The 70243-nt window shown below is 52.1% G+C and overlaps 1 protein-coding gene across 1 annotated transcript; it reads left to right on the top strand.

Moving 5' to 3' along the window:
* The first annotated feature begins 32943 nt into the window (after positions 1-32943).
* Positions 32944-65463, top strand: LRFN1 (leucine rich repeat and fibronectin type III domain containing 1). Its single transcript, XM_081962818.1, has 3 exons — positions 32944-33214; positions 59430-60836; positions 63557-65463. The coding sequence occupies exons 2-3, from the start codon at positions 59461-59463 to the stop codon at positions 64440-64442; spliced, it is 2262 nt and encodes a 753-aa protein (XP_081818944.1). The 5' UTR covers positions 32944-33214; positions 59430-59460; the 3' UTR covers positions 64443-65463.
* The last annotated feature ends 4780 nt before the right edge of the window (positions 65464-70243 follow it).

Below are 70243 nucleotides of genomic sequence, written 5' to 3'. Positions count from 1 at the left end.
CGGGTTTGGTTGAGTTCTCAGATGCCATGTGGGGAGTGGGTAAAGGCCTTAATCCCATCCCCCTGGAGCTGGAGGGGAGAACTTTTTCTTATGTCAAGGGGACTGGCTTGGCCTTCTTAAGGGCCCATTGACAAAGGGGGTGGAGGCAGGAAGCTACAGGGAGCTATTCTCAATTTAATACGTGTTTCTTCCTTTTCACATCCAGGGAAATATAATATTCTGCCCTTTCAATATTTCCTAGGATATTTCATTTTTCTGGGAGAGCGGCTGGCTGATAACTTTCCACACCTTCAAAATGCAGAGGACGGAGGTGGAATCAAAGAGCAGCAGAGAAGGAAAACAATAGCACAACCTCCCTCTCCCCACACCTTTCCATAGGTACCGCAACTCCCCATCATCCCCCTCCCTGCCTTGAACTCCTGCCAGATGCTGATGGGATGTGGAACCAAACCAGAGCCTCGCTAGGCTGGAGAAACCGGAGATATTCGGAGCAAAAATCACACAGATGCCGGCTGTGGAGTTGTGGGGGGAAGGGGGAGATTGTGTTATGATCCTACAAAGGAAGGAAGGAAGGAAGGGGGGGGGAGCGAAAAGAGCCAGGAATGTCAGCTTGTGGCCTTCTCCCTCTCACCTTGGAGGGGGAAGAAAAATCAGCCTTGCCCATGTTTTCCTTCTGCTGCGTTCAGTGGGCTTTGATGCAGAGAGATATTTGTTCAGCGAGAGCATCCATCATATTTTATGAATGATTTCAAGGCCACTTCCCAACAAACAAAGCAAGCCGCAATAAATAATAAACAACTGGCAATTAAAAGATACAAGGGAAAGAGAAGAAAGCGGGGGAATCTGAGATTTTTTTTTCTAGATCAGAGCGAAGAATTCAGAGGCCGAGTGAATTAAAAACCAGCCACGAATTAACTTCCTGCTTCCTTTGGACCTGGGAAGGCTGACCGATGAACTTTGACAATCACCCTGATATGCCCTGAAAATTGGTAGTTGTTCCTTTCTGACACCGGCCCAAAGACACAGAACCTCTGGGGGGAGCAACTCACGCCTGTTTTGGAAATCCTCCCTTCCTTGGTCTTCACAAGGCTAACTCAGGGATCGTGCTGTGCGGGGACTTACCTTGCTCTCCCTACCAAGGGGTAGGGGCAAAGGGGGCTTGAGTAGGTCAGTTCCCTTGTGGATTGGTACCCAAGCCACCAGGAAGCCCCCCAAACAAGAAACCTGGACGCCTAGGTCCTGTGGTCTTCCTGCCTTCCGCCCACCAGAAGGTTGAGGCTGGCAGCTGCAGAGCTTTAGCTTCCAAAGAGATGCCCAGTTTCAGGTCAGAAGAAAGGACCCCTTCACCACCAACCTGAAGGAGAAGGAGAAGGAGGAGGAGGAGGAGGAGGAGGAGAAGGAGAAGAAGAAGAAGAAGAAGAAGAAGAAGAAGAAGAAGAAGAAGAAGAAGAAGAAGAAGAAGAAGAAGAAGAAGAAGAAGAAGAAGAAGAAGAAGAAGAAAGAAGAAGAAGAAGAAGAAGAAGAAGAGGTACCGGTTCACAAATGTGAGAGGGCGCATGGGCACATTCACTTCGCTTGCATGCACCACTTCCGCACATGCGCAAGATGTTGCGCACATGCATAAAGTGTCAAAAATGGGACGTGATGACATCTGGGCAGATGGGCGGAGCCTGCTACTGAGCACGCCTGCAAGGGTAAATAGAACAGCGAGGGGGGAAACCGCTGTGCCCTGCGATTTAGATTAGCTAGAAAGCAGGAAATTCGACGATTCTAGCTAATATAAATTGTGGGTCACGGCTGATCGTGAGAAATAGCCTTTCACCCCTCAGGCAGAGCTGTGGGAGGCGGGATTAAGCATGCCGTCAGTTTAGAGTCATTGGGTTCCCACAAGTGCTCCGAGTCCATCCCCTCCCAAGTTCCCTTGGCCCTTAACTGATGCCGATTGAGTGCTAAGCTTAAGTTGACCAAGTTGATGTCAGCCGCAAAGAATCAGAATCCTTCCTAAGATTTATTCGAGCCTAGGCACGAGAATCTGGTCAGCTGATCAGTTGGACTCTAAACTGATAAGGATCAACAGCAAAATCGCAAAACTACCTCTCACTTATTTTGGACGCTTCGTGCAGGAGAATTCCATGGAGAAAGCAATGATTTTGGGAAGAGTTTGCAGTAAAGGGAAACCAGGACACCAGAGACCCCGGTGGCTGCACACTCTCTGAGCTGACTTCAGCCAGAGCACAGAAAAAAAGCTCGAAGGAGGAATGCAGGATGGGAAGAGGCCCAGAAAATTGTCAGGGATCAAACTCGACTGAATGGATTACTTCGTCATCTTCATCATCATCATCATGGGGGAACAGAATTCAGGAGCAGTTGGAATTGAAGCGTTTGTGGTCAACATAGGGATTCTAAACTGATGACTTGCTTAACTCCACCCTTAGTTCTACCTGCTCTTCTCCTCCACAAACATTACTGAGATGAGTTTGGGGGGGCTTTCGGTGCCCTTCCCATATGGAAGGACTCCTGGGACTGTGTAGCAAACAGGGCCATCTCCAGCAGTGGTGGTGGGAAGCAGGAGCCTCAGAGGAGTGGGCCAAGCTTGCTCAGGATGGCGGAGGCCTTTGCAAAATTGAAACACCCGGGAAAACCTTGGCCACGGCCATTAGGGCTCCTTGGCGTTTTCCCTGGATGAATCCCTGGCCTTTTAGCCAATTAATTTATCTATTAAATATAAATACTCTTTCCTCTTACCCAGACCTCCATCCGAGTGCTTCTGGAATGTCCTGGAAGGAGACCCCCTGACTGTCAGCTAAGTCATCAAACAAAAGCTAAACTACTCCAGGCTGCAAGAAGAGAATTCACGTTCCGCTTGTACTTCATTTGTGAGAAGGGCAACACACCTGAACTCAATTAAAAAAAACTAGCCACAATTAATTAATCAACAGAAGCTTTAGCGGATTAATCTATGAATTAATCCAATTAAAATTTGCAACCGTTCTAATAATAGCTATATACCCGGAGCCTAAAGGAATTGACTGGCGTTTGAATTCGCAAGCCACTTACTATTTAATCACCCAAAGCTTGCTTAATCGTTCAGAGTCTTGCAAGTATTGAACGTGGTTGTGAGTGGCACAGGGGCGGTGGGCTTAAGGCCTTTGAGGAGCCGCATCCCAATCTTTGGCGGGCCTCCTGCTCACGGAGGAGCCCCCAGGCCTTCCCACAACCATGCAGAGATTCAGCCAAAGGAAGGAGCGCCTGGTGCTCTCTCTCAGCCTGCGTGCTTTCTTGCAGACATTTCAAGATCCAACTAGGTAACCTCATCAGTGCTAGAAGGGAGTGAGGTTTAACCTAGCACTGATGACGTGAAATGTCTGCAAGAAAACTACCAAGCTCAGCCCCCGTTTTCCTCCTCCTCCTCCCTTCTAGCACTGATGATGTTACCTAGTTGGGTCATGAAACATCTGCAAGAAAACAACCTTTGCTTCATATTTGCACTGGCTGAGGAACAGAGACCCCTCCCCAAGCCCCCCCCCCCTCCCTCCTATAAACAAAAGAATGCCCAATTCTGAAGGTTTTTACGCGGAATGCCTGCAGACTCCAATTTAGTGTGCAAATAGATTTAATGAGCACCTTTGGTTGCTGTAAGCATAAATACGTGCCCCCCTCCCCCCCAGCCACTTTCCCAGTAATGAATGGACCCCGAATGTCAGCCCTGCCCTCCCCCCCCCTGAGTGTTTAGGAAAGAAAGAGCCTTGGGTCCAATTGTAGAGAAAAGGTATGCTTATACTAAGGCCCAGTGGTTAGAGCGTAAGGAGAGCCAGATCTGAATGTTCCCGTGTACATTCGGTGCATTTTCCTTCTCCCTCCCCCCCCCCTTTGGCCATCTGGTCAGTGTCCAATCATATTCAGATGTGTTGTTTTGGTAGCAGTTCTGGCTTTGCCGTCTCTTTGGTAAATGTTTGCATTCCATTCTCACGGTTGTGTCCTTGGATCTCTCAACCGTTATCTCCAATGGGCGCCTCTGGTTCCTGTCATTCCCCCCCCCCTCCAGCATCCCCTTGCCTGTTCCCCCTCCCCCTTTCATGGCAGGATGCCATCCGTGCAAAGGGAAGCGGCAGTGATGGCAGGTCTGACACCGGCATAGACAATACGGGAAAACTGGAGGGCTGCTTCTCTTCTAGCACCTGTTAAGATGTTGCCCACCATTCGGTATGCAGAGCCACGTCTAGGTGGGCTGTTTTCCCCCCCTCCCCCCTTTTAAAATAAAACAAATCACACAGGCAAGTGGAATGCCTCAAAATAGCCCAAACTGGGGTGAGGGTCCACGAACTCCGGGACAGACGACACAAAAAGGGCAATTGTGGGCTTGCACAGCCCAGGTGGGTTGTGTAAAAAGGAGTGTGTGGGCTTGGTGTGCAAGCAGCAGCTACCCTGCTCTTTAAACCCCTGCGCTCACAGCCCATTTCACCCGGCGGACTGCTGTCAAAATTATAGCTCAGCTTTCTCTAACTGCCCAGAATGGAGACAGACGGAAAATCAGAGCCAGTTTGCGCCAATATATCAAGGACCGATCAGGTTAAGGCCGGAAGAGCAAATTGGTCTGGAGTCTTTACCATTTCTGGCGATGATTATCCTGTTTCCCTTGGCAGCCTCCGCGGGCTCCGAGCCAGGGCTGGGGGTTTTCCCGATTCCCTCCTCTGACCCTGCCAACCGCCCCCCAAATGCCCCCTGCAAAGGACCCCTCCCTTGGAACGAGCAGGCTCCCCCCTGCCCTCCCAAGAGAGAGGCCTGCCATGGAGACCGAGGAGGGGAGGGTTCTCTGACCAAGCATCCGTCCAGGTCAGCCCCCAAACCTGTTGCAAATATCCCAGCTCTCTGGAGAACGGAGACGGAGGACGAGCTGCACCGTTGCCTAGCAACTCCGAAAGCAGGAAGGCTGGAGCGGGCTGAGGGCGAGCATCCCGTCTTCCCTGGCCTGAGCCCCAGGATGGGGTCATTGGCAGCCGCTGGGTGGGGAGAAGGCCTCAGTTGTGCCTTCCCTGGTTGCACAAAGCAGGCCCTGGGGATAAACCAGGATCGGATGGCCCTGGTTGGCCCCAGGCATCGTGTGAACAGGACGGCTCCGTTTTGTGCTGTTGGAAGACACGTCCTTCGGCTCCAAGTGGGGGAAAAGACACTGGAGACACGGAGGCTGCTTGGAAAGATGGTTTTAATGGTGGACAGGACCACGTGGCCTGAGGCCTTGGGAAAAAGGCGATCCCCTGCTTCTTCCAGATGTTGGCTGAAGAAGAAAAGAGACGGAGATGCTAAGAGTCCCTGGTTTTATGCCCTCTCTGGCCTTTGATCTTGAGCTTGCATTCTGATTGGTTGTCAGACTCCCATGGGGCCAAGGGAGTCTAGGCTGTGTTTTGAGTCCAGGTTTGGCCGAGCCTGGCTTCTTCCCAGGTGCCCTGTGGTGAGATGGGTAAAGGGCTAATACTATCATGCCTTAATCCCATTACCCTAGAGCTGAAGCGGGGAGATCTTTGTTATGTAGAATAGACTGGCCCAGGCCTTTTAATGGCCCATGGACAAAGGTGGGGGCTATTAAGAGTGAGTCTGCTTCCTGCCTAAAAATACATTTCCCCATTTCTGATCCAGGGAAATATAATATTCTGCCCTTTCAATATTTCCCAGGATATTCCATTTTTCTAGGAGAGGGAGGGGTGGGTGTTAACTTCCTACAGTGCTATCAGGGGTGGGCAGCTGGGCTCCCCACCCTCCCATACAGCAGCCCCGTCTTCCGTTCTCTCACCAAGCCCTTCTGGAGAGATCGAGCTCTTTCACCGGGAATCTCAATTCTGCCAGTCCCAAAGAGGCCGGTTGCTGCACAAGCCTGTCTCCTCTGCCTTGCCACTTGCGCCCCACTTCGGCCCACGGAGACATCCTAAAGTGACCGCCTTGGTGGTGGAGACCAGGCTGGAAGATGTGCCAAGCACCAAGTGTGACCTTGAGGGCGACCCCTGAGGAGCAAGTGAAGGTCGCTTGGCACTGGAGATTGGAAACGGCCTCTGGGGTCCTTGATGCTCGTTGAGCTGGGTGGTTTTCTTGCAGACGTTTCATGGCCTGACTAGGTAACGTCATCAGTGCTGGAAGGGAGGAGGAGGAAGAGGAGGACTGTTGGGTTCTTGGCATCCTCTAAGCTTGTTTTCTTGGAAACTTTTCATGACCCAGCTAGGGAGTCACTGCAAGCCTTCTCTCTTCCAATACTGATGATGTTACCTAGTTGGGTCATGAAATGTCTGCAAGAAAACAAGCGAGCTCAGAGGGCACCAGGGAGGCCCCCGTTCAACGTTGAGCTACAACAATTCTCTTCTATCCGATTTCTCTTCCTGCCCAGTTTTTGCCAGGATACAAACTGACCACTTGTGGGAGGCCCCCCCCACCGCCATAAATCCCATCTTCCCATTAGCCCAAGTTCACTCCACATCCTCTTCTATTCCCCCTCCCCTCCCCCTCCCCCTCCTCTTGTTAAAACCAAAACCTCTTTAATTAGCTTTTGAGCTATTTAATCATTACAGGCAGCCAACGCAAGATTTGTTTAGCTGCAGGCGTTTTCTCCCCCCCCCTCCCCCCCGGAAATGGAACTGAGCCACGACTAAAACAATGACTCCACTCGGGGCGGGGCGGGGGGGGGAGCCTGCCCAACGCTGAACCCGGATTGTTTGCCGGGGGGTGGGGAGCTTGGTTGCAAATGGTTTGGGGTCTTGTTTGGGCCCCCCTTTTTCTTTGCATTGTCAACGCCTCCTCTGTGCTTTGCCTCCGTCCTTTTTCGTTCCTGAAATGCAGGCAGTCCTCAACTTACGACCACAGCCGAGCCCAGAATTTCTGTTACTAAGCAAAATGATCGTTGAGTTAGTTTTGCCCCATTTTATGACTTTCCCTGCTGCAATTGTTGAAGTTTCTAACCCGGTTGTTAAGTGAGTCTGCCTTCCCCCGGACTTTGCTGGTCAGAAGGTTGCAAAAGGGGATCACGGCAGAGGTGGGTTGCTACTGGTTCGCACTGGTTTGGGTGAACCGGTAGTGGAAATTGGGACTGGGGTGCTGAGCTGGGAGGGGCGGCAGGCTGGCCACGGCCCCAAACCGGTTCCCCAGCCCCTCCCAGCTCAGCAGCCCAGTCCCAATTTCCGTTGCGGGCTTGGTTTTTCATCCTTTTCCTTACACTCAACTGTATAAACGCTGGGAGCAACCTGCCCCTGGATCACGGGTCCCCGGAGACACGGCAGCCGTCGTAAATCCGAACCACTTCACAAGCCTTTGAATTTGGACCACGTGACCGTGGGGATGTGGCAACCAAAAACGGCATGAAAAATGGTTCCTGAGTCACTTTTTTCAGTGCTGTCGTAACTTTGAACTCATGGAAGGTTGTAAGTCGAGGTCTCTCTGTACGTGGAAGAGCTAAGAAGGACAAGGCCTCCAGAGGACACCCCCCCCCCCCCAGCAGAGGAATTATTTCCTCCCCAACGCAGGGATCCAGCACTTTAAGACTTGTGGGCTTCAACTCCCAGAATTCCCCAGCCAGCTTACGAAGGTTGTCATTGACTTACAGCCATTCATTTAGGGACGGTTGTCCCATCTCCTCCAATCAGAGACAGAGACCAAGCTCTCTGGGGAAGGGGGGCACTCAGTTTTTAGGGATGTTTTTTCTTTAAAAAAATGAAAAATGCATCTTTATGGAAGCAGAGCGAGGGGCACATCGGGCCTCCCTCCAGCTCCTGAGGTGGCCGGGGGGGAGGGAGGGCAGGTGTAGCCCCTGGGCAGGGGGTGGGCCAGCAGGCCTGGCACTGCCCTTGGCCTCCTCTCCTTCCCTCCCTGCCTGCCTGCCTGCATCCCCCACCCCACTCCGTGGGCTGAGTCCCACCCAGGTCCATTTATCTCGCTTAGGTGGGAAGGAAGGAGGATTTCTTCTGGCAGCCGATTCCTGACTTCCACTCCTCCGTCTCGCGGGGACTCCAGAGGCAGATGGCTGAGCACACACCATCGCTCTCCCCCTAATGGGCCTTCCACCTCAAGCCCATCAGGTGACTATTATGGGCTGGAGAGGATGAGTCGGCTTGTCAGGTTGCCTGGCTGGGAGGCCGCCTTGCTTTTGCATCGGCTTCCCTGGCTCCTAGCAAGCAGCGTTGCCCCCTCCCAAGCCACAAATGGCCACCCTGGAACGGGGCACAGGAGCGGACCCGGACGGACCCAATGGAGGAGCCAGCACTGGCCCTGGCAAAAGCTGGGCAGTATGGAGATCTTTGAATAGGCTGCGCCCGGGTACCACAAGATCCAGAGACTCTTAAACCAGTGGTGGAATTCAATGGTTTTTTTACTACCGGTTCTGTGGGCGTGGCAGGGGAAGGACACTGCAAAATCCCCATTCCCTCTCCACTCTGGGGCATATGCCGGTTCTCCGAACTATTCAAAATGCCTGTGACGGGTTCTCCAGAACCTGTCAGAACCTACTGGATTTCACCCCTGGCTTAAACCCTGGCTTAAGGTCTGGAAAGCGCCTCTGCGCCCCTGTTCACATGTTCCCAGACCCCAAATGTCCGCAATCATTCCCAAAGAAGGGGTGCAACAGTCCAAGCCAAGCTGTGACCCCAGTTTGGTGCCTCCAACATTCACCCTCCTGATCAGCCGCTCTCTGACCTTCAGCCTCCCTCCCTCCCTTCCTCCCTCCTTGGTTCCCCCCCCCCCCCCAGTTAATATTTCTTCTGCCCTCCCAATGAGCTCCCAGGACTTCGTGCAGGAAAGGCCAAGAACAGCCCTTGAAATGTGATTTATGCCTACAAAAATATCATTCTCAGAGCTTGCCCAACACGGCTGCTTGTTTTGCAAGAAGGAATTGGCTAACTCCAGGAAGGGGGGCCAGTGGGATGCTGGCCACTAATTGGGGGGGGGGTGCCGAAAGAGAGAGGACTGAATGACGCCTCCCCCTCCCCCTGGCAGTCCCTGGTCTCCCTCCTCCACCCACCCAACCTTCGCCTTGAGATAGGATGAACCGTGGAAAACTGACAGCCGAAAGAATTATGGTTCGATAGTGGTCATTGTAAAATGAGAAAAAGAGGTTTGCTGTACTAGATCATATAAGCCAAAAAAAAACCTTGCATAATTGCAGAGGAATTTCCACAAGCATTTTTTGTAGAAGTGGGTGTGGTGTCACTGGGAGTTGCATAACAGCCGATGCTCATTTTATAACGCAATTTCTCCCCCCCCTTCTAAAGCCACGCCCTTCCCCAATTCCCATTGGCTCTCCGCGTAATCTAGCCAAATTTAATCAGCTTCCGCCTATTGTATTCTGCTTTAAAAATTGGGGAGGCTCGTTCCAGGGAGGCATCCTTATAACCAAGCAGGCTTAAGCTTATTAATCAATTAACTTCCCTGCCTTTTGAAGAAGGGATCAGAGAGCCAAGATCTCACACCCAAAGTAGAGTTTTCTAACATTATTTAAAAAAAAAAAATTCCCCCAGCTGTCGGACAGCTTAATGCTTTGGATGCCAGGAAAAGCAGAGAGTATTGTTTTAAATGATAAATTCCCTGCAACTGGATCCTGCAATTTTATCTCACTTTAGATTTAGACAATCTGGGGGGGGGGGGGCTGGGAAGAGAAGGGGATCGCATCAAGCTCACCTATGACACTAGATCGGCAAGAAGGGGCCAACACCGCCCCCCTCCTCTCAGAAGACAAGCTGAGGATCCAAAAAGATCTTGACAGATTTGAAAAATGGGCTCTATCCAACACCATGAAATTTTGTGTGGAGAAAAGCAAGGTTTTATACCTAGGCAGGAAAAACCAAAGATACCAGTACAGATTAGGTGGAACCAGGCTCAAAAACAGGAATTGTGAGAGGGATCCTGGAGTCCTAGTGGACGATCATTTAAACAGGAGCCAGCCGTGTGCAGCAGGACAAGAAACAATGGATGGAAACTAATCCAGGAGAGAAGCAATCTAGAACTAAGGAGAAACTTCCTAACAGGGATGACATTCAAGCCATGGAACAGCTTCCCTCCAGAGGTTGCGGGGCTCCATCACGGGGGGGCTTTCAAGAAGAGACCGGACGGCCCCTTGTCTGGAATGGGAGAGGGACTCCTGCTTGAGCAGGGGTTGGACTAGAGCAGGGATCCCCATCCTCCAGTTCATGGACTGGGACCAGTTCGCTGCATGCCAGAACTGGGCCACATGAACAAGCAAAGCCTCATCGGTGGGAACTACGCCTCCTGCAGCCTGTGGAAATACCCCTCCCCACGGAACTGGTCCCTGGTGCCCAAGGGCTTGGGGGCCATTGGACTAGAAGACCTCCAAGCCCCCTTCCAGCTCTCTTCTGATTGATTGACAGAGAAGAACCAAGGTGTTCCTCAAGTACAGCCTGGGTGTGTTTGCACGCTGCCCTGATCTCTGATTAACTTGAACCACAGTTTCAAAGTTGGAATTAGCGGAATTAACCTTTGCAGAACTATAAACTAACAATCCACTTTGGCAGCGTTTGCACACAGCATCCCGAGTCATAAACCGAGCCACCGATTGTTGCCTAACGTGTTGTGTGATCTCAGCCGTGGGAGCCATTGCAGAGGAGCCTTGGACGAGAGCTCGGGATACGGCTTGCCTGTGGCCAGAAGCCATAGCTGGGTTATTGATGGGAGTGAACCTGGGGCAGCCACCAATGCCTACAAACTGACAACAGTGGCCACTTGGCAGCCACACGGCACAGCTTCCGAAATGGATTGCAGGCTGGAGCGCAGGAGGTGTGTGCATGAGATGGAGGTGTGCCCAGGCCCATTAACCTGCCACAAAGATTGAGCAAAAGCAGCATTTGGCAACGGAGGAGCATGGAAAGGAGGCTTCATCAGATCTATGGCCCACTTGGCGATGCAGTTTGGCGTGGAAGGCCCGAGAAGGGGGCTCTGGGTGTCTTTCTTGATCTGGGTTGGGGTCTTTTGTGAAACCAGGGCTCCTGGGAAGCAAAATAACCCGCCGTGTGGGGCAGGGAAGGGGGCAGAGTTAGGGGAACCTCGCGATCAAGTTTTACATGGTGCCAAGTCGGGGTTTTTGCAGCTGGACTGTTCCTTTCTTCTTTCTTTCTTTATCCATCCAATTTCTTAAGCTGCCCATCTCGGTCAATGAGTCTGGGCAGCTTACAATTCAAAAAACATATTGCAGTCAAAGACGTTCCAAAACAACTGCAACAACCCAAATAAATGAATGTGCATGGCAGCTGAGAGACGTGGCAGTTAGCAATGCAGCCGGAAGAGGTTGGACTGGGGGGGTCTCCTGCACCCCACATTTTCCTCCTCTGGGACGCCGGGAAGAACGGGGAGAGGTTCTCGGCGATGCTCTTGCTGAAGTTGCCTTCCTGGCCAGGCCCAGCCGAGGGACGGAGTGCCAGGTGCCATTTCAGGCGAGGGCAGAGCTTGTCCCGGCTCAGACCATCTGTGCCACTCGCTGCAGTGCCAGGCGCGTGCTGTGCCGGACGGGATGCCGCGCCTTTGTGCCCGTCTGCTCTTGGCACACACAGCCAACTGTGCCTCATGCGTGTGTGTTTGTGTGCAAGAAAAAGGGGGGGGGGCGGCAGGGGGCCAGGGCAGCAGATGGAGAAGGAGCAGCTGGCTGGAGTTTCTCCACCTGCTTCGCATCCTCGTCTCAGTGAGGCTGAAGCCCCCCAGCCCCAGTCCTGGTGGATGGGGAGGAGGGCATCCCAGGGAAAGAGAGAGAGAGAGATACTGCTTGCATTGGAGGCCTGGGTCTGCTCACCTATCACGGCTGGCAGTCAGCCCTGGCTTACAAACCAGCATTAAGCCACAAGGCAGCTAGTTTGGGTGCAGCCAAGCAACGATCATTGATTAAATCAACCGTGTTTCGGTAGCTTCAAGCCAGCAAATTGCAACGGCTCCTGAACATTTTGGGGACGGTTTCTCCCCGTCTTTGCACAGAGAGGCCAAGCAGGGTCAGTGCTGAGCAATGCAGCCACAGGAGGGCGCTCTCACGAGGGACACCCAGCAGCTGCAATGGGTCCCACCTCTCCCATGGCAGCAGCTGCCATCTTGACTTGGTTGGCATTTATCCCACTTGTATCTTTTTTGTAAATGACGCACAGCGGTGGCCTTACCCGGTTTTCTTTTCTCCTCTTATTTTCTGCACAACAACCCTGTGAGGTGGGTTGGGCTGAGAAAGGCTGAGTGGCCCAAAAGAATCAAGCTGCTTTCATGCCTAAGGTGGGACTAGAACTCACCGTCTCCTGGTGATTGGCCAAAAGTCACCCAGGTGGCTTTCATACTTAAGTCAGAACTAGAACTCACTGATTCCTGGTCATTGGTTCAAAGTCATCCAGCCGCTCTTCATGCCTAAGGTGGGAATAGAACCCACTGTCCCCTGGGGACTGGCCCAAAGTCACCCTGATAGCTTTCATGCCTGTGGAGGGACTAGAACTCACAGCCTCCTATTCTCACCCCTGGTCCTGAGACTTTCTCTGAACCAAGGTAGTGAGCTACCTCTTCCACCTGGGCTCACCGTGATCGCTTCTTCCTCCAGGACTGGACTCGAGAGACAGGCCGAGAGGCATTTCAGCCTCCTTTCAAAAATCTTCTCCCTCCCTTGGGGGGCGGGGGGGGGGGAAGAGCCAGATGCAGCTCACAGATCAGACCTTTTTGGAGCTCCTTGAATTCTGAGGACTTTGGATCCGGGATTTCAAACGCCTCAGCAAGAACCCGGGACTCCTGGCCATCTAGCCGTTCTCGCTTTCAGCCTTGAGATGGGGGTGCTCCAAGGAGGGGGGGGGGGCTTGGTGGGAAAAGAGACAGCCGGTGTGCCTGGCAGCTGTCGTTTTATGAATGGAGCCCCTTCTGGAGATCTCCATAGCAACAGACCCGAGTTTTCTTCCACTATTTCTTAAGGAGGAACAACTGACAAGAACTTGTAAAGTGCTCCCTCCCCCTCCCTCTTTTCCTGGTCAGAGATGAATCCCCCTCCCCCGCCCAAATTCTCTTCTCCAATGGTTTTTGCTGGGTTCTGTGCTTTTTGAATGTGGCAGATTTTAACAGGCACTTTGTCAGCAGGTTTCCCATCGCAAAAAGCAGCTGTGCATTTTCAGATAATGACGAAGGCGTCTTCACACAAACACTTCTGGGTTCAGCAGAGAAGTCCGGGGTTAGAGCGTTTTCTTGTGGTCATTCTTATTCCTCCTTCTGCCTCTGGAATCTGCAGCCCCTTTTAGGTAGCCACGGATTCACACTTTGTGGTTCGGCTGTGCATTAAACCAGGATTTTTATCAGGGTTTGTTGAACACAGGAGCTCCCAGGTAACCGATGTTGATGGCTCCAGCTGGTTATTCTTATCCCAGGATTCACCCAGTTTGTAACTGTTTTTTTTAAAATAACGTTCATGTTTTAAAAGTGATTTTTACATCTTTTGTATTGTTTTCCTGCAGGTAATCCTCGACTTACGACCACAACTGAGCTAAAATTGTGCTGTCTCCTCTGGAGAGCCGGAGATGTGCTTAAGTTCGGACGATCTGCGTTGGGGATGCGCTTCTCTTCTCTTGAGAAACGGGGGAAAGGATCAATCCGGATTGAAAGCGCAGCGCGAAGCGCAAAAGAAGCGCAGCGCAGCCACCGCACCTGTCCGAAGCAAGACCTCCGCCCCTCCCCGCGTCCAATCGCCTTCCGCTCCGCCTGCCTCATTTGCATAGTCAAACCGATCTCATGAATATTCCGCAGGCGAGCGGCTGGCGGTTAATTGCGGAGCGCGAGTCTCCCGCGGAACTTTACACGGCACGTGGCGGGGCTGATTAAAGCGCCGGCTGAGGAATTTGGGTCCTTAAGGCGGTCGCTGAAGGGGCGGGAGAAGAGGGAGGAGGGCGCGCGGGAAGATCCCTGCATTTTGGTTGAAGAAGACGAGAAAGAGGGATTTGGCTGGGGAAAGCCGGTGGATCCCCTGTGGTTAATTCCGGGACTCTTTCCCACCAAAACGGGGCCCTTCAGTGGACCGACGCTAAGCCACTTAAAAGCCAGGAGAGGGATGGAGAAGAAAGGGGAAAGGAGGGGGGAGATGGTAGTTTAAGGAAGATTAATAGGATGCTTCTCCGTGTGGGGCATTTCCCCATCCTGGCCTCTCTGGAGATGTCAGGACTGCAACTCCCAGAATTCCTAGCCAACAGGACTAGATGGGGAATCCTGGGAGCTGCAATCCCAGCGTACCCGAAGGGCTCCAGGTTGGGGAAAGAGCATTGCTGCCCATTGTCGTCTTCACAAAGGAGATTGTGGAGATATGTCCCCCACCCCCTCCCTCCCTCCCTCCCTCCCTTTTAAACTGCTACTTTAAAAGCAGCCCCTTCCCTACTCACCCAGGGGCCCTGGATCACATGGCTATGAAAAACATCTGAAAGGCAGCCTTTCTGATGTTTTTCACAGCCATGTGATCCATTAAAAGTCTTTAAAGGTCATTAAAAGTCATTAAAATCAGTTGCCTTTCAGATGTGTATAGTATAGGGCGTCTGTATTCAGAAGTGAAGTGTGCTGCTTCTGGAGTCTCCCCTACTGTTACTTTTTCTGCAAAGAAAGTGATTGACAGCTGTTCTGTCCACTTAATGTGGTGAGACTAATTGGTTCCACAGGCCTTAGCCCAGAGGAGTGGTTGTGGACGGGAAGGAATTAACACGGATTAAATCAGCAACACTGAGTCTGGTCCACCTACCAGAGCAGAGTTTCTCAAAGTGGGCCACTTGAAGATGGGTGGACTTCATCTCCCAGAATTCCCCAGCCACCCTGCTTTAAGACTGGTGGTGTCAGTAAGGAAAGAACTAGGGCTCATTTGTTGGGTTCAAGTATAGAAGGTTTATGATCATAGCCTGTACACAAGAATCTGGTCAGAACTCAATTGGCTCTAGATAAGGGTTAATGGACTTCAAGAGCGTTGGGCTTTTGTGGAAATGCAAGGATTTCAAACTGATAACTCGTTTAACTTTGCCCCTCTAGCTCTGCCTCCTCTTCTGCTACAGGAGGACTTCAATTCCCAGAATTCTCCAGCCAGCCTGCTATTCTCTTATATAAAATGCTTGCCATGCTGACAGTCTCACGGGTATTATAAATACTCAGATTTTACATATTCAGTATGGCATAAGTAACAAAATGATGTTTAAAATCCACATCAACCTTTCCTTTCTGGTAGCACAAATATCCATGCCACCCAAATCTCAAGTCACGTCCTTCTAACCCCCCAAAGTATTTAGTTTCTCAGCAACGTCCGTTCTTTCTTCCATACTAAACCGCAAACTGAGAAGTATAATTTCAAATTGAGTAAATCCAATCCATTTTTTTCTCTTTTATATTTTGCAACACCATATATTTAACTCAGGTTTTTTTCCCCCCTGCCACACAATTTTAATATATCTTTCAGCCATTGTTTAATTGGTACATGAGATGTCAAAACGGGTATTGTCTGAAACAAAAAAATAACGTTCTAGGCAAAACGTTTGTTTTAATCACGGAAATTCTCCCCAGCGATGACAATTGTGTTTGCTCCCATCTTAACATATCTTTTCTTAATTTCATTCCAAGTCTTAACATAATTATTTTGAAATAAGAACAATTCATATTTGCATATTAATACCCAAGCATTGGATCTTCTTCTCAACCTTAAAACCCATTTTATTCATCAATTCTGTTTGATGTTGTATCTTTGAAATTTTTTGCCAATATCTTTGTCTTCTATTTGTTAAAACCTCTTAAAACCAGCTAATGCACCAAATTCTTTAAGTTTTCCCATTAATATTTAAATTCCATTTAAAGAATCATCTAAAAGCAGCACCGAGTCATCTGCAAAAGCCTTTAGTTTACAAGTCTCTTTTTAAATCTTTATAGCCTTAATCCTCTATTCTTATTATATATCTATTCAATATTTCTAGAGCCAAAATAAACAGAAGAATAGGCAATGGGCAACTTTCTCTGGTTCCTTTTTGTATCTCACATGGTTTAGTTAAATCTCCATTAACCCTAATCCTTCTGTGAAATGTATATTGATTTTATCCTTTTTATAACCTCTCCAAGTTTATATCTCCCAATTTTTTATTTATTTATTTATTTATTTGCACTTCTAGACCGCCCCCTCTCCCAAAAGGGACTCGGGGCGGTGTACAGTCCACACAGCAAATACATCATCCACAATAAAATTCATTAAATAAATTTTAAATAAAACAATCCAATTCAAATTCTCAAAAGCTTTTTCTGCATCTAAAAACTTAATGCAACTTATTTTTATGTGGCTGTTTCCAATATTCTGGAATATTGGACATAATTTTAACATTATCTTTTAATCATATTTTAGTCAAAAATTTTCATGATCTTCTTAAATAAATTATTGTAAAATTCTTTTCCATCTATCAACTACCATCATTGTGAACAATTTATAATTGTTATTAAGGAGCAATGTTGGTTTATAACTTTTTCCTCTGTCCTTTTTTGAGCACTAGTGCAAAATTTGTCTCTTTCAACGTCTCAGGCATCTTTCCTCCTTATAAAATAAAATTCTTCATTTTCTGCAAAGCTTATAAAAGTTCCTCCTTAAAGCGTAAAAACCTGAAAATGGATTTGATGCAGGCACTTTTCCACATCTAATCATTTTTATAGCTCCAGAAACCGTTCTTATTATTATAGATTTATTTATAATCTTCTTCCTCTGTAATTTGTGGTAATTTTTGCTTTTTTCAAATATGCATCTATTTTTTCCATGTTCTTGATACAGATTGGGATACTACTGATGAAATGCTTTTCGTGTTGCTGTTAATCCAGTCTCCCTCTTGTTCACTATTTCCTTCCTTCCTCCTTTCCTTCTTTCTTTCTTTCTTTCCTTTCTTTCTTTCTTTCTTTCTTTCTTTCTTTCTTTCTTTCTTTCTTTCTTCCTTTCTCTCTTTCCTCTCTCCATTGGTGTCTCCCTCCTCCCTTCCTTTCTTTTTTCTCTTTCCTTCCTTCCATCCTCCCTCCCTCCCTGCCTGTCTCTCTCCCCATGTCCGACTTCCTAGGGCCCTTGGGACCCTCCACTGCTTGTGGCCCTTGGCCATGCTTTGCTGCCCCCTCCACCCCTTCCTGCCTGGCCCACATTCTCCCTGGCAGCAAAAGGACTGGCAGTTCAGTTGCTGATGGGGGGGAAATTCCCCCGTGGTTCCTGCTAGTCAGCCCAGCCCTGCCAGGCCCCTTGGCAGCTGGATGCCAAGCCAGAGAGGGTCCGGGGGCTGCTGCCTGCCTTCCCTTCCACCCTGGTCTCTTTATCAGCAGGCAGCATCCATCCAGATGGAAATAAATCCGTGGGATACTCCTCCCCCTCTCCCGAACTATTCTCCTGTCTTCTCTGGAGAGGCTGTGAAGAGCTGAGCGAGTCTATCGCGGAATCTGGGTCAGGGACTGGCTCCATCTCTACCGAGATGCTTCGGGGAGAATGGCTTGTGCTTCCTCAGCCTGGAGTGAAAGGGAGAGCCGTGGAGGGCAGGGGAAGAAAGGGGGCCTCTGAGCACAGGCAAAGGGCCTCTCTGGCAGCTGAGGAGAAGATGCCACTGCCAGACCTGCCCCAAGGTAGAGATTTAGGAAAGAAAGAGCCTCAACTCCATTCAGTTGAAGGTTATTTTACTAAAGTTAAGCAGTTGCAGCAAAAGTAAAGCTTGATCTGAAGGTTCCCACGCAAAGGTTACACCCCCCCCCCCCGTTTACTGGCCCTCCCCCACTTGACCATCAGTGTCCAATAGGATGCCTTTATGATGTTTTGGGCCCGGAACTTTCTGCCTCTCAATGCTCTTTCCCATCCGGTTCCCAGGCCGGTTGTCCTTGGAGGCTGCTTTATTCCAGTGCCGGTTTAATCCTCTGGTTCTTGCCAAGGTGTCCCCCCCCCCCACTGTTCGCCTTCTCATTCCCAGGCCCACATGTTACTCCCCCAAATTCCTTCCCTCTCCCTTGCGCTTTATGGCAGGACGGCAGCAGCGAAGGGAAGGAGCTGGGGAGGGCAGCCACCTTCTGCCTCTGGCAAAGCTCCTGGGGGCAAAAGACCCTTAAGGAGGAGCTGTGGTCCCTTGGGCTTGTTGCGGGTTGCACATTCCAGAAAAGACTCAGAGACACTTCGCTCGGGACACGTACAACAACCTCCCCTTGCCCCCTTGGGTTGAGCCGTCCTCTGTAGCTCACTGCCTCTCTGCGCTTTTTATCTGAGATGGAAGGTTTTGGTTTTTTACCAAATGGAAAGGAAAGGGTACATATCTACACCTGAACCTTATCCACACATCACACTAAGCCATCATTTGTTTAACTAAGGCTTATGGAATACATTATGGTTTGCCTGGGTTCATCCAGCGCACCAGGCAGGTAAAGTACGGTTCTCTAAACCGAAGACCAAGAGCCACTTTGAAGGAGCAAATCTAATCGTGCAGATGACTGGGGGGTCCCGGAGGGTTTAGCTCTGGGGTGCAGCCCATCAGGTGGCTCCATTCACCTTTAAAGCCCCCCGTGGCTTGGGAGCAGCTCACCTGAGGGACTCTCTCTTTATTATTGTTTCTACCTGTCAGCACAAGCAACCAAAGCAACTCATAAAAGGCTAAAGTGAGCAACTGTATTATTCTCCACCTGAGTTACAAGAATATTCCCAAATTGCTCACCTGGGAATGACCAGATAAGGGCCCACGGATTTTGTGGGGTGGTTGTGTTTATGCCTCTTTCAGCTGCACAAGGATTCTAAGCTAGGCCCTCACTTGACGCCTCCTTCCAGCCTAGCTGGCACTTTCTCAACAATACCCGCCTGATTCAGCCAGGCAGGCTCTGGTCCCCTCCTAGGGCTGGAAGCGGCTTTGGGGGTCTCCTAGTCCTGTCCTAGCTGGACAGGAGACCCCATATCACTCCAGACAATGGATGTCCAGGCTCCTCTTGAAACCTCCAAGGACTCCGGGCTTCATGGCTACGAGTCAAACTGGAGGAGATGAGATTGATCGATTAGTTTTATAGATGGGGGGAGTGTGGCAGGGGCTCTGGTGCCGCCTCCCCTAGCCATCCAGTCCAGATAGTTCAGCCTCGACTTCTGCTCACCTCCCTGTAGACGGATGGAGCTGCAAAGCAAGGGGGAGGCAGATTGGATGACCCTTTAACCTCTCCTATTCAACTGCCTTTTTTTATGGCCAAACGTGGGCACAAAGCATTGTGCCAATTCAGCTGCTCCCACTGAGGAAGGCCCTGCGGTGGTTTGATCCTCCGGCCCTTTCTTGCCACTCTTCGCCTTTGCAAAACAACCAAAAATGCCACTTGGACGCTTTCGATTGCCAGAAGAGACGGGGGTCTTTCCCTCTACCCCCACACCCACCCCACCCCCTCTTCTTTCTGCCAGCCTAAAAGCAGAGGTCCCACCTGGGGGGGGGGAAAGGGGGGCTGTATTTCCTGAGTGGAATTCCACAGGGGAGCCAGGTGGCTCTATAATAGCAGGGCTGGAATTCCTTCAGCCCCTCAAAAGCTCAGAAATAGGGAGGGAGGGAGGGAGGAGAGAGAGAGCTCTTCTTTTTGTCAAAGATGTTCAAATCTCCAGCTATTGATCAGTTTTTTCATCCTGTTCCCAGCCCCAGTGCCATTCTTGGGGGGAGGACGCGTCTGAGAGAAAAGCGGGGGGGGGGGAACAAAAGCCAGGCTGAGTGGAATAATTCTGCCGAAGCCGTTTCCAGCCAGGAGCTTTAGAAATGCTGATGGGATGTGATTAGTTTTCCACTTGAGCGTCAGTGGGGATGGACTGTCTGGCTTGAAGGCTGCTCTTTTACATAAATTGCAGGTAGTCCTTGACTTACAACTACTCATTTAGTGACCAGAGTTACAACAGAACTGGAAAAAGTGACGAATGACTTTCATTCACACTTATGCCCATTGCAGCATCCGCATGGGATGCTTGATAACTGATTCATAATTATGACGGTCACAGTGTCCCGGGGTCATGTGATCCCTTCTTGTGACCTTCAGACCAGCAAAGTCCACAGGGAAGACAGATTCACTGAACAACCATGTCACTTGCTTAACAACCGCAGTGATTCACTTAACAACGGTGTCAAGAAAGATCCCTAAAATGGGAGGAAATTCACGTAGCAACTGTCTCACTAAGTCAAATGGATGGTGAGGTTAATTGTGGTTGTAAGTCAAGGAGTCCCTATAAACGATTTGCCAAGTCAGTCTAGAGATGGTTTTCTGAGCCTGCTTTTTTCTTCAAAGCAAACAAAATGAACCCATTGCCAAATTAGTTCCCGTCTGCGTCCTGTTAAGAAAACTGGAGTAATTGAGGGCAGGGAGCAAGGAAAACGTTTTCAAGGCGTTTAAACCCCCAGGAAGAGCTGTGCGCACAGGAGCGAGTGCGAAAGAGAAGGGAAATTTGCACCCTTGCAATCCTCTTCTATGGTCAATTGAAGTAAAGAGAGCTGATTGATCATCGCTTCCCCTTCTGTTTATCTCTGGATTATTTTGATTGGGTGTCAAACATGAAATCTCTTAAGTGGGCAAAACTGTCAGATGAAATTATTAGCTAACTAGAGTTGCACGCCAATTCTCCAATATTATTTGAGACGTTGGAGACCTGGGGTGGGCTGGTTTTTTCCCTCCTTTGGTAAACATCCTGATTTTTGCCCTCCAGAAATTTACGTCAGCTCTCGAATAGGCCTAACTAGCCAAGATAAATATTGACATCTAATACAGCTGGATGTTAGACACGCAATGCCTGCCAAGGATTCGTATCTGTTGGACATCTGGCAAGACCTCCAGAGGAGAATTGGCAGGAGGAGAGGGGGCTTCATTTCAGCCTTCCTTTCAAGCCATTCCGAGGGACAGTGCAGTCCCAGTCCGTGCTGGATGACCCACGGTGGGGCACCCCTGGAGCTCTCAGAATGACAGAGCGGGAAGGGGCCTTGGAGGTCTTCTAGTCCAACCCCCTGCTCAGGCGGGATTTAAATTTTATTAAGCGGCACCCTTGCTATCCTATCCATCTGGAAAGTGTCATGGTGGAAAATGGGAGGGGTCCTCCACTCATTTGTACCTACCCAACTTGGAGCCTTGCCCCACCCCCATCCTGTCTGCAGATTGCAACCCTTCCCCCCTCCCCCCTTCCCTCAAGAAGGACGAATCCATCAATTCTCCAGCCCTCCAGCAGGTGGTGCTGTCCTGCTTCCCTCCATCTCATGCTCTGCCCAAGGTTCCCTAATTAACCCATCTTGCAAAGCAGGCTGCAGCCTGACAGGTGAAGCAATGACTGGGGAAGTCTAGAACTGGGTGCAACCGGGTTTTTTGGGGAGTGTGGAAGAAGAGGCAAAAGAGGGCAAGAGGCAGCGGCTGGACTGAGGATCTTCCTCTTTAAGGGAAGGAATTGGCTTTGCAATAACTGCCCAGGCTGCTTACCCCCCCCTCCCCCAGTAGACAATGGGAAAATAAAGCTTGAGAGAGAGATGACCTTGGTTGCCAATTACAGCCCAGAGGCTGAGATTGGATGCTAACTGGCTCCACTGTCAGGGAAGCTGCAGGCAGCTATGGAGGCCCTTTTGCAGGCTCTGCCTGTACCTTCAAGGTCCCATTGGTGGATTCGCTCCCCTGTCTTTCCCACAACTTTCTCTGGGCTTTGGGGAAGGGGCCTAGGTGGACCCTTTGGCTGCCTCCAGGGTGAAAAGGTTGTGTATTACGGTCCCCATTAAGGAGAATATTTGCAGCTCAGGGTTGAAATGAGGGGCACCTTGGTGCTCTCTGAGCGTTGGTGGTTTTCTTGCAGGCATTTCATGACCCAACTAAGGAACACCATCAGTGCTACTGCACTTTGATCAGTGGGCAGCATCAAACTGGGCTTTCCAGGGATTAGAAAGAGGCTCATGATGGCACCCTCGCCATTCTCCGCATCTGCCCACTGATGGGGAGCCCAGGGGAAAGTGGCCATAGGAGGGCTGGGGGGGGGAACCCAAGAAGCTCCCCTTCTCCCAGCTGAAGCGTGGCTAATTGTTGGGGACATAAATGGCAAATGAAGCCGCTTCACCTCCAGAGCCCCCATCTACGGAGTGACCAGTCTGCGTAGCTGTGATTGCCACCTGTCAGAACCGATACTGTCAGATTTCCAGCCAGGCAGGGCAATGCATCTTCCCAGACCCTCAAGCTCTATTTGGGAGGGAGATAATGGTGGGAGCTTTAAGACTTTGATAAGGTTAGATAAGAAGCTTTATTGCGGCCAAGACAGAAGACTTCCCTACTGCACCAGGCAGGATCCTGTGTTTGTGTGTGTGTGTGTGTGTGTTTGTGTGTGTGAGGCCATGTGCCTTTCCCTCCTCCTGCTTTTCGATACAGGGACTCCAAGGTCTCTTTGCCCCACCTCGAGAGGGAAAAGCCCCGCACCCTCTTTTTTTTAAAAAAAATAATTTTTATTAAACAGGTTTTTTTAAAGACAATTTTTTTTTTTTGGCAATTTCCTTCTGTACAACATTTCCACCTCGGTGCACATCCATTGTAAATACACTTCTCCCCCCTTATTTCAGTTTCTCTTTGTCCATATACATAGGATACGATTATATACATTCCTTAATTTACACTCCTTCATGATGTACTGTTTCCATTTATATATGTTTGTTCATCTCTACCTATCCATTGCTAAGGTCTTTTCAATCTGGGGTGCAGAAGAATGAGTGCACCCCAGATTCGGACGTTGCTGAAAAAGTTCAGGAAGGATGCAGCTCCGAATGTCAGCAGCGGAAGAATTGCTTTGCAGGGTGAGATGAGGGGCATATAAATTTAATCAACAATTAAACTTAGAATCGCTCAAGGAAACACATCGCCAACTGGAAAAGGTGCTTTACAGATGGGGCAAAGAAAAACCCCTTTCCCACCATCGCTTTTACCTTTCCTGTGCCTCAGAGGCCCCGACTCAGAGCAGACCCCCATGAGGGGTCCATTTCCCCACCCCCACCCCAATCTATTCTTGCCTTTGCAGGTTGTGTTAAGGGGGATTGTGTCTAACATTCGGGAGCTGGCACCCAGAACTGCCTGCCCAGATCTAAGCTTCGGGGTTCCGGTCCTTCCCCAAGCTGGCCGTCAGGATTTTAGGTACATTACTGGTTATCAAGAGACCCCTGAAAGGGAGAGTTGTGGGTCAGAAAGGAACCAATTCCCTGCTTCAGAGTTTTACAATCTAAGAGGCTGGGTCACTTGCTTTTTTTCTCTCCTTTATCCTTAGTCCTGCATTCATACAATACTCTAACTTCCAGGTCAGCTTTATTTGCAAAGATATTTTCCGTGCACCTGCAAAAGTTTTACATGGGCTTTTAAACCATGGTTTGTTTATCCACGGTTTTCTGAATAAGCCCCAATGGACTGGATGGGGATTTTCTTTGGCAGGACGGCAGCTCAGGTTCACACATTACACAGGCAACCCATGCTAATGACCTGGTTACGTTCGGCTTCCTAGAAAAAAAGGAGATTTCGGATGTCCTTTCACGCTGGTTGGAAAACATATTTTGCCTTTTTGCTTCTTAAGTTGTTTGGCAAAAAGGATGAACATGAGTATCTGTTTATGCGTGGGTGGGTTTGGTTACCTTTCAATTTGCTATTTTTTAATAAAATATTTTCACTCGTCGGATATTTATTAAGCACGAGGCATGTGTGCCTGCAAACTGTTTCTTTATGAGCTAATATTTTAAGTTAATAGCAAATCTGATTAACAATTATTACCGGTTGCTAGGCCTCCATAAATAGGCAGGGATCATACGGTGCAAAACAAATGATATTTTTTTTCTTTTATCCTTTTTTCCAAGTTTGGGAAATACGGTTTGTCATGAAAAATGTTTCCTCCACATGTCAAGAATAAAAGCTACTGAGGATGGTGATGTTTTTCCTTTGTTTTGCAACTTTTTTCTTTTAAAAAAAAACCCTTTTCTTGCTAATATTTTTCCTTTATCCCAATAGCTGTAATTCCCCCCCCCCCTTACATCATGTAAATCCTACGCCCCCCTTCAGCATGTTTGATTTAGATGTCTACTCTCGTAATCAATGCCCTTCGGGGTACCCTGTTTCTTGTCTGTGCTAATCCAGGCAGTCCTCGACTTACAACAATTCACTTAGTGACCATTCAAACTTGGAACAGTGTTGAAAAGTGACTTATGACCTTTTTCCACACCTATGACTGTTGCAGCATCCCCGGGTCACATGTGTATATTTGGATGCTTGACAACTGATTCATATTTATGACAGCTGAATACGTGTGTGTGTGTGTGTGTGTGTGTGTGTGACCTGATCCCCTTTTGCGACCTTCTAAAAAGCAAAGTCAAGGGGGAATCTGGATTCACTTAACAACCAGATTATTAACTTAACCCCTGCAGTGATTCACTTAACAAATCTGGCAGGAAAAGTCATAAAATGGGGCAAAACAGATTTCTCAGCAGCGTAAGTTGTGGTCGTAGGTCGAGGGCTGCCTGTGCTTGATAATGAGGAGGGGGAAACAGGCTGGATAAATAATAAAACAGTCTGTTTCCCTTTTTTCCTGGTTTTCATTCCTGAAGGCAACCCATAAATCTGCCAGTGTTTCATCCTCGGGAGCAAGACTGCCATTTATCTGGAGGACTTAATTGCGCAACCGTCTGCCAATCGATACTTGATTGATCAGAGAAATTGCAGGGACGGCGTTGGAGAACAGAGGAATAAAATCCCAGTCCGGGTCTCAGGGGGAGGAGAAAGGGGGGAGTGTGTCCTATTAGCACAGTGGAAACCTCAGGAATTGCTGTGCTAATGCGGAGAGTAACAAGGTGGCGTAGAGAGTTTGCAGAGTTAAGCAGGTTAGAATTGATGGGACGGAACAGCTGGATTCACACAACACGCCCGCCTGGGCTAAGGGCCACTTGGGTTCTTTACTGCTCAGTGGGATGTGGGAACCCACCCAGGGATTGTCTGGGTATCACGGGTGAACCAGCTAACAAGTTAAGCCAGCTAAACAGTGGATTCCTGGTTTAGAGGGAGCAAGTGATGGGGAGACAAGGGTAAAGGGTTTTTTTCAAGCCAGGATGAGGGTTTCCTGAGTTGTGGGAACCCGATCTAGAAATACAACCATTGCTTGTCTACAGTGTTCAATTAAGAATGGTGGTTTGCTGGCAACTTTTTCAAAAGTTGGGGACAAATCAGTGGTAGCTTCTTTTTATTTCCTTTCAATATGGCCTACTGGTTAAGTATTGCTTATGCTTGGCAACTTTAAGAGGGGTGGACTTTAACTCTCAGAATTAGCCCACCCTTCTTAAAGTTGCACAAAGGCTGCAGAATTCTGGGAGTTGAAGTCTGCTCATTTTCAAGCTGCATGCTGGCTGGGGAATTCTGGGAGTTGAAGGCCACCCATCTCAAATTTGCCAAGGTTGGGAACCACTGGCTTAGACAGAGGGATCAAGTGAAGGGATCTGACATCCCCCAGTTCCCCACCCCCAGTCCTATTGGATTTCCTTTGGCCAAGCTGGGCCCTATTGCAGGACTCTTGAGGCTCAAGACAGGGTAACCCCTTCCCCACTGCCTTAAGAGCCCCCAACCGGGCAATGCTTTGCAGCTATCCCTCCCCCCCCCCACTGCTAGAGGTATGTAAGAAGTCAGGGGGGTCTTAGTCCATGGCCCCCAACCCAGAAATAAAGAGAAATTCCCTGACAGTGAGAGCAATTAATCAGTGGAATGGCTTCCCTCCAGAAGTTCTGGGTCCTTCCACACTGGAGGCTTTAAAGAAGAGATTGGACAGCCATTTCTCTGGAATAGTATAGAGCAGGGGTGTCCAAACTTTGGAACTTTAAGACTTGTGGACTTCAACTTCCAGAATTCCCCGAATTCTGGGAGTTGAAGTCCACAAGTCTTAAAGTTCCCAAGTTTGGACACGCCTGGTATAGAGTCTCCTTCTTGAGCAGGGGGTTGGACTAGAGAACCTCCAAGGTCCCTTCCACCGAGTGAAAGAGCACTCTTGTTATTTTGTTAATAGTTTGGGCTGAAAGGCAAGTTTTGGGCCACGAGGGCTCCAGCATCCCTGACCTATGGGGTATTCTACCTCCCATCTCTGCTCTCCACAGTTAGGAATCTCCCTTGTGGGTTCTGGGACGGCTTTCAAACCCCAGGGAAAAGAGTGGGTGGGAGATGGGGTTCTTTTTCCTGCCCAGGGGGGATAAACAGCTGCAGGGCTACAGAACAAGCTGGAAATGTTTGCATCCATCATCCAACTTTAAGACAACCCGTCCAGCCCCACCAGAAATCTATGTAAATCGATGTTACTGGGAAATCAATATTATGGATAAGATGTAGGATGTTTTACAGAAGTGAAACAGCTTGCAAGCTGTTTGTGAAGGAGCCAGCAATATGGGCCCTTGACCACACCGGGGGGAGGGGGGGCAGAAAAGTCAAGATGGTGGAAGCGAAAGAACACCAAGGCTCTGCCTGTCTTTACGCTGATGTTGGGTCATGAAACATCTGCAAGAAAGCAAAGGAACTCCGAGAACACCAAGGACTGGGAGACCCCATAACTCTGCTGGATGGGAGTTCAAGTCCACACGTCTTGGAGTTGCCAAGGTTGGGCGCTTGTGCCCTCTATCATTCCGGACAAACGGCCGTCCAGCCCCTTCTTGAAAACTGCCAGTGATGGAGTTGTGGGTCTGAGATCTCGCTCTTCAGCCATAAAACCGATTTTCATTGGCACCTGAGGGGCTGCCGAAACAGCTTTTAAAACCAAAGTGCCAGCCACACAGCCTCACAAATCAGACACTAATGGCTGGGAGAGGGAGGGGAGGGGAGGGGGGGGAGAGAAACCCTGCTTCCGCCTGGCCTGTGTTGCAAACGCTGTTGCATCATTCATAAATCCTCCGTATTTAATGAGTCCCCTGCTGGAGCTGCATTTGCCTTTTTCAGCAGAAGCAGCAGCCTGAGAAATCGGGGTTGGGGGGGGGTACATGTGGGGCTGGCAATCCAGCCACACCCACCCAGGGGCACCCACCAGACAGATTAAGAACCCTGCAGTCATGGCAGGAATGGTGCTGATGCAAGAGATTTTTGCCAGCAGGCTCGGCTGCCCAGGCATTGAGGGCATCTTTGAGGGCAGGGGGACAATGCACCATCCTACTAGGAAGAATGTGGGGGAGGGGGCAGAGAGAGACACAGGGGAAGGGGCCGTGCAGGAGATGGGCAGCTTTCTGGGCTCAAGATGTAGCTGGATTGGGCCCAAGGGCCTGCTTTGCACACTGAAAAGATTCCAAAGTAACGGAATAACAGAGTTGGAAGGGACCTTAGAGGTCTTCTAGATCAGCCCCCTATGCAAACTGGAGACCCCATCCCATTTCAGACAAATTCTGAAAAGCCTCTTCTTAAAAGCCTCCAGTGATGGAGCACTCACACTCTCTGGAGGGGAACGGTCCCGCTGATTAATTAACAGAATAACAGAATTGGAAGGGACCTTGGAGGTCTTCTAGTCCAACCCCTCCTCAGGCAGGAGACTCTGCTGCAGTAACAGAGTCACTCGATGGAGAGGCTTATAAATTTAATAAATAAATGAAATAATTAGAAATAAAATAGCTATCCCGTGAGTTCATGCTATAGAAAAGCAGGAGGGAATTCCCCCGTCCCCTGCTGCCTTCTCACTATTGACTCTCTCTTTGTTCCGCCCTTCGTCCGCTGGGACACCCAACTTGCCATCCTAAGGAAGTTCAGGATCTCAGCCGGGTCTCTTCTATCCTCTCCTCATTTGGCCTGGGCTGGCCTGTTAATGCTGCACAAATAGAGGCCAGATGAGACTGTGGAATTCCTCTCGCAGCTTTCCAGATGTGCCGGATGCCAGCTGCCAAAATGCCTGGCCGGCCTGCAAGAATAAAACCAGGCTGAAAAGACGTCACCATGCCAGCAGCTGGAAAAAGCAGTAGCAAAGCTGAAGGAGCAAAAGCTCTGGCTTTTATCAGGATCAGATCGTTTTATTTATTTATAAAATTTATAGGCTGTCTACCTCGCCTCAAGGGAGCTCTCAGCAGCTTAAACTCACCAAAGATAAAAACTTTTTTAAAAAATTCAAAAACCACTGAAGGATCGAAGGGCTGGCTATGAAATCTTTGGCAGGCATCTGCGAACAGTTGCCTGGCCTCTGCTTGAGCCCCTACAGCCAAGGGGAGTGTGCCCACCCCCCCAAAAAAACCTGCCTCTATTGTGGGACTAAGACCCCCCTCAGCCCTTTCAAATCAGGTCCAAAAGCCCAGATTGGCTTTGCTGCAGGAGAATTGGAGTCCCGAGGAGCTCGGAAGCAGGAGGAGGGAGTGAACTCCTCAGGCGACAGGAGTCCTCGCCCACCGTGGAAGGGCACCAGGGAAATATTGGCAGGCCATTATTCCAGCTCCTGAGCACATTACCAGATTTTAAGGCAAAACGTTTGTGGAACGGTTCATTCTCGGGAGTCCGTCACCAGAAACTGGCAGCTTTCAGGAGAGGCAGGAGGGCTGCTGACTGTGGTTGAGGAGGTTTTATCTCCTCAACCGTAAACTTGTCTGGAGAGGATCTTCTGTCATACCCACGTCTTGGCCTCGTTGGCCCAGCCCCTGTCATTCCGAGGTAGGCTGCGTTTGCCCCTGGAGGCTCCATTCCACGATTCTAAGTGGAGATCTATGAACTGTTGCGTTCAGCAGCATTTTGAGAGCCAGCAGCTTGAATGGAGGTGAGAGAGAGAGAGAGGGGGGGGGTGTTGCCTTGATCCTTGTCTTCTCCTCTTCTTGCATTCAGCACAGCTGCTTCTCTCTCCCCGCCGTGGCTTAGATCAAATTTCCACAGGAGCTCAGGAGGTGCTCAGTGCTAAAGCCGCTTCCTTCCAGAGGCGACGAGAAGGGATAGGACCGCTTTACACGGTGCTTCTGAGACCACATTTGGAACATGGCATCCAGTTCTGGCACCACAATGCAAAAAGGATGTTGAGAGGTGGGAATGTTTGCAGAGAAGAACAATAAGGATGATGAGGGAACTGGAGGCTAAAACATACGAAGAAAGGTTGCAGCAACTGGGTATGTCCAGCCTATCAAAGAGAAGGACTAGGGGGGGTGACATGGTGGCAGCGTTCCAGTATTTGAGGGGCTGCCCCAAAGAAGAGGGGGGGCAACCTAATCTCCAAGGCACCTGAAGGCAGGAGAAGCAGCAACAACGGGTGGAAACCCATCCGGGAGAGATGCAACCTGCAATTAAGGAGGAACTTCCTGACAGTGAGGACAATTGACCAGTTGAATGGCTTGCCTTTGTCATGGGGGGGCTCCGTCACTTGAGATTTTCAAGAAAAGATTGGATAGCCATTTGACCAGAATGGTACAGGGTCTCCTGCCTTGAGCAAGGGGGTTGGACTAGAAGACCTCCAAGGTCCCTTCCATCCCTATAATTCTACAAAGGGCCTCTCTTCTGGAGCACCAGGTGCCCTCACACACACACACGGACGTCCACTGCCCATCATTGGAAAGGGACAGGGGGCTTGGGTGATGACACTCTCCGTGTCTCCTTTGAGCAGGGATCTCAGCACACCTGCAAGCACCTCTTGCTCGTTTGCATGGGGGCCGGCCTGGGGGTGGTCAGGTGAGGCCTTCTGCCTTTGCCCCCATCCCCTGGGATGGGCATTTTCTGGGGGGGGGGGGCGGAGGACAGAGTGACTTCTAAGCATTGGCTCCCCGTTGGTTCAGGACCAGGGACAGCTCAAGGCCAGCCCTCCCTGGCTCTCCCTCCATGCTTGTTCAGATGCTGGTTTCACTCCTGCCTTCCTCGTCTGGTCCAATCGAAAGAGGCTTCTTGGCCTCATGGATGAGACCACCCCCGACCCCTCGCCCGCTTCTCTCTCCGGGTCTTTCGGCCTCCAGATCCCAGCATTGCAACCCAGCACTGCAAGAGTCCAGAAAGCCTCGAGTCTGTCCTGCCCCTCCTGTTCCCTTGGCACAACAGGACTCCAATCACATGAGCAGCTGCTCTCCTGATTTTTCTTACTCCCCCCGTGGACACCCCTATTAATGCCAGCCTTCTCTATCCCTACGACGCTCAGTCATCTGGCACATCTCCAGATGTTGCAAGCATGCCTCCTGGAGCATGCATCCAGAGGTGCAACAGGCAGCCTCCCTTCTGGCCACTCCCTCGTGTTTCCTTCTCCTGGCTGGCCCAGGCAGCTTTCAGATGGATCTTTGTACCTTGAGACCCCCCCCTCCCCGCCAGTTTACAGTGACGCTCTGATGATAAACCTCACAGGTTCTTAACTGTAAGCTTTTGGAGTGAAACTGGCTGGAAACTGGCCTGCTTTTGATAAACGGCCCCCAGGACCTTGAAATGCTAACGGCAAAGAATTGGATTAAAGTTAAGAATTGGATTTTAAAAATTGATAAATAACATCGATGAAGTAAAGAAAGGCATTGTGGGAGATTGCAAGCCTGACATCACTTAGGCCAGGGGTCTCCAACCTTGGCATCTTTAGGATGTGTGGACTTCAACTCCCAGAATTCCCCAGCCAGCATGTTAAAATATAGTTTGAAAAAATCTCAAGATGCCTTCACTTTTTTTTTTAACCCTGCAGCTAAAAACCGGGCAGAGCTTTGAAGATGCCATCATGGCTCCCGTCTTGAATAAAAATTATTATTATTATTGACTCTGAGCATTAGTTAAGGAAAAGGGTCTCTTTAGCACTCGGAACTGACTGGCTGCAGGTCTCCATGTGATGTACATGTTTGTTAGGAGAATAAAAGAGTGACCCCAAGAATAAATGCAACCAAATCAATGGAAAAAGTTGCCATCCTTTGTGCAACAATCGATACATTGAGGGAAATTCCCAGAGGTGGAGTTGCAATTTGCCACCCTGTGTAAAGCTACCCTCTCTGCCGCCCACCCTCAAGACCCCGGGTTGCTCTCCAGCTATTCAGAAGCTTCTTCTGGGAGGCGGCAAGGACTGAGCGCAGCGCCTCCTGGCGGCACACAGGAGAGGGCCCTGTGCCCTTCACCTGTGCCCCTCTCCAAGCTGGTATGGCTCGGAGCTTTGACTGTTCTTCTCTGGCCAGAAACCTAAAGAGAGGCTAAGTGGCTGGTCACAAGCGGAGCCGGGAGGACCGAGCTCTGGAGAGGAAGCTTCCCTCATGATGGAAAATCCCCCCCCTTGCCTGGAGAGGTAGCCACCCCCAAATGCCAGCCAGGGAGCAGTGCTGATGGCCAAACAAGCTGCCTAATTGCTTGCAACCACTTCCCCACCCCCATCCCATTATTCATCCCAATTATTCCTTTTACTTTTATTTATTATGAAATTTATTTGCCACCCATCTCTCAGCCAACGACTCTGGGCGGCTTAAAACATAAAAAAATGAAAATCCTCAATATAAATCACCCCAGCGAGTAAAATCATTTACACAAGAGGGCAAAGGAGGGGGGGAGGAAAGGGGGGATTAGATATTCCACCCTCTTCAGTGTAGAAGCTCCCCCACTGGGTCCAAGTGATTCCTTTGCTGTTCCCGTGGGTTTCTCCATGAGGCCGCCTGGCCCTTCTCTCCAGGGCAGGGTGTCAAGAGGCCCAGGAGGCCTTAGCTGCTTTTCCAGGGGGTGCTACTGCCCCCCCTGCCCAACTCCCTGGGCAGATCAGAGGGGGAGAGGTTGTGATCTGAAGGATGCCTCTCCTCGGGTCGAGCAGCTGCCCTGCGTGGAATTCCTCTTAATGTCGACTTCGAGTCCCTGTCTCCCCCTCCCCCTCCTCCCCAGCCGAGTCAGCAAGAGGGACTTCCACCAGCAGAGCCCCTCTGGGTCTGTCTTGGATTTATGGCCCGTCCAGAATGGAAGCATTGATCTTTGTCAGCTGAGACACATCATTTTGTAGCCTGCGTCCATATTTCTGGCCTGTCAATACTTCCACCTCAGACATGTTGCAATCCCTCCTGCTGGGTTACTCTGGGTGACTCTGGATCCTTTGGGGCGGCTCCTGGCCTGGTCCTGGCAGGTCTTCCTGGGCAGCCTGGGGAAACCTCCCCCATTGATCAGGAGAAGCGCTCAGGGCTTCGGTCGGCCCTGCAGCCGGACACTCAAAGGGCTGCTCTGCTCTTTAAAGCGGGTTTTGGGTCTGCAAGCTGGAACCGTCTTTTAAAGGGGGGGGTTTGTGGGTGACTCTGGCAGGGGGGAGCCTCTGGAGGGCCCTATTGGGACCACAAGGAAGGGAGCCAGGTCTGTAGTGCTGAGCATCCTCCTGGCCCCCCTGAAGGTGGAGGGACCCCCCCCGCCTGTGCCGCATCAAAGGCTCCCTGGGGAAGGTGCCCTCCAGAGCAGCTGCTTGCCAGAGAAGCCCCAAGACTTTGGGAAAAGAGACCCCTGCCTGGTCCAGCTGAAATGCTGGGGATGGGGTCTCCAGGGTAGCTGGGCTGCTGGAGGCCAGAGGGAAGCAAGCCAGGCTGAGGGTCTGCAGCCTCCCCCTGACTCCTCTTTTCACCTCCCCCCCCTTTGCCAGGCCTGGAAATGCTTCCTGGGGTGGGGTCTGCTCCCCCAACTTCCTTCCCTATTGGTTGCGGGATGGTTCCCAGGAACTGGGCTGGAGGGAAACCCCCCCCCCGGAATTTCAGCAGCTGCCGCCCCTCCCCCTCTTCCCCGCTTCCCTCGGCCCGTTCCCCGCTCGCTCCCCCGCCCGGTGCAGCAGATGCATCGCCAAAGCTTTTCCAGGGTGAGCGACCCGCCCCCCCCGCCATCTGCAGAAAAGGGGGCGGCCTCCCCTCCCCCATCCCCGCGGCCCCTCCGCCCATCGGCTGCCCCCCCCGCCCCCCTCCGTAAAGGAAGGGCTGGAGGCGAGGCGGGCGCGGCGGTTCTGCAACCAGGCGCCCTCGCCGCTGCGCCCTGCCCGGCTCTCCATCCCACCCCTGGGCGGCGCTTCCGCCGCGCTCCGCCTCTACTCCCGCCGGCCCGGCCCGGCCCAGCCCAGCCCGGGTTCTGCAGGGCTGCGAGAAGGAGACGAGGCGGAGCGGGCAGTGGCCCTTCCCGGAGCCCGAGCGGCCGGAGGCGGCGGCGGCCCCATTGCGCCCGCGGGATGGCCGAGCCCAGCTGAGCGCTTCTCCGCTGCCGCCGCCGCCGCCAGCTTCGCCTTTGTCCGTTCCCCCACCCCCCTGCTCCATGGAGCCCGCGGGGGGCCGGGCCGGAGGGGAGCCCTGAGCCGCCCAGGGACCCGCCCGGGACCCGCAGGATGCCGCCGCCGCCGCCCCTCGGCTGAGAGGAGCCGCTCCAGGTGGGTCGCTGTCCGGCGGTGGGGGGACTGCGGGGCGGGCGGGGAGGGGGGGAGGGGGGCCAAGGGGGCTCTGCGGAAACGGGGCGGGGGGCTCCCCATCTTGAGGGGAACGGGGGGGGGCGCTGGGCTCGCCGGGAGGGGGATGCGCAAAGGCGGCGGGGCTGGCCGGGCTCCCAGCATTGACCCGGCGCCGTCCTCCCGCTTCTCCGCCTGCCCGGGGGACGCCGCCGCCCCGAGCCCCGGCTTCGTGCGGCTGGGCAGGTGGAGAAGCGGCACCGCCGCCCGGCTCCCTTCGGCCGCCCCCACCCAGATGCTGCTGGCACGGCTGAAGCGCCTGGCAAAGGCTCCCCTCTTTCTGAAGGGGCCGAGGGAGGCATCCGGGTGGGAGCAGCCCCGGCCTTGCCGCTGGGCGTTGGGCAGGAGGGCGCGGTTTGCCTGGGCAAGGAGATCCCCACTAGGGAAATGCCTGGCCAGAGGAGGGGTTGCCTCCCCCCATTGCGCCCCCTCCCAGTTCAATCCCTCCCCCCATTGCGCCCCCTCCCAGTTCAATCCCACCCTCCCATGTCTGGCTCTGCAGCTTCTCGCGTCCCTGCGGCTCCCGAGCAGAATTGCAGCGGGAGGGGAGATGCTGGTCTTGCTTCGCCCTCCCCCGCCTGCGCTCGCTCCTTCCCTCCCTCTTTCTCCCCCTTTTTCCCCCCGGATGGATGCCCGAAGCTTTCGGAGAAGGGGGAGTCGCTCCTCTGCCGAAGACCTGACCCCCTCCCCACCGGAAAGCCCCCTCCCCCGCGCCCTACTGACATTGGCACTGCCAAACGCCGGGCGGGCACAGCACACAAGGAGGCACGTCTGCAGCGCCGCGTTTGCTTCCCCCCCAAACACACACACACACACACACACACACACACACACACACACACGCACGCAGCGGGAGGGGGGGAGACATACACTCAGCCACACAACAAAATAGGCTGCTTCGGAAGAGACCCGCAGGCGGTTGGGGATGGTTCCGGAGACCTGGAATCGGATTTCTGCTAGTGGGCTGTGCTGGAATGGGAAGGAAGGGAAAAGGAGGGGTCTCCCCAGCCCCCAGCCCAGATCACAGGAAGGGGGGAAAGGCCAGGGACCCAGAGCCTCCTCTTGGTATTGCCAGACCCATCTCCCAGAATTCCCTGGAGTAGTCAAAGGAATTCGTCCACATCTGGAAAAGGGCAGGGCATCATAACTGCTGGTTGGTTTGGAGGTGGGGGTGTTCTGTGCTGGCAGTGTTACCCCTGGCTTCTCTAAGCTGAGGCTCAACAGCCAGCCAGCCAGGGCGGTTCCTGCCTGAGGGGCTGCTGTTACCTGTCCATTTACCTGGCCAAGCCCCCTGATGCTGCATTGAGCCTTTCCGATCCCTCTCTCTCCCATGGACCTGGCTGCAATCTTTTTCCACACAGGGGCACTCTGGGAGCTGTTTACTCACAAGTAAACCCCACTAGACGCCTATGGTTTGCTCTTCTTAAGTGTAGCTCTCTAGACCAGAGGTTTCAACCTCAGCAATTTTAAGATGGGTGGACTTCAACTCCCAGAATTCCCCAGCCGGCCCTCTTAAAGTTGCCGAGGTTAAAAGAAAAGCTCGGATCCAGACCAATTTTTCATCTGGAAGAATTGTGGGGAGGAATGAAACCCCACTCCTTTGGAGAGGCCCAAGCTACTGTAGCTATAATTCAGAGGTAATAGTAAACCAGGATTTTAAACCATCTTCTATAGCCAACCACACTAGCCTACAAAACTCCAGATGCAAACAAATTGCAATATGCATTTCATATAAAGGACTTTTTCCTTTCTGTTTTCTTCTCGTTTTGCTTGTTATGCTCTTCACGGTGGCAAGTGACAATGGAAGCCACTAGAAAGCTCATATAATAATTGGAAGGAAAGTGTTTTCATACCCCTGAGATAAAAAGAAAGTCGCCTCTTTTGCAAACACGGATGTAATAAAAGAAAGCAGCTATATTACATTCACGGAATTTACATAAGGGTTTCCCTAAAGGGCTCCAGGGGAGATGGGCAGCAGAGAAGGGGGGGAGGGAAGGAAGGGAGGAGGAGGAAGGAAAAGGGAAGGGAGGGAGGGGGAGAGAAGAAGAAAGGAAGGAGGAAGGAAAAGGGAAGGAAGGAGGAAGGAAAAGGGAAGGAAGGAGAAAGGAAAAGGGGAGGGAGGAGGAAGGAATGAGAGGGGGAGAAGGAAGGGAGGGAGGATGGAAGGAAGGAAGGAAAAGGGAATGGAGGAGGAGAGGAGGAGGAGGGAGACAGAAAGGAGAAGGAAGGAAGATGATTTTCCTTCTGGTAGCAAAAGACCATCAGTCTGATTTCCTGAGGCAGAGAGTTCCATAGGTAGGGCACTGCTAAGGCCTTCTTGCCCCCCTGCCAGGCAAGCTAATAAGACCAAGGGCCACTTCCTTGACCCTTGGCCTGGATGTCCTCTTGATTCCAGGGTCCGGTCCTGCCTTGTTTTCTTCACTGCTGCTGCGTCTCCACACTCAGCAGCTTGTGTTGCACACTTGAGTGACACAATGGCGTGTGCGATCAGCCTAGGCAGGGGCTGCTGTGCCCCCTTGTGGGTGCTGCCTGGTGGAGGTGTGGGGAGTGTCATCCACCAGCATCAGGTCAGAAACAGAAACACAGTCCCCAACTTACAACCGTTTATGTCCTGGCCATTCGAAGCGACAAGCTCACTGAGGAAAGTTGCCTCCGTCAGTTTGCACAAAGCGAATGGCCAGGATGCCTGTTGCATTTATTCCTGGGCTCCAATAAAAAGGAGGCAGCTCCTCATGGTCCATGGAGTCCTTGGTGCTCTTTGAGCTGAGTTGTTTCCTTGCAGATGTTTCATGACCCAACTAGGGAACATCATCAGTGCTAGAAGGAATGGGGTTTCCAGAGAGAAGGGGGAGGAAGATGACTGTGGGGTCCTTACTGCGCTCTGAGTGGCTGATTTTGTTGCATATGTTCCATGACCCAACTAGGGATGTGGCTTCTGCTAGTGACCTAACAGGTGTCTGGTGGGCTCTTTGCTTTCTCCAACCTCCAGATGGGTCACGGTGTGGGTGTGAATCTCTGAGCCCTGGGGAGCAGCGGAGGGCCCCCAGCTGCTTCTATGCCTGTTTGGGAGTGCCGCCGTCCGTCTGTCTGAAAAGGGATCCCTGCAGCAAATACCTCCGTCCTCAATCAGCTTGGTCAGGAGCAACTGCTCTGCAAAGCAAGGAGGAAGGGGGGCTGCCCCACAGAGAGTCGGCTGGTCTTCCTGCAGAGAGAGTGGGGAGGGGGAGGGGGAGGGGGGAGGGGAGGGGGAGGGGGGCTACAACCCAGCTCCTTCCCCCATCTGATGGTCAAAGGAGCAGCTGTTGTGGCAGAAATGGGGTAGCCAGGTAGCTGCAGGAAGGCTCTTTCGTCCATTATCTCCTCCCCGTGGTGATGCTCTCCCCCTCCCCCCTCTCAGCTGCTCCAGACGGCTCCGAATTCTCTGCCAGCCTTTGGAGAGGCTTCCTTCCCACTTGAGCCCCCAATTCCCTGCCCTGTCAAGCGCCGGGGAGCAGCGGCAGCCAGGTGTGTCCAGGGCTGGAGTCCTGCGGGGTTTCCTCTTGCAACCTCTTGTCGGCCTGGCCAGGAGATGCTTTGTGGGGGGGGGAATGGGGGCGGGGACTGTGCTGGGCATGAGGGCAGACTGGTGCTTCCTCTGGGGAAAGAAGAGTCCCCGTTGGAGGAGACCTAGAGAGCCTTGGGGTCAAACCGAACCTCTATGTACATTCCTCTCCAGCTTTGCTTCCTGCGTTGATTGACATGTTTGTCCGTATTTGATCTTTCTGGGCGGTTTGGGGGATCACCTCGGCTTGCAGCCCCTCGGAGGCATGAGATCAAAACCTCAACGATACCCTTTAGGATCGCCAACCGCACAGCTTGGGCTCTGGAGCTGCCCATCTGCTTTTGGTCTTCCGATCTGCAGGAAAATCCCCCCCCCCACTTCACCAGAATGGCCACAGAGCTGTAGTTTGGATGCAACTCTGGGCTCCTTCCCCCCAATGCAGCAGGCCTTCTATGGTGGAACCAAAGGCAGGAGGCTCAGTGTGAATGCAGATTCTGACAACCCTGAAACCTGGATTTGGGTTTGCACAGCCTTCACCTGAACCAACAAAATGCAGGCAGCCCTCCACTTACGACCGTTCTTTTAGTGACTGTTCCAAGTTGCAATGAAACTGAATAAAAGTGACATGGCCGTTTTCCACACTTACAACCTTTCAACATCTCCACAGCCTGGACACATGGCCACCAGCTCCTATTTTGAGAAACATTGGCTCAGTTGTGGTTGTAAGTTGAGGACTGCTGTGTGCAAGGGACAGGATGGTTTGCTGTCTTATGTGACCGAGGTGTGCAGTCCCTCCTTTCTTCTGATAAAACGGATCTCCTGGGCTGCAAAATCTGGAGCAGGCTGTTTCGAATTGTGTGGCATTTTTGTGGTTTTTATCAGGATCTTTCCCTTTTTGAATTAACCTTCTGCAATGGATGCCCAGAGGTGCTCTGAAATGAAATGGGTGGCAAAGAAATTTAAATAATAATAATAATAATAATAATAATAATAATAATAATAATAATAATAATAATAATAATAATAATAATAATGTGGGAGATTCCAGAGATCCAGGAAAAGGACTCCATTGTTCTTTCCAACCCACTTAGGGTGATTTCGGGAACAAACCTGAGATCCTTGGATGAGAGTCGTGTCTACGTCTTAGCCATGAGAAGACCAGAGTTGGAAGGGACCTTGGAGGTCTTCTAGTCCAGCCTCCTGCTCAAACAGGAGACCCTGTGTCATTTCAGATAGTTGGCTGCCCAGTCTCTTCTTCAAAGCCTCCAGGGATGAGCATACCCACAACTTCTGGAGGCAACTTCTGTTCCATGGTTAATTGTCCTCCAGGTTAGGAGGTTTCTCCTTAATTCCAGGTTGCTTCTCTCCTGGATGAGTTTAGACTTCAAGGGCTGTTGGTCTGGGAGTGAAAAGCAGAACCTGTAACTGGGGTGGCCGACCTCTCCCTGGACAGGTGGGTGTGCCTCCTGTAACAATCCCTGCCAGAAGCAGGAAGGGCAGGTGGGGGGGGGGGTCGGGTGCATTTTGCTATCCCGCGTGTGGCTGTTTTGTGCATGTCTAAACTTTGTGCTTCCCTTTGGGGGGAGAAAAAACCGAGGCAAGTGGGGAGGCGATTAAAGCAGGGAAGAGCTGCTATTCCTGATACCTGGATGCGGAGTCTCACCCGCAGAATGCAGGCACATCTCTGGCGGTGCCAAAGGCGGCCATGCTCGGCATTTGGTGCATCTGGGCGGGAGGGTTGGTGCTGGCCCTGGGGAAGCCAGGCCTTTGCCAAGGGGCAGCCTTCGGGGCAGGGGGAGCAGGGGGGAGGGCTGGGCGCAAGGCCCCTTCCAGGATTGGCTGCTGCCCCCCCCTTCCTCTCCCCCTTCCCAAATTGGAGAGCAGGTGGGAAATCCACTTCCGAGGGAGAGTTTCTGCCAGGCGCTTTGCAGTCTGCCTAAGCAGCCATTACAGCCAGTCCTTGACTTACGACATGCTGGTTGTCATGCGGTCATTATTGTGACCATGCCCAATTTCACAAGCTTTCCTGCTGTGGTCATTAATGGGAGCCATTTGTGGACGCAAATGGTGGATGCCCAAAAGCCAAGCTGGCCCCAGTGGGGGGGAGGGGTTGAAAGTCTACCTGGACGGGCGAGAGGTTGGACTTCGAGGGCAGCATCACAACGGCCATCTTCGTTGGACCACACCCCGGTCTCAGGGCCTGCCTCCGGGGTGGAGGGTCCTGCCAGCGGTGGGGCTGGGAAGCATGGTCCAGGCAGTCCGTCAAAGAAGCCGTGTGGAGTGTCAGAGTGGGCGGAAGTGGGAGTGGGCTCCCCCCAGCCCCTCCTGCTGCCCTTCTGGCCACTCTGCCCCCCCCCCCCAATCTGCAGAGTGGGGGTTCCAGGTGTGGATGGAGGATTGGAGGTGGACTTACCTAGCCCCTCCCCCCTCTGCTTCCGTGCAGAGGTGGGGAAAGCCCAGAAGGTGAGGTGAGGCCCCCAGGAGGGGCACCATGCAAGGTGGCAGCCAAATGTCCAGGTTTTCCACTCTGGAGCTGGCAGAGGGGCTGCCCTTCTTTGGAGGGGGGATTCTGCTTGGAGCTCTTTGGCTTTCCACATGTCCAGCCTTCGGGTCTCCCGTCCCTTCGCCTTGAAGTTGGGGTTGGCCCCAAATGTCTCCTCTGGGCTTGAAGAGCGAGAAGCCGGGTTAAAAAGTAGGTCACTTTCACTTTCCCCCCACCTGCTAGGAAGAGGATCAGCTTCCTTTCTTTAGAAAATGAAATCTCTTCAGTTGTCCCACATAGGCCACATTTTCTGCTATTAAAGGGATTTGATATCCCCTGGGCATGACGGAGCCCCAGTCCAGCCAGACTGACCTCCTAGGCAAGGGAATTTCCTTCCTCCCTTCTTCCCTCCCTCCCCACCTACCATTCATTCTCTTCTTCCTGCCCCCTTTCCTTCCTTCCCTCCTTCCCACCCTCCTTTTTCTATCTCCTTTCCTCCCTTCCTCTCCCTCTCCCCCTTCCTTTTCTCTCTGTTCTCCCTTCCGTTCCCTCCCCACGTGAGCAGAGGCTTTGAAGAGCAGCTTGCCCCCTCCCTCCCTTCCTGCCATCTTCGACCAACCGGCCGTCCTGCCATTCTCTTTGGCATAACGTTTCCGAAGTGACTGCCGGTGACTTATAGGAAGAATGGTCCAACAGAAGAGAATATTTGTGTGTTGTGTGTGTTGTTTCTGCTCTATGTCTTATGTTATTTTCTGTTGTTTTGATTATGAATGGTCTGTACACCGCCCCGAGTCCCTACGGGGAGAGGGGGCGGTCTATAAATTAAATAAGCTATAACTATAAATAAACTAATATTTGGAGCTCGGGGTTGACAGGAGGGGTCCTTGGTGCTCCCTGAGCTGGATGGTTTTCTTGCAGACGTTTTATGACCCAACTAGGTAGCCTCATCAGTGCTAGAAGGGAGTGGGGTTTGCAAAGGAGGAGGAGGAGGAGGAGCCATGCTGGCTGGGGAATTCTGGGAGTTGAAGTCCACAGATCTTACAGTTGTCAAGGTCGGACCACCAATCTTTCTCTCCTGCCCCAGATGTGGTTACCCCTGACCTACAGGGCTCCCTAAATGCAAATGGTTAGGTGTGTTTTTTTTAGCCACCAAGCTTGTTCTCTTTTGCCTGGCAGTTTCCAGATGTGCTTGGGAGTCTAGCCCAGTCTTTCCAGGGTGGGCCCCTTGCCAGCTGGCTGGCCTGCTGCAACCCTTCCCCCTCCCCAAATATCCGGAGGGCCCCAGGTTGGCAAACATCTGTTTGTTTAAGCAGGAAAGGCATGAAAGTAAGAAGCTGAGTCGGGGCCTTGGCTTGAAAGCCGATTTCTGTCGCCTCTGCTTTTCCCAATCGCTTCCTCAAGAATTCCATTTGATTTCCTCCTCAGTAGGTTTTAAACAGGTATGTTGGCAAAGGAACCCAGGGCGCTTTTGATATTTGCCATTCCTGCTTATTCCCAGCTCGTTTTGCTGTGTTTTAGCTGGATTTGGAATGTCTTTTCTAGGGTGAGGAAGGGGCGCATTAACAGATGAAGTATGTTGATCAGTGGATCCATAAATATCCTTGTAAATGCCAGGCAGCTACCTATCTGTGTTTTTAAAGAACAGACATACAGACACGTTTTCATCATTTAGCTATAATGCACAAAAATTGGTTTTGTTAGAGTTGCCATCAGTCAGAAGTCAGGATCCCATTTTCTTAGTTTCCAGCCTTTTGTCTTCCTTTCTGGTTCTGTAATTTAGCAGTAATTTTGCACGTTTCTTCTGCTGCCCTTGCTTTTATGCTCTGTACAACTGCTAATTTTTGGGGTTTGTGTATATTTATTTATTTCTATTTATTCAATTTATTTGCTGTCCGTCTTGCCACGAGACTAAATTTGTCTAAGTGAAAAATCACAAGAAGCTTTTGCTAAAATCGGGTTTTACATTTTATAAGAGGGATTCTGGACCTCAAGTAGTGCTGAGCTCCAGCCTTCCTCCTGACCGGGACTGACGATACCAGCCTACCTCGCAGGGTTGCCCTGAAGATAGGTTGATGGGGCCACCTATCCTCCAAAGGACCTGAAGGTAGAACAAGAAGCATCAGGTGGAAACGAATCCAGCAGAGGAGCAACCTGGAACTCAGGACAGTGAGAACAATTAGCCAGTGGAACAGCTTGCCTCCAGGAGTTACGGGTATTCCAAGGACTGCTTTTAAGAAGAGATTGGACTACCCTTTGTCTGAAATGGGAGGGTCTCCTGCCCAGGGGTGGGCTTCAGCCGGCATTATGGCCACTTTGCTTGTGCGCGGGGCTTGCACGCTGCGTGCGCTTACGCACTTCAACGGGAATTGTTCTGCGCCTGTGTAGAATTCCCAGAAAAGATGGTGGCGGCAATGGAGGTGACTGGGAGAGAGGCTTGTGGGCGTGGCCAGCCTGGGTCGCTGCCGGTTCTGTGACCCAGGCCGGCATACCACTCCCGATTCATCCAAACGGGGAGGGACCCACCTGAGCTGCTGCTGCCTGATCTGGGAGTTGGACTAGAACAACGATGGCCAACCTTTTTCTCCTCGCGTGCCAAAATTGCGACACCCATAATGCAGTGTGCCCCCCTGCACATGTGCGCATGACCACCACCCCCGTGCTTATACCCCATTCCCCCAAGCATGCGTGTGCAATGCCCCACCCCCCTGCATTCGCGTACGTCTCCTGCATGCGCGACAGAGACCTGGAAATCAGCTGGCCAGCGGGAAGCGAGCGCGCGCATGCACGGTGGAGCTGAGCTGGGCGACGGCTGGCGTGCCGAGAACGAGGGCTCCATCGGTTGGCCATCATGGGACTAGAAGACCTCCAAGGTCCGTCCCCGCCCTGTCATTCCGTGGTTGCTCCGTGAACTCCCCCATGACTGATTTTATTTGTATTGACTGTACACCGCCCCGAGTCCCTTTCTGGGAGAGGGGGCGGTCTAAAAATCTAAGAAATAAATAAATAAAAATAAATGTGCTCCTCTTGCGCCGCCTCCCCTCCACTGTTGCTGTTTCCATTCCTTCTCCAGCCTCCTGTCTGGATACAGACTCTCTTCGTCTTTCTGCTGGGCCCCCAGTTTTAAATCCTTCTTAGAATTGCATTTCTGCCTGTTTCTGAGCATTAATCTCCTCTCCGCCCCCTGCAAAAAAAGGCAGGAATAAATAGCGGATGATGAGAATAGAAGGATTGCCTTGAGGATGATGGGAAGAGGAGGAGGGGGGGGGTTGAGTAATGCTTTGAGTAACTGGGGAGCCTCTGATGAAGGCTTTGAGGGCAAGTTCTCCAGGAGGAATGGGCAGGCGGAGAAGAGCTGGCTCCAACTTGCTAAAGACTAAAAAAGGCTGTACGAAAATTTGAACTCGTAGCTTCCAAACTCACCACAGGCAGTCCTCAGACTTATGACCACAGTTGAGCCCAAAATGTCTGTTGCTCAGTGAGACAAGGGAATTTTGCCTCATGTCGTGACCCTTCTGACCACCGTTAAGTGAATCACTGCAGTGGTTAAATTACTGACAAAGTTGTTAAGTGAATCTGGATTTCCCCGGGGACTTTGCTTGTCCAAAGGTCGCAAAAGGGGATCACATGACCCTGGAACACTGCAACCGTCATAAGTGTGAGTCAGTTGGCAAGCATCTGAATTTTGAACATGTGACCATGGGGAGGCTGCAACGGACGTAAGTGTGAAAACCAGTCATAACTCACTATTTTCATTGTAACTTTGAAAGGTCACTAAACAGAACAGTTATAAGTCAAGGACTACCTGTATGGATCCTCATTATAATGTTAAAAAAAAAAACAGGCCTCCTTGAGTTGCTAAGGTTGAAGAAACACTGATTTTATGAGAGAAAAACTTAGGAAGGTAGAAAATCACTTTTCAATTCAATTCGAATGTGTGGGGTTAGTTAACATGATTTGCACAACTGGCCATGTGATCTTGTTCATGCATCGCCTGGAGAATATTATGGGTTGTTACGAAGTGTAACGTGTTATGTGGATTGTGTCAGCAGTTGGTCAAATCACATCAACCAATACCCCAATAATTCCAAGCTGGCTGAGGAATTCTGGGAGTTGAAGTCCAGACCTCTTACTGTTGCTAAAAGAAAAATACTGCTCTATTAATCTCCTGTCCCTCTGGGGGTGACCCCTCCTCCCCCTCCATGACTTCAACAGGACACTGACCACCTGCTCTTTTCCAGCAAGACATCCCCTCCCCCCAGAGTTCTCCCTGCTTTGCAGCCCAGCAATATGGGCTCATGAACACCTGCCTGGAGGGAATCCTTACACTTGGGTGGGCAGTAACCTTCTCTTCACCCCCCCTTCCTGTGCCATTCCCCAGGCTGATGGAGGGGCTGCCAGTCTCCTACCTCTCCGCTTGCCCCATGGTAGGGGGCTGCCAGCTCAAATCGGATTAGCATAGCCTTCGATCAATGAATTCATTCATCGCAGGTCAAAGGATGTCGCTTTAAAAGAGTGACTGAAAAAGAAGAGCTCCCCCCCCCCCAGTACTGAGGGTGCCGTATTTGGGGGGTGTGCGGGGCTGAGAAGTATTAGGGACAGGTTGCAAATAGCATGAAATAATCACGAAATGATTGTTAAAGGCAACCAGCCAGTTGCAGAGCATGGATGTGCACTAATTAGGAGGATTCAGCAGTGGCCTCTGGTTTTTCTCTTTCCTGTCCTCCCCCCCCCCCACATCTGTCTGAGGACCCTGAATGCAGCCCCCAAGGAAAGACCCCTTCTGCAAGGCCCATAATCCCCGTGGGGGGGGGGAGACAAGGTTGCTCGGCATCTGTTTGCTGCATCATGGATTTGACTCAGGCGCGTGACAAAGCAGGCAGCCGGCTCCTTCCCACCTCCTCCTCCTCCTCGGAGAACGTACCCTCTGCCTGCGCGGCCTCTTCCCCAGGCGGCCCCGGTTGGGTGGGTGTCAACAAAAGGCAAAGGGAATGTCTGCAGAGGGGCGTGGCTCTCCTGCAGGGCTCCAGGGCCTTTGCAGCCACCCTGGGCTGTGTGGTCTTGAGGAGGCAGAAGGGGCACAGTTGGCATTTGCAAATTGGCCAGGGGTTCTGCAAGCCTTCAGAGGAAATGCTGCCCTTGGGCTTCTCTCTCTTTCTCCCACTCCCACTCTCTCCTTCTCTCTCTCCCTCCTTCTCGCTTTTCCTCCTTCTCTCTCTCTCTCTCCTCCTTCTCCCTCTTTCCCTCTCTCTTCTTCCCTCTTCCCCTCTCCCTCTCCCACTCTCTCTTCCTCCCTCTCCCCCTCTCTTCTACCCCCCTCTCCTCCTCCCTCTCCGTCTTTCCCTCTCTCTTCTTCCCTCTTCCCCTCCCTCTTTCTCTCCTTCTTTTTCTCCCTCCTTCCCTCACCCTCCTTCCTTTCCTTCTCTCTCTCTCTCTCTCTCGCCCTCCTCCTCCTTCTCCCTCCTTCTCCCATCTCTCTTTTTCTCCCCTTCTCTTCTTTTCTCTCCCTCTCCTCCCTTTCTCTCTTCCCCTCCCTCTCTGCGTTCAGGTGCAACCTGGATGATGGGCCTGGTTTTCATAGGGTGCAGGGCGCACAGCAAGGGGACTGGGAAACGGATTTGCTGAAGATGACGCCCTGCAGAGGTTAGAGATTTCGAACACACACACACGCACACACACACAGTGGCAATTTCCACTTCTTTGCCCCCCCCTCCCGCCCTCCTCGGTCTTTTGTCTGTTGTTGTGCGAAGAGGTTAGAAGCTGGAAGGCAGTGCTGCAATTACCTCTAACAGGAAAATAGCCGGTCTCGGTGCTAATGTCAGCTCTCTGCCGGGTTCTCAGAGCGGGATCACCCACAGGGGCAGCACAGGGCCAAGAGGGGGCCTGGGTCTTTCATGCCCCTTGGTCCAGTCGGTGACAGTCCCCCAGGAGCCCCCACCCTCTCTCCGACAAGCTCTCCCGCAGCTACGTCCAGCCCGGGCTTCTCAGACCAGGCCTGGAGGTGAAATCCCTGGGCATTTCTGAGCTTTTCAGGGGCTGCTTGGACTCCATGTTTAATTCTCCGTTTTCCCCCCGTGGGTGGTCTGGGGCAGGAGCCCACCCAGGCAGGACAGAACCGAGGGGCACCGTCTACGACTATGGCTCAGCTCTGGCCCCCCTGTAGGTTCTTGCCTGTGGATGGAATGAGGGTCTGGGGTCCTTCATCAGGTGGAGTGGCCCCCTCCTCTCCCCACCCTGAGGCCAATCAGAGCCCCCAACTCAAATCCCCAGCTGGGAATGTTTTAGAAATTGCCAATCCTGGATCCTCAAGGTTCCTGCCTTCAGGGGGCTTCCAACCTCGGCCAGATCGACCTCGCAGGGTTGTTGTTCAGCCTTTTTTAAATCTAGCTCACCTTTATTATTATTATTTTGTAAATAATTCAGGCCGACAAATGCACACAGTGCTGCTTCCTCCTCCTCCTCCTCTTTTCCCCAAAGGAAGAACCCTGCAATTGGGCTGCTCAAAAGTCACCCGGTCAATTTTCACGCCTAAGGCGGGACTAGAACTCCCAGTCTCCTCCCAGGCGATTGGTACCAAGCCATCCTGTTGGTTTTCACACCTAAGATGGGACTAGAACTCCCAGTCTCCTGGTGGTTGGTGCAGAGTCACCCAGCTGGCCTCTATGCCTGAGGCAGGACTAGAACTCCCAGCCTCCTGGTTTCTAATCTGGGGTCTTTCACTGCTAGATCAGACTCTACTCCTCCTTCCTTAAGGAATGAAGGCTGCTATTAAGGTAGCCAGAGTGGGATACGGTATCCAGCCAGGCTTTGTGAGCGTGTGGCAATTGTTACTTTTGACTCAACTATTGATTGGCAACCTTTGATTTGGCAATTATTGGCTGTTATGTCTGTTTCACAATATGAGCTGGGAAAGGCTTCCTTCGTCTCTGAAGGGTGAAGAGAGCTGCAGAGCCCCCCCCCCCCCCCAGGGCAGCAAAGGCCCCCAGGTTGCCTCCAGACCAGCGGCCACTAACTGGTGGTCTATGGACCACTGGTGGTTTGCAGGAAAGTTTATTTGCCCTTGCATTTTTTATATTGCTCTAAATCAGGGGTCCTCAAACTACCCCCTTCGGCCGGAGACGTGCAAGGAACGCTTGTGTTGCTGCAGAGAGTCTCCCCCTTCGGGGTCTTTTTGTGCAGGTCGGAGGGGGGCAGAAATTCCGGCTTGAGGTCTGCTTCGGCCTCCTGGTGGGGGGCTTTGGGGGAAGGCTGGAGGGAAGAGCCGCTGGTGGCAAAGAGACGGGGGGCCTCGTTCCAGTGGGACTGCATCATTGGAAGGGATTGGGCAGGCTTCTGGCCTCCAGCTGTGGATCCATCTCCCCTGGAGCATGAGGCACCGGAGGGGATCTGAGCCTGGCTGATAAGTGGGCACAGAGACTTCTTCTGCCAACGTCTCAAGGCTGGCATGGAAGTGTCCGTCCCTAGACAGGCAGGCAGCGATATAGCCTTCCCCCCCCTCCCCTCCCCTCCGGCTGCGGCTGAAGGGCAGGAGAAGACGGGCTTGGAGCAGGCCGTAAATCTGAGCAGCCGGTGGTCAAGATAAGGCCAGCAGAGGAAGCCCCTCCCCTTGCCCCCCCCCGCCAGAGACCGTGGCTTGCAAGCAAAGGAGGGGCTTGGGGGGAGGCAGTCCTGCAGAAGGAAGGCTGGCTCTGACGACCACAGTTGAGCCACGAATTCCATCTGTAAGAGCAGCGGTTTTTTGTGAGATTTGCTCCATTTTACGACCTTTCCGGGCCCAGTTGCTGTGAACCCCTGCAGTTGTTAAATTGGTAAAATGGTTGTTAAGTGAGGCTGGCTTCTCTGTTGGTTTTGCTTCTCCGAAGGTCAAAAGGTGATCATGTGACCGTCATAAATGTGAGTCAGATCCCAAGCGTCTGAATTTTGACCTCGAGGTGCTCCAAAGGTCATAAGTGTGAAAAACAATCATAAATCCATTTTTTTAGTCCTGTTGTACTTTTGAATCATCATTAAATGAACCGTTGTAAGTCGAGGATTACCTTGACAAATGAACAGAATGAAGCCCTAAGCAAGCAGTTCTCAACTTACAACACCTCACTTAGTGACCATTCAAAGTTACCACAGCACTGAAAAAACCTGCGACTGTTTTTCACATTTATGACTGCTTCAGCATCCCCAGGGTCACACGATCAAAATTCAGACGTCTGGCAACTGACTCGTACTTATGACGGTTGTGATGTCCCAGGGTCATGTGACCACCTGATAAGCAAAGTCAATGGGGAAAACAGATTCACTTAACGACCATGTGACTAATTTAACAACTGCCATTATTCACTTTTACGTGTGGCAAGAAAGGTCGTAAAATGGTGCAAACTCGCTTAACAACTTATTTTGGGCTCAATTGTGGTCGTAGGTTGAGGACTTCCTATGTATACACGCAGCATCTTGTCTTGTCAAGGTGGCTGCAGTGAGACCTTCTCTGCTATTTGCAAGCCAATCACCAAACTCGGAGAGCGCCGAAGACTCCGCCGTTCGACCGGAGTTGCATCGATTCTCTCCTATTGGCCCCCTTTTCAGTCTCCAAACAGGATGCCAAACGCCTGCCACTATCCGAGGCTGGCCATGCTCTTGGCATTACCAGAGATGGGGATCCTCCAACTGTGCCCAGGAATCCATTGGCTTCTTGCGTGGCGCAGACCATCAGCTGCTTCTTTGGAGGCCTTGGAGGGGGCGCGGCTGGACTGGGCTGCTTTGCACCTGCGCTTTCATCCTCGGCGGCATTTGTGGGCTTCACACGCTCCGTCTCACAACGGAGTGTGGTGGCTTTTCGGTGGGCCAGGGCAACCGATTGCCAGGGTCTCCGCGTGGGACTGGCCTTCCCGCAGCCTCTCCCTCCGCAGCTACTGCGGCCAGACGGCTCGCGATAGGCCTGGATGGGCCTGCCAGACACCCGCATTATCACGGCATGTTCCCTGGCTGCACGCCTGCAGGAGCAGCAGCTGCAGCAGCAGCAGCCGCCACAGTCTTGCAGCCGTGAGCGGAGCTGCGGATCGATAGTGCACTCGTTGCCATTGAGACGGACGGGTGGGCAGCAAAAGGGGGGAGGGGCTGGGGAGGGGGGGTCTTTTCCTGCACAGGTACAGGCAAACACCATTTCATTTAGTGACCGTTCAGAGTTGCAACGGCACTGGGAAAAGCCCCCTCCTCGGACCCTCCTCTTCCTTGTTGCCAACAGATATAATTTTAAAAGTACTAGATTGTGCAGAAATGGATAGGTTGAGATTAAAGATAAAAGATGAAGAAGATACAGAACATTTTCAAATGTGGCACTTGTCTTATCAATGGTTGGGCCATAGAAGCAGAAATATTATTATGTATGTCTTATTTTCATTATTATACAATATATTATTATGTAAGCAAATTGACCCAGACAATACGCTGTTCATATAGCACTTATTTAATAAAGTAAAATTTAAAAAAATGAAAGTGACTTATGACCGTTTTCCAATGCTTGGAAATTGATTCATATTTATGACGGTTGTAGTGTCCCAGGGATATGGGATCCCCTTTTGTGGCCTTCTGGCCAGCAAAGTCAATGGGGAATTGTGGTCATAAATTAAGGACTACCATTAGAGTGGGAGGGGAGGGCCGAACTGGGCAAGAGGGGAACCCGGGGGGGGGGGATTCTGAGCAGAGCTGGCTGGAGAATTCTGGGAGTTGAAGTCCACAAGTCTTAAAGTTGCCAAGTTTGAAGACCTCTGCTGTAGCCAATGACTTGTGGCGACTTGAGTCCATTTCTGGGAGTCCAGAGGTTTGAAAAGCCCGACAATTGAGACGCCCCCAACATCTGGAGGCCAGTTGGCAAGGAGACCTTTGCTTGGCCTTCCAACATCTGGGCTCCTGCCTGCAGACCTCCCCACTCTGGTGCTGTGTTCAGATTCGCTCTTCATCCTTTCACAGGTCGCTTATGCTTTTTGTTCTTTCGGGTATCTGTGGATAATCTGCTTTGTTGACACAACTTCTTAAAAAGGCTGGGTGTATTTGGATGAAATAGAGTTTTGCAATCAACACCAGAAAGCAAATAAGAGATGAAATGAACAATACAGCCGAGGATCTGAAAGGAGCCTCTGGCCACTCGGGATAAGAGCCGCTTGCTTTAAGACGCAAACAACCCCGGAGATCAGTGGCTGGACTGCTGAAGGGGGAAGATTTGGAAAGGGGGAGGGAGACCCTGGAGGAAGTGTATGCGCTCTTTTTGTCTGGGGATTAGCTCTGCAAAATGTGGGCTGATATTTCTGGATTAACTAGCATTTTCTTTTTCCTTCCCTTCCCTTCCTCATCTACGTGCTTCCTTTCCTTTCACTTTTTCTTCTGCTTTCCCTTCCTTTCATTCTTCCTCCCTCTCTCCGTATGCTCCTCCCTCCCTCCCTTTTTCCTTTGTCGAAGACAAATTCCTTGTGTGTCTGATCACACTTGGTCCATAAAGAATTTCTATCCTACTCCTATTCCTATTCTATTCTATTCTAGTCTAGTCTAGTTTAGTCTAGTCTATTGTATTCTATTCTTATTCCATTCCACCCCACTCTTTTCTATTTTTTATTCTATTTTCTATTCCATTTTCTATTCTATTCTATATATTTTACTGTGTGTTGGACTAAGGAGGAATTTCCTAAGGGTGAGACCAATCAAGTTGGCCATGCCACATCTATTCTATTCTCCCTTCCCTTTTGCTACCACAAATCCCATCCATGGGTTCTGTATCTCGCAGGCGATTCCTAAAACTGCAAATACTTCTAGTGCCGCCAAGAAAAGGAGGGATGGTTTAGGACGGCCCTTCCATGTCAGGTGACTGGAACGCATAGTCCAACTCCGTAGGCCCTTCAGCCCTGCCACACAAAAGCCTTGAATCCTGCATGGAGACCCCTGCTTCCCTCCTTCCTGGACGTCTGCCATTGGGCTGCAGGGACCGAGGCCCGGCTGTGGAGGAGGTCAGCGAGGATTCTCTCCGTTCCAGATAGTGGCCAGTCAGAGAATGAGCGACGGACAATTTATGGGGAGTGCAGCACAAAGGGTGTTTGGAGAGGCCGCACCAAGCCAGCCAAGCAGCCGTAATTATCTATGACAACGGAGGACATTATTGAGTTCCGTGAGAGAGAAAGTTCAAGCGATTGGCAGAGGACACCAGGGAACTTTTCAAGAAACCCTTTAGCCCCGTTGTTCAGCCGTGGGAGCAGCTAGGAAGTGGGTGGGTGGGTGGGTGGGAGACGACAGCAGTGGCTCTTCCTGCAGAAAACCAGAGTAAACAGGGGAAGAAGTGTAGCATTCACACAGACACACGCACATGTTAGGGGGGAAGCACTTTTTGCACGAAATGGAAGGAGGAACGCAGAAAGGTTTCTGGCTTGCAAAGACCCCTTTTTCTGTGGGGCTCCTGCACAGAACTCTTACCCTCAGTCAGGTTGCTTCGGAGACCCCCAAGGAGCCTCAGGGTAGTAACCCAGGGCAGTAACTGGGGTGAAAGGGGGGGCTGCACTTTAGATCTGACTCAGTGGACACCCCAAGAGAACATGGCTGCCTTCAACAGCCCTTCTTTAGGGTGGGAAAAGCAAACAGCTGGAAAGGGAGGGGGAAACCAGGGCTGGGCTGGCTTTGAATCATAGGATCCTAGGACCTCAGAGGTCCTCTAGTCCAACCCCCTGGCCAGGATCATAGAATCATAGAATCATAAGGCTGGATGGGACCTTGGAGGTCTTCTAGTCCAGCCCCCTGTGCAAGGCAGGAGGTCTTACACCATCCTGGGCAAATGGTGCTCCAATCTTTTCTTGAAACTGGCCAGCAGGGATGATGGGCAATGGAACTTGGCAGCTTTGTGGCTGCTAGAGTACTGCTCTGAACCTCAGCCCCCCCCCTCCCAAGAGCAGGGCAGGGGAGGTTTCTGGGCAGGTGGGCAATTCTGAGAAGCGCTTGGGGGTCCCATTTTCAAAGGGCTGCCATGACAGATGCAGCCAGTCCAAAGCCCTCCTTGATCGGATGGTAAGCTGGCAGACCAACAAGATCTGCCCCTCCCCAAGCATCTTCCTAGCCCCCTACTCTTCTGGACAGGCAACCTTCCAGACAGGCCGAGCGTGACAGCTGCCCCCTGACCCCTCCCCAAGTGTTTTAATCCTCCAGGGCGTCTGGGAGGTGTTGCAGGCAGCCAAAGTTTCATTTCATCTCTTGGTTTTTACGACATGTGAGTGAATTCACCCGAGTGGGGAGTGGGAGGAGGCAGCCCTGGGGCTTGCAGACCCCATGGTGGATGACCCCCCCCCCTTTGTCTTTCTCCGCCAGATGTCGGAAGCCTCCAGTCTCATTTTGTTTGAGGCTCCTTTGCCAACAGGCAACTAAGTCTCCGAGGAGAAAAGTTATTTTTAGAGATTTTTAACAGCCCTTTTGGGTGTGTTATTTATTTATTTGCTCAAGGGAGGGGTGAGAAACCATGCTGCATTCCTTGGGGGAGGGGTCGTTGCTGCTGCTGCTGCTGCCTGGCATTTCTTGAGGGGGGGGCACACAGGAACATCCCTTCCCTTCCACGTCGGCATCCTTTCCCTGTGGGGTGAGAGCACCCGAGTGCCAAGCAATCTGGCTGTGATGCTGGTAAGCCACAGTTCCCGTCCCTGGGATGTGGGGGCCGGCCTGCCAGTTGTGGCGAGTCAGTCAACGGTGTTTGGAAAACCAGGGCTTAAGCGTGGTGTGTGAACTCGGTTACTCCGCTAGGTGCAGCATGGCGCCTGGTGGCTCTACGTCTCCCAACTCTTGGGAAGTAGAGAGAAGGTAGATCAGGGCTTCTGGAGGGACACGGCAGGCCCCCGCTGTGGCTTTTGGCTTTTGTAGTGTGGAGGGGACTGGCTGGCTGATGTCCAGGGTTTCTGGCGGCCTCTGAGAAACGGGAGAGCCCGGCGGAACCAGGCGCTTCTGGTCACATTCAGAAAAGGTGCCGGCTTCTGCCAGGCGTTGGCAAGGGGAGCAGCTGGCCTGCCAGTTTCTTTGGAGGAGAAGCGGCCTTTTGGCTGCCTGGCTTAGAACACAGGAAGTCCTCCACTTACAAAAATTCATTTAGTGACCATTCAAAGTTACAACGGCACTGAAAAATTGTGACTTTTCCCACTTAACAACCATTGCATCATCCCTCGGGTCATGTGATCAAAATTCAGATGCTTGGCAAGTGACTCATATTTATGACGGTCGCAGCCTCTCGGGAGTCAAGCCAAGTCCACGAGGAAGCCGGATTCACTTAACCACCATGGGACTAACTGAACTGCAGGGATTCATTTAGCAACCATGGCAAGGAAGGTTGTAAAATGGGGCAAACGACACATAACCAATGTCTCCTTTACCAATGGAAATTCTGCGCTCAACTGCAGTCGTAAGTCGAGGACCCGCTGTAGTTGTGTGAACACAGATTGTGGCCTCTGGCCTTTTCCCTCCGACTGATTTGCCATCAGATTAAGCTGGTTTTTAAGGGGGGGGGGAGGGGAAAGTGCAGCTTCTTAGGGGCGTGTTTTGTTTCTTTGATCTCTGCCTCTGTCTCTGGGGCTGCTTTAATCCCTTTTAATGGATATATTTTTAACTTGTTCTGCTTCTTGTGCTGTAAATTACCCGGAGAACCTGGAGGCGTAAAAATACTTCAACTAGATAAATAATATGAAATGAAAAATGATGAGTGGCGAAGAGCTGCCTTCTGATGGATCCAGGTGGGGATGAAGTTGATTTTTTTCTGGGTGGGGTTAATCCCGCCTGGTTGAAGGTTGCCGGACCCTCTCAATGGGGAGCATGTTTGGCCCTGCCTTAGAGCTGTCGGGGCCCCAGAGGGTCCCCATTAAAGCAGCTTCAGCCAATTTCCTCGGAGGCTGCAGCTGGAAAACAGCTGCAGAAAAAGGCATGGGAGGCCACAGGGCTAGAAAAGCAGCCCCCAAAAGAGGCTGTACCCCAAGAAGAGTCACGCCCAGGAACTGAGAAGGGACCCAAAAAGAATCAGGAAGAAAGGTGACTGATTGGACCGTTCCGTGTTTCTCCACTTTGGCAACATCCAGATGTGTGGACTTCAACTCCCAGAATTCCCCAGCCAGCAAAGCTTGAAATCCATACATCTCAATGTGCATAAATGCTGGTTCAACCCCTTTTGATGGACCAATAGTGGGGGAAGGGTGTCTGTCTGTGCCTGGTCTGTTTCTCTGTATATGCAAAGTGCCTCCTTGTACCCAGGAGGAAATGCATAAATTCCCCCAGCACAACAGCTCATTCTGATTCAACAGACCTTTAACAGACACCCTTCCCACACTCTTGGTCCATTGAATCAGAAAGTTACAGTAACTCAAGAGAAGCTGATTTCTCTCCTTTGCAGAGGCAACGAACTTTGCTGCTCCCACCTCTGGGACCTGAACCCTCATTGGAGGAACCATATTTTTCCTCCCCCCCCCAGCCCCCAGTGGCTCCTTTTCCAGGAATCCAGCACAAGCCAATTAAATCTGTTATCTCCCTCTCGCTCCTGCATCACTACCTTATTGTCTTATTGCTGATGCCAGGTATCTGGGCAGCCCCCAGCCTCTCCTTTGCCTCCCCGCCCCCAGTCTAACCCTAATTTCTGACAAACACACACACACACACAGACTACGCTGCCTCTCCTTTGCCCAGTTGTTGGGCAGACTTAAAACTGGAAAAGCGTTTTTGCATCTCATTCTGCAAAGAGTCGGTGCCCGCCCCTTCTCTCCCCCCCATCCCCCACCTTCCCTTTAAGAGAAGAAAGAGATTGTTGGGAGACAAGGAGAGAGAAATTGGGCTCGATTGCAAGACGTGGAAATGACGCCGAGAGACACTCAGACAGACAGGCGGTTGAAAAGAGAGGATGGAGACGCAGCTGCTGCTGCTGCTTGGAGGATCTTCCCCTCCGCTCTTTCAGCAACATCTGCCGAGCGTCTCTGGAGCCCAATCCGGGCACAAGTACATTGGGGGAGAAGGCATGACCCCCAGGAAGAGCTGGGCTGGATTTGGGGAGCCCAGAGGAGGAGTAAATCCATGCAAGAGGGATCGTGACTGACTTCCCTCTCAGGAATAAGCAAAGCCTGCTCCAAGGGTGCTCAACATTGGCAGTTTTCAAAGGTGTGGGCTTCCACTCCCAGAATTCCTTGCTTCACTGGCTGGGGAATTCTGGGAGTTGCAGTCCATACCTCTGAAAGCTGCCAAGGTTGAGAAAGTCTGTTTATCGATGGAGAAATAAAGGCAATTGGGAGGCCTGAGCATACATGAGCCGGTTGACCTGCTGCCTTTTTTCTCTCCTTCAGCCAGTCCCGTCCCTTGGACCCCCGGCCACGGGTGGGAAGAGCCCCCGTGGATGACCCAGGGCCCCATGTGGAGACTTAGGTTCTCTTAGGACAGAATTAAGGTTTCCTTAGAACAATCCAGGCTGGTTGGGGGTGATGGGAGCTGGGACTCTGCACATCTGGCAGGCGGAAGGCTGCAGGGGTTTCTTCAGGGGGCCTTCTCAGTTCCTTGTCTCGGGGGTCAGCCCCCCCCCCCAGCAACATCCTCATTTTAGTTCAAAATGTCAGCATGGAGGATTTCAAACCTGATTCCCAAGGCAGGTTTCCAGTAGTCCTTGACTTGCAGCCATTCCCTTAGTGACGAAGTTACAGCAGCATTGAAAAAAGTGACTTATGACAGGTTTTCATGCTTATGACCATTGCTGCATTCCCTCTGTGATCAAAATTCAGAGGCATAAATGCAACTGACACGCATTTATGACGGCTGCTGTGTCCCCGGGGTCATGTGATCACCGTGTCTAAACTTCCCAGTGGACTTCCAACAAACTAAGTCAAAGAGAGAAAACCAGTTTCGCTTAACAACAGCATAATTCAGTCCTTGGCTTATGACCAGAATTGAGCCCCTGCATTTCCATTGCTAAGTAAGGCAGTTGTTAAGCAAGTCTCCCTTAACTGCCTGGCTTAGCAATGTAAATGCTGGGCTCAATTGTGGTCGCAAGTCGAGGATTGAATCTTGTGGTCGTTAAGCGAATCTGTTTAAGTGATCGCAGGATTCATTCCTCAACTTACAACCACAATTGAGCCCAAAATGTCCATTGCTAAATGAGGCAGTTGTTACGTGAGTTGCATCTCATTTTATGTGACATGAGATGCAACTCACTTAACAACTGCCTCGCTTAGCAACGGGAATGGATTCTGATGGATTCCCTTCCAGATGTTCTGGATCAGGGGTCTCTAACCTTGGAAACTTTAAGACTTGTGGACTTCAACTCCCAGAATTCCTCAGCCAGCATGCTTGAGGAATTCTGGGAGTTGAAGTCCACAAGTCTTAAAGGTTGGAGATCCCTGTTCTGGATGATGCAGGAGCGAAAGAAGCTCTCCAAACATCTGGATCGGCCAAATCAAATTGAAGATTGCTCTCCAGGGCAAAATTGAGACTTGTGAGTCACTTTGTCACACCAAGCCATGGTTTGATCCGGCTTGTTAAGGCTGCCTTCAAGGAAGCTGAGCAGAGGTTGAGTCTAAATAAAGCTGGAAGTGCTAATTATTCCCCATTGGGAGGCGCGGAGGGGGCACCAAGCCTCCTGCCCCGTCTGGCACCCACTTGGCATTGTTCGCGCCACTGGTGCTCATGACTCCTTCCTTCCTTGGGCGCCTGGGCCCATCTGGGGACCTGCAGCTGAGCCAGCGCCAGTTTGAAAGATTTGAGGCCTGTGGTGCCCATCAGCCCCTCGGGCACAGGGACAGCCTGGGCTTTTGGCCTCCAGTTGGCACAGGCGGTTGCCACTCGGGCCCCCAGAATTGGAGCGCTGTTTTGATTGGATGCTTTAATTTTGCAGGCAGGTGAACAGACTCGCCTGGTGGGCACAAGGTTGGCAAAGGCCCAGCCTTGAGTTCGAAGTCCCTGGGGCCGGAGAGTGCGTGACCCACTGGCCACCAGGGTTGCCCAGGACACCCCAGAGAGGGTCCCCCCCCCCAGGAAGATGCTTCCTCCCTCTCCATGCCCACTTGCTTCCTTTCCCCCGTTGCTTCCTGCGGGGAGGGGGGTTAAAAATGATTCTTGCCGCTATTTCCTCCCCGGCTTCTGCCCAATGATTGCCGTCACTCCGTCAGCCCACGCGGGAGAAAACCCCGCAAGGCTCCTTTAGCAGCCGCTGAGCCGGGTCGGCGCGATTGGAGGCCTGCCCGGGAGGAGCTGTCCGGTGCTGAAAGGAGAGGGGGTCCTTGGAGTCATGGCTAGCCCCCTCCCAGGGACCCCCCTCCCCTCCATGCACCACCCTGCCACCCCTCACCCGCTTCGGCGGAGCCCCTCCCGGCGGCTTTTCCCGCAGGCTGCGGGGGCGGGAAGGCGGTGCGCGGCTAGGGCTGTAATCCGGGGCGCAGCGAATGCGGCTCTTGTTTATCTGGGCGCCGCGCTCCCCCATTACACGGGGTGATCCCCGCTTTAAGGCCTGCGCTTTTCCCCTCGCTTCACGCGAAGAGCGTAACGTGGCTAAGCCGCTCCGCGTCGCTCTGGACTGCAGCAGCCTGGAAAACGGGCCAATCAATCCGGCGGGTCTTGAATGGGCTTTCTCGGGGAGGGGGCTTGCATTCCATCCCCTCATTCTCAGCCAGGGGCCGGCAGGTGGAGGGGCAGCGCAGCCCGAGGGGAAAGTAGGTTACCTGTGGTTTGCAGAGTGCAAAGTTTTCCCTCTTGCTTTATTAATTCTGCAATTTACCCATCACTTCAAATCTTCCCGGGTTTGGGCCATTCCTCCAGCTTCAAGGAAAGGAAGCACCCACAACAGGGCAAAAAAGTCAAGATGGATGCAGTCAAGAACCCCTGCTCTTGCTGTGCATTCTGGGGGTTGGATTGAGCAGTTGTGGTTATGTCTGCCATCCGCCCAGAGAGTGCAAAGACCCTACCGTCGTTTTCCTCCTCCTCCTCCTTCCTCCAAACCCAGCTTCCTTCTAGCACTGATGATGTTACTTAGTTGGGTCATGAAGCGTCTGCAAGAAAATCGCCCAGCTCAGAGAGTTCCAAGGACCCACAATCCTTTAGGGAGGCTATGCTGCTGACCCCCTGCCCAAATTGCACCAAACTTAGGAGAATCAAGAGGTTTTTAGAAATAATGAGGAAAATTGCCTGGTCCTGGCAACGGTTGATCTCCTTTGAAGGGTGCTTGACTCAGTTGTGACCCGGGGCACATGGGCGCATGTGTGAAAATACCAAATTGGCACCAGCACTCCTTCTCCTGGTGTGCAATGTGCGTTAAAAGGGGCAGAGTTTCATTTGCGTACTTTGTGCCTTTTTAAAAAATGAGGTTCTGATTCTCTTTGCAACCTTTCAAAATAATTTTGAGAAGCTATTTATTCTCAGTAGCCCCCTCCTCAAGATTTTAGTGAAAACCACATTTTTTTTACTTAAAACTTTAGGTTGGTTTAAGTGTAATTTGTCTCTTATTAGTTATAAAAGTTGTTAATAGCCCTGTCGCTTGATTATTGATATATTAGGAACACAACCAGCTGTCTTGAGAGGGCTTTTCTCTTCTCTAAGCATGGTTAAATAAACATAATTCTTTCCCTCACTTTTTTCTCCCTTCCATCGTCCGCTTTGAAAATGCCTCCCTTAATAGCCCTGGGATCTGTGCTTCTAAATTTCTTCATTAGCCATACCTGGAGAATGTAAAAAAATAAATAAATCAGCTCCCCAGAATGGAGAAGTAGCAAATCCTTGTTAAAGGCCAATAAAAAAATCCTGCTGCGTAAAAATCCTGCTAAAATACCTGATCTTTCGTGCCTTCGTCCACCGCTGCTGCAAAGGAAATGATTTTTTAAAATATCACTTGATTGGGTTGGATTTTTCTTTTTTTTTAAAAAAAAAACTATTGGCTGATTTGGCGGTGATAATCAACAGAAGGACATAAAGCTGTCTTAAAATTAATTCCAATATGGATCCCAATCAGATGGCTTTTGACACTGCCGTGTTTGTACCGTCTGTAACTGTCAGTTAGTTGTCTGTCTGTCTGTTGTCGGTTTGACAACTGCTTCCTAGCTGTCAGTCAGGGATGGATGTCTGGATGGCGCCCGTGTCAAGGGGCTGGCACCGGGGGCCGCTGTGTGACCTCAGGGAGCTGGCCCCCAGATGAATGGTGCTTTCCATCCCATAATGCCCATCCATCTAGTATAGTGCTTTGCTTGTGGTCAAACACCCACATGAGTGTGCAGGAAAGGAAATGGCCACCTACCACTTTTGCTCTGCAGCAACTGATAAACTACAGAAAGTCCTTCACTTAGGACTGCAGTTGAGCCCCAAATTTCTGTTGCTAAGTGAGGTAGTTGTTAAGTGAGTTTTGCCCTATTTTACAACCTCTCTTGCCACAGTTGTTGAGTGAATTGCTGCCGTTGTTAAGCTAGTAACACGGTTGTTAAGAGACTCAGGTTTCCCCATTGACTTTTACTGGTCAGAAGGTGGCAAAACGTGACCCCGGGACACTGCGACCGTCGTAAACACGAACCCGTTACCAAAGCATCCAAATTGTGATCACATGACCAAGGGGATGCTGCAGCGATCATAATTGTGAAAAACAATCATAAATCATTTTTTTCAGCCCTGCTGTAACTTTGAACGGCCACTAATGGTTGTAAGTGGAGGACTACCTGTGTTCAGAGAGAGGCTGCCCTTTTCATACAACTGCAGGTAGACGAGAGTATCTGTATCGGGCGTGAAAGGCCAGCCCCCCACGAGGGAAGGTTCACTTCAGCTACTCTATTGCTAGAAGGCTTTGTCCAGGAATCTTCTCAGTTAATGGTCAGCGGCTGGTTAGAATTAAGGGCCAACAGCACCGAACGGAGGTTGGACTTAGTCCCCCTGTGGCTGATCCCTCTTTTGGCTCCTCCACACCTTCTCCTACAGTCTAATCCCCTTTTTAAGCTTTCCGGCGCTCTTGCGTTCCTACGGGTAGCCGTGAATTATCTAAAATTAGGGCTAAGGACAGCTGGCTCTCATTTCATCCCCAATTCTTTGAAGTCAGGGCAGCCCTGGCAAGCTCTGAGACATGCGACCTGGGCAGAGATGCATTCAAGCCACGTGTATAACCTTTTGCTGCTTCATTTTGTCCCCAGGGCCTCCCCAGGAACGGAGCGCGCCAGTATCATGGAAAAGCTCTTCTTGCCTCTTCTGATGCTTGGCACCATGGCGAAGGCTCAGCACTGCCCCGGCCGCTGCATCTGCCAGAACATCTCCCCCACGTTGACCATGCTGTGTGCCAAGACGGGCCTCCTGTTTGTGCCGGCCACCATCGACCGGCGCACGGTGGAGCTGCGCCTGACGGACAACTTCATCACCGTCATCCGCCGGAAGGACTTCTCCAACATGACCAACTTGGTGCACCTCACCCTCTCGCGCAACACCATCAGCCAGATCCTGCCCTACGCCTTCGCCGACCTGCGTGCCTTACGGGCCCTCCACATGAACAGCAACCGGCTGGCCGCCCTGAAGCACGAGCACTTCCGGGGCCTGACCAACCTCCGGCACCTCATCCTGGGGAACAACCAGATCAGCCACATTGAGGCCTCCTGCTTTGACGAGTTCCTCTCCACCGTGGAGGACCTGGACCTCTCCTACAACAACCTGGAGACCTTGCCCTGGGAGGCCATTGGCCAGATGGTCAGCCTCAACACCCTCACGCTGGACCACAACCTCATCGACCACATTGCGGAGGGCACTTTCTCCCAGCTGCAGAAGCTGGTCAGACTGGATATGACCTCCAACCGGCTGCAGAAGCTGCCTCCGGACAACCTCTTCCTGAGGGCCGAAGTGCTGGCCAACGTCCGTGGGACTCACCCGTCCACCTTGACCATCAGCTTTGGAGGCAACCCGCTGCACTGCAACTGCGAGCTCCTCTGGCTGCGGAGGCTCACACGGGAGGACGACCTGGAGACCTGCGCTTCCCCGGAACACCTGATGGATAAGTATTTTTGGTCGATCCCCGAGGAGGAGTTCATCTGCGAACCGCCCCTCATCACCCGCCAGTATTCCAGCAAGGCCTTCATCATGGAAGGCCAGGGGGTCAGCCTGAAGTGCAAGGGCGTGGGGGATCCGGAACCTTCCATCCACTGGATCGCGCCCGACGGCAAACTAATCCACAACACCACCCGGGCCACTGTCTACGAGAACGGCACGCTGGACATCTTCATCACCACCTTGAAGGACAACGGGATCTTCACCTGCATCGCCTCCAATGCGGCCGGGGAGGCTACGGCCCCCATGGAAGTCTGCATTGTTCCTCTGCCCCTGCTGGTCAACAACACCGGCCACATGAAAGAGCCGGACCCTGGATCCTCCGACATCACCACCTCTGCCAAATCGGGCTCCAACGAAACCAAGAATCACCAGGACAGGAGGATCCTAGCAGCGGAACTGACCTCTACTTCCGTGGTCATCCACTGGCCGTCCGAACGGCACATCCCGGGTATCCGCATGTACCAGATCCAGTACAACAGCTCCTTGGATGACTCCTTGGTCTACAGGTGAGTAAGAAGGAGCAGCCTTACAGTAAACCCAGGCAGTCCTCGACTTACGACCACAACTGAGCCCAAAGGGTTTGTTGCTAAGCAAGTTGTTAAGTGAATCCGGCTTCCCCCTTGACTTGGGTTGTCAGAAGGTCACAAAAGGGGATCATGTGACCCCGGGACACTGCGACCGTCATAAATACGAGTCAGTTGCCAAGCGTCTGAGTTTTAATCACCTGACTCTGGGGATGCTGCAATGGTCGTAAGTGTGAAAAACCAATGATACATCCCTTTTTTCACTGCCATGGTAACTTTGAACGGTCACTGAAGGAATGGTTGTAAGTCCAGGACGGGCTCTGGGCTGTTTGGTCCCGGCTGCAGGGGCAAGGCCCTACGGCTTCCTAGCTCACCCCTCCCCAGCTGGACGGGGGGGGGAGCCAGGGGGAGATGCCATGTTGCCACCTGTGGGATGCCCAGTTCTGCACGTCTTCCAGGTAAATCTCAGCCCTGCCAGGCGGAGGGGAGGCAGGGGAGGGGGAGAGCTTCTCTTTGGGGTCTCAGGTGGGAGATAAAGGGAAAGAGGCGTGGAAGAGAAGGAGGGGAACAAGTGGGGCTGCATGTGGAGAACTCAGGAGGGGGGAGTCGTGCCTGTAAGGGAGACAAGAAAAGGTGGAGCGAAGAAGAGGAGGAAGGAGGTGGGCAGAGAAACAACAGCATTTTCCAGATTGGGGGGGGTTCTCCATGAGGGTCCCTCTCTCAGCCCCAGATGTGGGGAGAGAATTCCAGGTGCCAATGGCTTTGGAGAGGGTGCTGGGCCAACCAGCTGTTTTGGGAGCAACCCAGCAGCGCTGTAACCCCTCAGAGGAGGCATCCACCTCCCTCCCACCCTCTCCCGCCCTCCTTCTCTCTCTCTCTCTCTCCCTCCCTTCCTCTCTCTCTCTCTCTCTTTCTCTCTCTCTCTCTCTCTCTCTCCCTCCCTCCCTTCCTCTCTCTCTCTCTCTCTCTCTCCCTCGCTCTCTTCTTTCTGCCTGCCGCAACAGAGAACTGCTTGGTTTCTGCACTCAGAGTGTCTCAAACTGGGGGGGAGGAAACGATTGCCCACCATGAGAGCAATTGCTGATGTGGAAGCCCCTTGGGCTGCCCTGGGTCCAAAAAGGAAGATCTCGGGACCCCCAAGGATGGGGAAACCTGAGTGCAAGAAGAGAAAGGAGAAGCTTTCTCTGGCTGATGAATCCGGAACGGGAAAATGGGCCTCAGTGGCATCGCCCCGTCCACTTCACCCCAGCCCCACCCCCGACTCCTTCCCCCTTGCTCCAGAGCAGAAAGTGGGTGCCTGGTCAGGTGGGACCTGGGGGGGGGCTTTCCTTCCTTTCCTGCCCATCCTGATTGCCAGCAGAGTAGCTGCCACCCTTGCCAAGATCAGATCCATTTGGCTTTCCTCCGCGTAGACCCTGCCCCACGTGGTTTGCCCCCCAGCCAAGCTGTGCTGTGTTCCCCTCTCCACCCCCCACGGAAGATTGCAGCTGTTGGTTATACGGAGCTGTGATTCCTGGCTAATTGCCTCCTGCTCCCCCCTTCCCCCTCCCCCTCTCCCGTTTGCTAATTGACTGCTTGGCAGGAGTGCCATCCTCTTGCACAGGGGGCAGCACAGCCCTCCCACCCACCCACGCAGCTCTGCTTCTTGGCCCCAGATCTTCCCCCGGATCTTGGCCTCTTGAGGCGCTGGGCGTCTCTGCCAAGAGGGGCTCTGGGGCAGAAGGGGGGAAGGGATCTCTTGTGGGGGGGGATTCCTGAAAGGGGTGGGGTCTTCCTAGGAGGAAGGTGGGAAGATCTGTTTTGCTGGAAGCATTTGTCCCAACTGGAGGAGGCCAGAAAGGGGCCTTGGTCTCCTCCTTCTGCCCCAGAGCACAGATGCATTTGTGTGTGTGTGTGTGTGTGTGTGTGTGTGTGTGTGTTTTTGAATCAGATTTATTTTATCTCTATCATCAGTCTGTGTGTCTCTGCCCATCCATCAATCCATCCACCTAACTAATCTATCATCTGTCTGTCTGTTTGTCTTATATATCTGTCTGTCTAACTATCACCCATCCATCCACCTGTCCAAGCTATCATCCATCTGTCATCTATCAATTCGACCCAGTTTAGACACTGCCCACCTCACGATCCAAGTGACTCTGGGCACTTTACAAATACAAACAATAGGAACCATATAAAAAGAAATGAGATTAAAATCAGAATTAAAACAGAGTGCAAAATAAAAGAAGACCAAAAGGAAGATTTTTTTTTAAAAAACAGAAGGAGCGCCCACAAATCCCCCCTCCCCAAGTTATGTGCCACTCTACGACCCCCCCAGGCTTGTTGGCACAGGTGGGAGAGGGGTCAGACTTACAAGGAGCAGAAGAGACAATGGGCAGCAAGTTTCTAGACCTTAGGAGGAGCCATCTGCTCTGTGCTCTAGGCCCAGAAGGAAGTCAGGTGACCTTCCAAGAACCAAATGGCCAGAAGCAACCGAGACCCTCCCCATTTCTCTTGTCAAAATCCAGGTGTCCCCAACAGGGCTGGGGACGATGGGAACTGTGCTCAGAGGCACAGCTGTAGAAAGCAGTTCGGGGAAGGCAGATTGGCAGGAGTCACCAAGGGAGGGATGGCACCTGGCCTCCTTCCCCACTGATTGAGGGGGCGTAGAACGCGTGGCTGCTCTCCCCAGGGGTCTGACTGCCCTTCTCTGCCCTCCACAGGATGATTCCTTCCTCCAGCAAGACCTTCTTGGTGAACGACTTGGCAGCCGGACGAGAATACGACCTCTGCGTCTTGGCGGTGTACGACGACGGCGTGACGTCCCTCACGGCGACGCGGGTGGTGGGCTGTGTGCAATTCACCACCGAGGGGGACAGCGCCCAGTGCCACTCGCTCCACACCCAGTTCCTGGGGGGCACCATGATCATCATCCTGGGGGGCATCATTGTGGCCTCGGTGCTGGTCTTCATCATCATCCTCATGATCCGCTACAAGGTTTACGGCGGCCAGGAGGAGCCCAAGAAGGCCAAAGTCAGCAGCGTCCACTCCCAGACCAACGGCGGCCACCCGCCTCCGCCCAGCGCCAGCACGGTGCCCCACTCGGCCTCCAAGATCGGGGAGGACAAATACGAGACTCTCCAAGAGGTTGCTTCCAAGGACCCCCGGCTCAGTGGGGGCAGCAGGGGCGAGGCCCCCCGTGGGCCAGACGTCCCCTTGGCTGAGCCGGAGAAGAGGGCGGCTCCGGTGAGCCCCGATCTCCAGACGGTGGCGGTCTTGGCTTCCGAAGACGGACAGAGGGAGGTCAGGAGGGCCGGCTCCTCGGTCTCCTTGTGCCTCCTCAGAGACCCCGGGGGGACCCCACAGCTCCGAGCCAAACCGGGCAGCTGCAGCGAGTCGGGGTCTTTCCCTCATGAGCTGTCCAGGACTCGGCACCACCGCCATTCCTTCGACGGGGATTACTCGCTCTTCCAGAGTCACAGCTATCCCCGCCGCGCACGGACAAAACGACACATGTCCACCTCTCAGTTGAACTCGGAGGAATCCCCCTTGAGTCACCGGGGGGTCACTTTTGGCAGCACGGAGTGGATGCTGGAAAGCACAGTCTGAGGTGGGGGTGGGGGAGGGGCTGCCAGGCGCACAAGTTTGGGGCGCAGCAACGGAGGAAGGAGGGGGAGGAAGGAGAGAAGAGGGGGAGGAACCGCAAGGAGGCGAATGGATCTCTTCCCTGGACACAATGTCGGCAGCGGTGCCTTAGCCGAGCCCCTCCCCAAAGGAAGAGCAGGCAAGGAGGGAAGTGAGACAGAAGGGGGGCGGAGGGGTTGCAGTGCCCAGTGGGAAGGGCTGGGGGGGGGAGCCGAGGAGAGGCGCATATGCACAGAAGAGGAGAAGCCAGCAAAGGGTTCTCTTTATGCATTAATCACTGTTCCAATGAAAAAGGCGACGCTAAGCCCAGATCCAGAAAGAAAAGAGCACAAAGCAGAGGTGGCATTGAGGTGGCCGGAGGGAGGGAGGGAGGGAGGGAGGGGGGGGTCACCCCAATGCCCTGCCCAGGATCTGGTGGTGAAATCCACCCGGTTACTCTATTTATTGTATCTGGCTGGTCTAGATCAAAGAAAAAAGATATGTGTTTGATGTGTCATTATCAGAAAAGTCATTTGAACTCTCGGACCCCCCCCCTTCCTGTCCCAGTTTCCTCTTGTGGACCCCTCCCCCTTTCCCCAAACTCTGTGCCCCCAGAACTCTACAAGGGTCCCTTCATTGATCCCCCCCAAAATATGGATAATCCTGATTTCCCCCACTCCCCCCTCGTCCTTTCAAATGGAGCTTCTCCCCTCTCTGAATTCCCCAAGTATTTCCCAGCACAAGACCCCCTTCCTGCCCCCCAACCCCCCGTGATTCCCTTTGATCCCCCCTCCTCGTTTCACCCCGTCATCCCTGCCTCCCCATAGGAAACCCTGAGGTTTCTCAAGGCCCAATTCTCCAACATTAGTTTTTCATCAACAAGCTATACTGGCGACCCCACCCCACCCTGTTTCCCCGCCCCCTTCTCTACCCCTCCCCGTTTTGCCCAGTTCCCCTCCATCCATCACAGAGTGAGGCTGCTTTTTGGAGGTGATTAAATCTTGTGTGTGTGACCTGCAGCCGTCTCATTATGTTTCTTCCTGGGGGGGGGAGAGTTCCAGGGGGAATCTGAGATGGAGTGGGGGCTGGAGGGGAACGGGCAGCTTGGAGGGAGGGGCCACCAGATGAGGGGTGCCAGTGTGGCTGCAGAAAAAAGTGAAAAATGTTTTAATTTGAATGTAGCCACATGATAAGGTGTGGTTTTGAATAGTCTAAGTAAACCAATATTTCTCAACCTTGGCTACTCTATGATGGTGGACTTCCCAGAATTCCCCACGGGTGGCTGGCTGGAGAATTCTAGGAGTTGAAGTCTATCCATCTTAGTTGCCAAGGTTGAGAAACACTGATCTCTCTTTCCTGTCTGTCTGTCTCTGCCTCTCTCTCTCTCTCTCCACATCCCTCCATCATCTATCTATCATCTATCTATATTTATCATCTCTCCATTATCTATATATCTCAATCCATCCCTCCATCATCTCTTATCTATCACCTCTCTATATTTATCATCTACCTGTTCTCCCCGACCCCCCCTTCTCTTTCTCTCTCCCACCCTCCATCCCTATCTCAGTATCCCCCAACCTTGGCTGCTGTATGATGGCTGGACTAGCTCTGCTGGGTGGGGAATTCTGGGAGTTGAAGTCTGCCCATCGCAGAGCAGCCAAGGTTGGGAATCTCTGGTCTAAGCACTTGAAATAAGGGCACTAACTGATTGTGGATGCGTACAAGATAACCCTTATTTGCACATCCCAGAGATGGGAGGGATATTTGTGGAGGCTATTCATCCATCCATCAATGTCCGGGCCGTAATTACCCCCGAGGCCCCCATCAGATCCAGGCTGCCTTGGTGTTGCTGCCCCTTGACCCAGCTGTCTGCAGAGAGGAAGGGGAGCAGAAACAGAGGGCGTCTCCTTGCGATGCCCCTTTGGCCTGGTGGGCGTTTTGCAGAGCTCTTCCGCAGTTCTGGGGTCTCTGGATCTTCAAGACGAAGCCCTGCAGCTGAAAACGACGCCTCCTGATTATTAAATCCAGAGGATCTCTGCTTCTCCCCAGAATCCTTGATTTAAAAACTCCCCTTGCAGGTTCCTCAGATGGCAATAAACAGGCCTTTAAAAGGAGCTGGATATTTGGATATTAAGCCTTTGCAGTGCGAGATTTCGGTCGTTAAGCAAGGCGGTGGTTGAGGGAGCTTTGCCCGAATTTTACAATTGTTTTTTGCCCTGGCTGTTAAGCAAATCCCTGCAGTCGTTAAGTGAATCACACGGTTGTTAAGCAAATCTGGCTTCTCCCCCCCCCCTTGATTTTGCTTGTAGGAAGCCAGCTGGGAAGGTCACAAATGGTGACCGTGGGGATGCTGCAGCGGTCGTTAAGTGTGAAAAGCGGTCTTAAGTCATTTTTTTCCAGTGCTGTTTTGACTTTGAACCATCACTAAATGAACGGCTGTAAGTCGAGGACTACCTGTACAGAGAACCCTTCCCGGCGGAGAGCGGAGTCCCCCTTTCAGTGGCCGAATTGGGTGCTGTGAGTCCCTCCCTCCACCCAGCTGGGTCGCCTGGTTGATTCTCTCCTCATCATCATCCCTGGTGCCTCTTTGTGAGCTGCTAATTACTCTCTGGAAATGGCTCTGCAGCTTCCCCCCCTCCCCCCAGGGCCCCCCAGGGAGCACAGGAGGGGAGGGCACTGTAGGAGGCATCCTACTCTCTCCCTCCCTCCCCCTCCCCCCCCCCTCTCTCTCAGCCCACCCCTCCTGATAGGGTTCTTGTGGGGGGGGAAATGGGAGGGAGGGAGGTATGTCGGATATATTCACTGCCTTGAGTTATTTGCAGACCTAACAAAGGGGAGATGCAAACAAGCACCAGATAAAGGAACAAAGGAACAAGGGCCAGGAGCCCATCTACAGCCTGAGGCCTTTCAAAGACAAGAGGCGGGGGGGGGGGGGAATCCAACACAGAGCCCTGCGAGGCAGGCCTGGAGGAAAGCAGGCAGGCAGAACAGCAAGAAAATAACAAGAAGGTTCCGGAGTGTCCACAACTGAAGGACGAAGCACCTTCCTCCTTCAAGGATGGGATTCTGACCCCCCCCCCCCAGCTCTAGCTTTGCTTGTAACCAGCTTCAAGTCCCGTCCCCCCCATCCCCCCCCCCCGTGATCCAGCCCCCCAGGAGAGCCGTTTTAGGGAGGGCTAGTCATCACCTCTCTGGGGGGGGAGGCTCCAGGGGCTCCCCAGGAATGGCCCCACCGGAGGCCCCCTGGAGACAAATTGCAGGGCGGGGTGGGACCCTCCAAGGAGCCACTTGCACTTTGGCATTCAAATGAGCTAATTGGTATGCTAATGAGGCCCCATAATGAGCTCCTGGTGGTGGCAATTTGCTTATTGTTATGCTGATGATCAGGCAGAAAGAGTCCCTTGTTAGAGCAATTAGCTCGTTATGGCAAAAGGCTCATTATTATGCTAATGACACCATGCAGTAATTAACTTATACCAGCAAGTTTGTTATTGTAATTATTACCACGATTATTATTATTATTATCATTACTGTTGCTTTACTTTGCCACTTTTGGACCTTCGTTGTTGGCACATTGGGGTGGAGGGATGGGGTGAAGGCCTGGAATCCGCGAATGGCCAGGGTCTCGGAGCATGTGCAGAGTGCCCCCCATGCTGCCCCCTGAGACACAACCCAGGGAATTACTCCACAGGACTTTTAAAGCTTGAGAAATTCTGTCCGCTTGGTGTCTGTGGAGATTCTCAGTCACAGTTCTCCCGAAGGCAAACTAGGGCTGACATGATAGACCTCTTCCGGTATTTGGGGGGCTGCCACAAAGAAGAGGGGGTCAATCTAGTCTCCAAAGCACCTGAAGGCAGGAGAAGAAGCAACCTAGAACTTAGGAGGAATTTCTTTCGATTGTAGAACAGTTAATCAATGGAAGGGCTTCCCTCCAGGAACTGTGGGAGCTCCCTCACTGGAGGAGAGGCTGAGATTGTTCTCCAATCTGTTTGAAATGGCGCAGGGCTTCCTGCCTGAGTGTAAGGTTGGACTAGAAGACCTCCAAGGTCCTTCCAACTCAAGTTGTTATTCTGTTATTCTTCCTGGGTGTTTTCTTTGAAACCCTTTCACAAAAGCTACAGAAGAAGCTTCTTGGGTGAGAAGAAAACACCCCGAAACGCCACTTGCCTTTTCAAAAAGATCAATCACCTTTGGGAGACTTTGGCTCTTTAGGTGTCACCTCCGATCTCCTTGGCCAATGCCAACTCTTCTTCTAGGTGCTTTAGGAAGCTCCGTTGCTCAGGGGTCTCTTTGGCCCAGGACAGAGGGCTTCTCCAAGCCCACCCTGAGCCAGGAGAACCTCCTGTCCCATCATCCACTCCTGCTTATGGGCTGCTGAAGGTCTCCCGAGAGACCCTGCCTGGGCTGAGCGATCATTCAACTTCCAAACTCGCCATCCCCACCCACCTCCTGGTCTCCGGAACCTTCCGGGGTGGGGGGTGGGGGTGTTTCAGGATTTATCGCAAATGATCCCCTGCTTGAACAGCTTTCCATTTTGACTCGGCTGATGATCTCGTGAAGGAGGCTGAAAAACAAGGAGGAAGGAAGGAGGGAGGGAGGAGTGACACTTAGAAGAACAAAGTCAATCAATTTGCAGGCAATGCGCAACGCGCCACATGCTCCGTGCCTCTCTGGCAGCTGGAACAGGCAGGCAGCTGGGGGGGCTTCTCATATGCAGGCATTGGGGGGAGGCTGGGAAAGGGGTGTCCCAAGCCACGAGCCCCCCAATTCCTCCAGGGCAGAAAAACATGATTTCCCATTTGTCACTGATGATTCCAGGAAGACCTTTTTTTTAAAATTGCCTTTGCATCATGCTCAGCTTGAGAGCATCTGCAGCCAAGTGGAGCTTTGGACTTATTCTTCCCAGCCAGGAAGGTCTCTTTGCCTGCAGGGGCTCTGGGTTGGGTGTATCGAGGGCGGCTGGCCCTGATTTTATCTGCATAAATGTTTGGGGGGCCCAGTCTCTGGTTTGCATTCTCTCCCTACCTCCTAAGGTGACCAAGGAGCCCTTGTGCTTAGGCTGCCTCCTTCAGTTCTGCCACCTGCTCTCCGTTTCCCTCCCCACCCCCGGAGCCCCTTGCTTTCCAGGTGCCATGTCTGGATTGCAGTTCCCATCAGCCACAGCCAGGATGGTTACACCCAACTCATCTGGGGAACCTTGGGGTGACCTGGAGTGGTTGGGGGGAGCCCTGGCCCTCCCTCCGCGCTCTCTAAGCCCCCTTCAAGGAGAGCTCACGGGGCAGCCTCCATTCCCCCCCAGCCTTAAAGATGGCTCAGGAGAAACACAACCACTTGGAAATGCCGCCTTTGGCAGAGAGAGGCTTCTGGAAACATTGGTTGGTGAGAGCAGACCACCTTGGCCTGGTCTCTCTACAAACGGAAGGCCGGGGGGGGGGGGAGACCTCTTGCGGAGGGGGGTCTTAGCAGCTCCCAGACTGGATGCCATCATCACGGAGAAACATGTGGACTCTGCAGGATGCAAAATGGCCTGGCACAGCCACCCGGTGCCCAGCCCAGAGCAAAAACTGGCCCCCAGAAAGCACCAAAGCTGCTACCCGATTCTGTATGGGATGAGGATGGTGGAAAGCAGCAAAAGAGACACTTGGGGAGACACCTTGCTCAAAATGTTGAATGAAATGTCATTGCAGAGGGAAAAAAATCAGATTTAGGGCCCACCCCAGGCTTGGGGAGGGTCCCCAGCAAGACACTAAAACCCAGGAGACGCCCAGAACATCTCCCCCCCCCCT

This window comes from Natrix helvetica (genome assembly GCF_964273705.1).
Source record: "Natrix helvetica genome assembly, chromosome: 9".
Lineage (NCBI taxonomy): Eukaryota > Metazoa > Chordata > Lepidosauria > Squamata > Natricidae > Natrix > Natrix helvetica.
This window is presented reverse-complemented; position numbering and strand designations above follow the sequence as displayed.

Excerpts from the sequence above, each read along its gene's own strand:
- LRFN1 (XM_081962818.1), top strand. The coding sequence starts at position 59,461 with ATGGAAAAGCTCTTCTTGCCTCTTCTGATGCTTGGCACCATGGCGAAG. Across the intron at positions 60,837-63,556 it reads GATGACTCCTTGGTCTACAG|GATGATTCCTTCCTCCAGCA; the intron begins GTGAGTAAGAAG and ends TGCCCTCCACAG.